The sequence below is a fragment of the Ursus maritimus genome, unplaced genomic scaffold (assembly GCF_017311325.1).
Source record: "Ursus maritimus isolate PB19 unplaced genomic scaffold, ASM1731132v1 scaffold_23, whole genome shotgun sequence".
NCBI lineage: Eukaryota > Metazoa > Chordata > Mammalia > Carnivora > Ursidae > Ursus > Ursus maritimus.
The window spans coordinates 32,818,730-32,879,677 of record NW_024424786.1 but is presented as its reverse complement, the minus strand read 5'-3'; the positions used below and the strand labels follow the sequence as shown (position 1 = coordinate 32,879,677).

The 60,948-nt window shown below is 35.6% G+C and overlaps 6 protein-coding genes across 6 annotated transcripts; 2 read left to right on the top strand and 4 right to left on the bottom strand.

Moving 5' to 3' along the window:
- The first annotated feature begins 4,123 nt into the window (after nt 1-4,123).
- LOC103666199 (olfactory receptor 4P4-like) lies at nt 4,124-5,056 on the top strand. The gene has a single exon (XM_008694219.1). It carries the CDS (start codon nt 4,124-4,126, stop codon nt 5,054-5,056), a length of 933 nt encoding a protein of 310 aa, XP_008692441.1.
- A 12,254-nt stretch (nt 5,057-17,310) lies between these two features.
- LOC103666042 (olfactory receptor 4P4-like) lies at nt 17,311-18,337 on the top strand. The gene has a single exon (XM_008694074.2). The coding sequence runs from the start codon at nt 17,344-17,346 to the stop codon at nt 18,280-18,282; it is 939 nt and encodes a 312-aa protein (XP_008692296.1). The 5' UTR covers nt 17,311-17,343; the 3' UTR covers nt 18,283-18,337.
- Nucleotides 18,338-21,514: 3,177 nt separating this feature from the next.
- Nucleotides 21,515-22,456, bottom strand: LOC103666198 (olfactory receptor 4P4-like). The gene has a single exon (XM_008694218.1). The coding sequence runs from the start codon at nt 22,454-22,456 to the stop codon at nt 21,515-21,517; it is 942 nt and encodes a 313-aa protein (XP_008692440.1).
- A 10,721-nt stretch (nt 22,457-33,177) lies between these two features.
- LOC103666041 (olfactory receptor 4P4-like) lies at nt 33,178-34,286 on the bottom strand. The gene has a single exon (XM_008694073.2). It carries the CDS (start codon nt 34,284-34,286, stop codon nt 33,357-33,359), a length of 930 nt encoding a protein of 309 aa, XP_008692295.2. The 3' UTR covers nt 33,178-33,356.
- A 10,586-nt stretch (nt 34,287-44,872) lies between these two features.
- Nucleotides 44,873-45,808, bottom strand: LOC103666040 (olfactory receptor 4P4-like). The gene has a single exon (XM_008694071.1). The coding sequence runs from the start codon at nt 45,806-45,808 to the stop codon at nt 44,873-44,875; it is 936 nt and encodes a 311-aa protein (XP_008692293.1).
- Nucleotides 45,809-57,217: 11,409 nt separating this feature from the next.
- On the bottom strand, nt 57,218-58,186 carry LOC103666039 (olfactory receptor 4P4). The gene has a single exon (XM_008694070.1). It carries the CDS (start codon nt 58,184-58,186, stop codon nt 57,257-57,259), a length of 930 nt encoding a protein of 309 aa, XP_008692292.1. The 3' UTR covers nt 57,218-57,256.
- Between the last annotated feature and the right edge of the window lie 2,762 nt (nt 58,187-60,948).

Below are 60,948 nucleotides of genomic sequence, written 5' to 3'. Positions count from 1 at the left end.
TTCTGCCAAATCTGGGCTATCTGTTAAAGTGGGAAGTGGATAAAGATGATCTTCCTATGCCTCCAGCATGGGTGAAAGAGTGGGGAATAAAGCACAGCCAGGTTTATATCTGCATTTTGGGGGCCACTAAGGTAGGAGACTGCCACTTTTGGGGAAAGAGACATGAGTGTTAACATATCAGACTCCACTCAAGCGTGGCATCTCCACAGTAAGCCAATGGACTAGTAAGGAATGAGGGAATGTTAGAGGGAGGAGATTTATGTGACTACCAAATAGTTTTTACTAACAAACAGGCACTGGTAGAAATCAAAAGGACCTTTCTAAATGGTTACCTATCTATCTCTGTCATTCAGAAATCACTCTGATTATAAATATTCTGTATTTTTATATCTCTTCAATATAAGAAAAATTATAATGATAATGATATATAATTAAAATGAACTTCCATTTCCTTCTTTTAAACATTGAAAGTAAATTTATTCATTGATTTGGTAAATGAATACTAATTACTTAAAGTGATCAAACTATAATGTGTGGCTATAGAGAGAAAAGAAATAGAAAAAAAAAATTTTTTTAAAGATTTTATTTATTTATTTGACAGAGATAGAGACAGCCAGCGAGAGAGGGAACACAAGCAGGGGGAGTGGGAGAGGAAGCAGGGGTCATAGCAGAGGAGCCCAATGTGGGGCTCAATCCCAGAATGCCGGGATCACGCCCTGAGCCGAAGGCAGACGCTCAACCGCTGTGCCACCCAGGCGCCCCCCAAAAATGTTTTAATACGTGCTGGGGCCAGCTGTCATCTAGTTGATTAAATTATGAATGATTATCTTATTCATCGAATTCTTCACAATTCATGATTTAATTATCTAGTCACAGTCTTACTATGGAGGAATCAGATAACTATCTTACTATTTAGAACTTGAGTGCAGCAGAGGTAATTTCAGGTTTTGCCCATCAAGCCCAATCTGGCACATAATAAGCATGAATTCATTCATTCATTCATTCATTCGACTTTTTTCAGTTTGACAGGAGATGAAATTTATTTTCCTTACTTGATTGATTAAAAATGAGGTTCAGAAAGGTCATATAATTTGTCCAAAAATCAGACACCCAACAGATTCAACACAGATCTGAAAGACATACAATTTTATTTTGTTTTGTTTTGGTTTTCCATTGGGTCCATTTATGCAGTGGCACTAACACTCACCAAGATTCCTTTAGAGAGACAAGCCAAAGCATTTAACAATCAGACAAAAATATGCAATATGAAACAAAGTCGTTAGTTCTAAGTTGGAAGGATTTGGAATATTGGAGCGTGAGTTGTACGGTGGGCTGCAGGAGTCTGTAAAATCTCTCTGGAAATAAGGGGAGTGGAATGGACTCTGATTGTACAGGGCCTGATTGGGAATGGTAAAGGTCCAGTCAGGGGGCTGCAGAGAACCCGTAGGCGTTTCAGGGAAGAATACTTAAATTTAAGCCTATAGGCACAGCCAGAGATTCCTGCGTACCAAAGTACGTAAAGGAACCAGTGTTTAGGGAGTTTAAAGTAGCAAGCTATGAAGGACCAGGGAAAGGGATCCTGAGAAGAAAGGCCATTTTGTTGTGATTGTGCAATTAAGTGATTGTGCAATTAACTCAGTTGACCTTGAAGGGGATAAGAGAGGCAGCAATCTGAAGCTTAGTTGAAATTTATTCTGGTGTGTTTGGAAGAAAGGCAATGAGCCATCAATAGCCAGCTGCTGACTCCTCCTAACAGAGGTCAGAATTGCAGATAGGTCAGTCCCAGAAGTTTCCTTAAAGATCTAGTTTAACACCCACAGTTCACTTAGGGTTAAACTGAATACATAAACGGAACACAGCCTATTAAAATCATCCAGTTAAGAAGTAATAGAGCCAGATGAAGGAGATAATGTTTTGTTCTATTTTACAAACAGCCCAGTGGTTTAAGGGATATTTACTGATATTACTAACATTACTATCCATGCTTTAAAATTATGAAATGAATCTTGTCTCATATAGGAATCATCCCTTCTTAGCTTTCTATAGAAATACTTGAAAATAGGGGAAATGATACACTTTCAAGCGACTCAGGAACATAGATTATAGTGTTTGGGTCATGTACTATGTAGATTTTGTATTTCAAAAAGTAAATTAGATAATGTCTTTTTCACATCTTTTTCTCCCCATCTTTCTAACAAAATGGATTGGGTGCATTCACATGATTATACTTTTTAAAAGAACAGTGTGTTTTGTCTGCAATATCTGAGTATTTGCTAAAACAAACTATCTGCATTTTTAAAAGTCTTGTTTATTTTCCTGATAATCCCTAATCATTCTATGTATTTTCCACTTTGGGTTCGAAAACATAATCTTAACAAAATTGCACTTGCACCATATTTTTCAAGTGTGATTTAATCTGCTCCCTGACAAAAAGTTCCTTGCATATTATATCTAGCAGAAATGTAGACTGCCATTAAGGCAAAAAAAATCGAGAAAAACTTAAGTTCATCGATCAGCTCTGGAGCAAGTTGATCACGAAGTAACGACTAGATCGTAATTAAAACTTTAACTTGTAGTCCCTTTCCCTAAATCACAAGAATAGAATATTTGGGAAAAGTTATACTAGAGTGCTAAATTCTTTTAAGTTATTGGGAATAATTTTAAAAGCCTAAAATGTAATTGTTAATTGAATGAGATGGCTTATTTGACCACTATCAGTATCCCTTCTTCATTTTATGGCATAAAAGATACCAAAATATCAGTTTGTGACAATTGATGTTAACTCTCATGCACTGGATAGATTTCTATGTTTTTCTTTTCAAAACCCAACTTTTGGAGCTTTATGTACATAAATTTGAATGATAACTCCACTGAAAGGCAAAAGGGGAAGGGAAGCGTTATAGTTTTGAAAATCAATTGTGAATATGTTGGTCCTGAAGTTACAAATAATTAACACAAAATGTTTTAAATACTAAGGTTAGTGTCCTATATAGCTGAAGCAGAGAATTGATGGTATACTGTAGTGGGAAGTTGAAAGCTTATTTCTCAAAAATTCTTCCTGAGTCTATTGATGACATTTGAAATCTACCAACGAGAAAGGTATTTCTCTGTCCTGAGGTTTAATAGTTGTTACCAAAGAGACATTAATAGAGCTGATCGTACAATACTTTATTATAGTGAGAGGGAGGCAAATGCAATGGCAATGAAAGAGAAAAGAAGGAAAGGGATATTAAGACTGGCAATGTGCTAAGTGAAGATAGCACACACTTTCAGGATGGGTGGTTAGGAAAAAGTGAACAATTTATGTACATCAATTAAAAAAAAGCCAATTTATGCAAGTGAGTAGGGCTTTACAGGGAGACCCTAAAATCCAAACTCTACCTACTACCATTATCTTCAAATGCCTTGATTAATGTCAAAGGCATTTGAGATGATAAAGTTTTGATAAATAGAGATATTCATACTTTTCTTGTTATCCATTTATTGACTACGAAATATAATCAATCCTTCATTTGTAAATTAAGCATATTTACAAATGAAGCACAAGAGAAATAAAACTGATTATACCTATGTATAAATACTTCAGAGTTCTAAATATATTGGTTGGTTTTTCTCTTTATTCCCTTTCCACATGGGACATGCGGCAGGAAATTTCTCTCATATAACATTATCCACCTATTATACTACATAAATTTGCATTTTTGTGTGTTTTCTCTCAATGTTTCATTTCTATTTCTCAATAATAAAGAATGAGAACAGCAAGGAGATTTATTTTTCTTTCTCTAAAATACCGTTTTTGTCATTCTATTGAGGCCTATTATCCAGTGATGTTTTATAATACATGTTAAGAATGATTACATAATATACTGTATTTTACAATGTTAGTCTTCATCTCAGGCACCTAAGACATTTATCACTAATTAATATTTTCAAGAAAGTGACACAAAGACCTGCAGAAAAGCCTTCATTGATAACATTTAGATTTCTATTTTCTTCAACCTTTGAATGCTTTCCATTATAGTCTGCCTCTTACCAACGAAAGGTATGTCTCTTCATATTTAAATATATATCATAAGAATTCATAATTTATCTTATTTCAGGTAGCTACACACTGCTCTGGATCATGGAAAATAGGAATAACATCACAGAATTCATTCTTTTAGGACTTTCTCAGAAAAAGGAAATAGAAATCCTCTGCTTTTTACTGTTCTTACTTTGTTACATTGCAATTTTGATTGGAAACCTGCTTGTCATGATTTCTATTACCTGCAGTCAACTCATTAACCATCCGATGTATTTCTTCCTGAGTTTCCTCTCCCTGGCAGACCTTTGCTACACCTCCACTGTGACCCCCAAGTTAATCATTGACTTGTTGGCAGAAAAGAAGGTCATTTCCTACAATGGCTGCATGACACAGCTCTTTACCATGCATTTCTTTGGGGGGATTGAGGTCTTCATCCTCACTGGGATGGCCTACGACCGCTACGTGGCCATCTGTAAGCCTCTGCACTACACACTCATCATGAGCAGGTGGAAGTGTGATGCCATGATTGCAGCTTCCTGCTTTGGTGGATTCCTACATTCCTTTGGTCAGTTTCTCCTTGCCATCATTTTACCCTACTGTGGCCCCAATGAGATAGATCACTTCTTCTGCGATGTGTATCCTTTGCTGAAGCTGGCCTGCTGGGATACAAGTAGAATCGGTCTCCTAGTCGTTGCCAATTCAGGACTAATGGGTCTGGTGACTTTTATCGTCTTGCTGGTATCGTATGCTGTAATCCTATATACTGTCAGGTCCTACTCTGCAGAGAATCGCCACAAAGCTCTTTCCACATGCAGTTCCCACATCACTGTGGTGGTTCTCTTTTTTGCTCCTTTACTCTTTATTTATATTCGACCAGCAACTACGTTACCAGAAGACAAAGTGTTTGCTCTTTTTTATACTGTCATCGCCCCCATGCTCAACCCTCTCATCTACACACTAAGAAACATGGAGATGAAGAATGCCATAAGGAAACTTTGGTGCCGCATCATGGGAAGTAAGGACATAAATTAAAAGGCATCCCTGATTTTCACTACAGAGTTTATTAAATACATGACTTCTTTACTATGAAACCTTTAAAATGCATAATGCTTTCCTCTGTGTCTTGTATGTAGCAACGTGTGTAGCCCCAAATATGAGCAAAAGATTGGATTTCCCAGATTTACCCAGGCTCCTCTCTGCTGTGTTTCTTTTTTAGTTGCCTTATTTATACCTCCTCTGCCCCATTGACCCTTTGTGCAACTAACTTAGATATTTATCAGCAGACTACCCAAGGCAGTGTGCCACACAAATCAGCCCTGCAAGCCCACATAGGTCATTTTGGGGTATGGCTACATTCAATGAAGCCAATTCTAGCCACCAAACAATGCTAAAAAAAAATTCTGAACTTTTACTTGCACTATTAAAGAATGTTCTAACATATCTAATTCAGGTGCCACAACAATATTTTTCAAAAAATTCTCCTTCTATTCTGATCGTTTTGTAGCCAGTGGCATTCTGGAGCACATGCCCGACACCAGCCCTTCATCCCAAGCCCCATATCAAAACCTTTTGTTTTGCTTTAAGGCACTTGCTCTCCCAGCTCTGTTCATATATAAACTAACTGCATTTCTCTGGCTAATTCTAGCAACTTTCTCTGAAGATATGTGGTATAAGGATGGGAAAAGTTGAGGAACACTCCCATATTAATGTCACATTCCTGTTACTGGTGAACTTACATTTTCCAAGCGGAAAATATCACTTAAACTCAATGATGTGGTTTTTTAGCCCTGCAAAAGTTAAAGGCAGGTTTTGTTTTGGTTTTAGTGGTAATTGAAAGTCACCCTGGAGAAAATTAATATATGCCCCAAATCAGTAACACCTAGGTTTAAAATCAGGCCATTGGATATTTAATCAGAACAGAGGAGAAACTCAAAGTTGCTTGGAAACTTTCAGACTTGAAATGCTTGCAGAAGAATCTGTGTCAGGCTGATATAAAAGACATACTAAAAAGAGATGGGTTACAATTTATTCTTAAGGCTTTCCTAAAATGGGTGCAGAACATAAAGAGAAAAATAGTAGAGTGCTGTGATTCAGTTTAAAATACCCAACAAATGAAAGTGAAAATATCACAAGCTAAAAATTCTTGAAAAATATACCAAAATACTTTCTTAGTTGTTCTTTGTCTAATTCTCGATAGCTATACCAGAGCTCCTAAGAAGTGATGTGGGGAGGGTGCCTGGGTGGTTCAGATGGTTAAGAATCTGCCTTAGGTTCAGCTCATGATCTCCAGGTCCTGGGATTGAGCCCCATGTCAGGCTCCCAGGTCAGTGGGGAGTCTGCCTCTCCCTCTCCTTCTGCTTCTCCCCACTGCTTGTGCTCTGTCTCTGTCTCTCTCTCTCTCTCTCTCTCTCAAATGAATTAAAAAAATCTTAAAAAAAAAAAAAAGAAGTGATGTGGGAAACAGAGGCAGAAGAAAAATTACTAAATTTCCTTACTATCTATAGCCCATTGACAAGTCCTTGAAACAGGCAGAGTGGCATTCCTTGTGGCACTCAGCTTCCTTGATGTTAATAGCTTGCTAAGGGCAAAAGACAATCTTTTTTTTTTTTTTTAATATTTATTTTGTTTTATTAGTCACCATACAGTACATCCCCAATTTTTGATGCAATGTTCCATGATTCATTATTTACATATAACACCCAGTGCACCATGCAGTATGTGCCCTCCTTAATACCCATCACTGGCCTATCCCAATCCCCTACCCCCTCCCCTCCAAAACCCTCAGTTTGTTTCCCAGAGTCCATAGTCTTTCATGGTTCATTCCCCTTCTGTTTACCCCTCCTTCATTCTTCCCTTCCTTCTCCTACCGATCTTCCTATTTCTTACGTTCCATAAATGAGTGAAACCATATGATAATTGTCAGGACCCTGTAAGTCTGCTGTAGCATATAAAAATTCCTTTGGAAACTTCCTTTATCTTTACCCCCACCACCCCCAGATACATGTTGGCAATCATCCCCCAAGCACATGACCCACTGATATACATCTGAAGGGTCTCATGACTGAGTTTTTACTAACAGTAATAAATGACCTTTCCCAACAATAACAAGCCCCCTAAAGATCCTGGAAACCTTGTTTCCAAAATACCTGGGAGGCTCTTGCTATCCCTAACCCCCTCCCAACTTGAAAGGATACAATGGGCCACTCCTCATGACCCCAGAGCAGCTCTTTTTGCCCACGGGTCCTGTCCCTGTACTTTAACAAAACCACCTTTTTGCACCAAAGATGTCTCAAGAAGTATTTCTTGGCCGTTGGCTCCGGACCTCACCTATATTCAAAACTACATCAGAAGGGCTTGAACAGGACATGCCAGAGGACAGCAGCAGAGCCAAAATGTAAAAGATCACTTTCTGGTATACAATAAGCAGAGTCTCTGGCACGAAGACCAGCAAAACCTTGAACTTGGACGCTGTTTCAGAATCTTTGTCTTCCAGGCCAGCCGGACTTGTATGACTGAAAAATAAAACTTCTCACCTTCTCAAGAAAATGTCTTTGTCATCACCTCATTGATTTTCCTGTCTTTCTCTGCAAGAGCAATTATTCTCTCTCCAGTGGGATCATTGATATCTGCATAAAACTGTAGGGATAAATGATGAGATTCTTTACAATTTAGTGAATGTCCTTCTTAGCTCTTTCATTCATATGAACCACCTTTCACTGTCTTTGACCAGAATATTTCACAACGTTATAGATACAGAAGTTAACTCATAGAAAATAATAGGAATGCCTGTTCATAGAAATGCAAATTATGTCCAATGAAATGCAATTGATTGGAGCCTTGTGGATATTTTGCTAGTTTTGCAGCCACTTATAAATTGATTTCAGCATTCTTTCCCAGACTATAAATGTGTGGAACATATTGTTGTTGTCTGAACCAGTGATAACATCTTACTGGTTTCTGCATTCAATACTGAGTTAAATAAAACCTTTGATGTGTTTGTTCATTATTCGTACAAAAATCATGATTATATCCTCTTTTAAAATTTGTTCTTTAACAAAATAAACTTTCATCTAAAATAAAAGGGGGGTGCCTGGGTGGCTCAGTCGGGTAAGCATCTGCCTTCAGCTCAGGGTCCTTGGATTGACCCCCATTTGAGCCCATGTTTGGCTCCCGGCTCAGCAGGGCGTCTGGTTCTCTCTCTCCCTCTCTCTCTGCACCTAACTCCATTCTTGCTGTCTCTTTCTCTCTCTCTCTCTCAAATAAATAAATAAATCTTTACAAAAAAAAGAAAGAAAGAAAGAAAGAAAGAAAGAAAGAAAGAAAGAAAGAAAGAAAGAAAGAAAGAAAAAAAGAAAAAAATTACATTTACATGTTATTTCAAGATTTGCTGTTTTTATAATATCATTTCCTGGTCTAAATCTTTGAGATATGATTCTATTGGTGTTTATTTTACGGCTTTAATTAAAGTTATATGATTTTCTTTCTATTGATCCACAGCTTCCCTTAGTAAAATGTATTTGTAAATTACTTGTTGTTTTTTTACTATTTTAAATAGAACCTCTTCTTTCCTTTTCTATGTTTTATTCCTAGATTAAATACAATCTATTTATTTGGTGTGTACATATCTTGGATCTAAATACCTTAGCAATTTTCTTACTAAATCTAGATATTTTTACCATTTTTTCCCTTTCATAGAATTACAGTCTACCCCATTTTATAGATGAATAAAGCTGTCTCACAGAATTTTAGTGTCTTTCTCACTAAATTAGTAGCTAAAAATTTATCTCTAATTCTCAGTTCAGGGCATGCTTCACCAAATCATTGCAGCCATTGGTTGATTTAAAGAAAGTCACCTATGAGATAAACTGTTTCCAGGCTGCAAGCATAATACTGTAATTTTATAAGATACATTATTTATTTCTGGAGCATATAAACATTTGTAAAAAGCTCAAAAAATTTTTCAGTTTGAAAGGAAGAGACCACATGCTAAATTAGGAAGTAATGAAGGAGTTTTAACACTGCAACAGCTGGTAAAGTTAGGGCATTGAGATAAACTTAAATTAATTAAGGAAAAGGAGAATTTAATGCTATGGTCCAAGAACTGAGGAAGTGGGATCTGGAATAGTATAAATGTAGTCTAAGTTTACCAGGCTCTGAATCAGGTCTCCTGAACACTATTTTGAAAACAGAAAAAGATGAAAAGTGAAAACAAATGTTACTTAAAAATGAACAAATTATACTAATTTCTCTCTTCCATAAAGGATAGGGGATTGAAATTCAAGGCTTTCCCAATTGCTTTGTATTCAGAATAGAGAGAGCTAGAATTGATGAAACTTAATTTAGTGAGCAAAAGTAGTCCCAAAGGAGAGTAGAGGGTAAAAAGTTCATTGAAGGAAGTAGATATTGGAGAAAATAGAGCAAAATGGTAAAGATAAGGTACTTGTAAGAAATACCTCAATACTGAAGGGCTTTAAAATATTTTACCATGATGTAAAATCTCTTTATTACTTTAAGCCTATAGGAAAGTCTCCCAGAACCAGTAGAACAGTTGGTGTTTGAAACCAAACATTCTGGGTTTAGAGCCCCCCCACATCTCCCAACACACCTATTGCCTATATAAGGTACATAATAATATTTCTAATAAAGAAATTGAGATATACTGTAAGAATTATAAGTCTCGATGAAGTCCCACAAGCTCATTTTATCTTTTGTTTCTCTTGCCTTTGGAGATGTGTCATGAAAAACGTTGCTGTGGCCGATGTCGTAGAGGTTGCTGCTTATGCCCTCCTCTAGGATTTTGATGGATTCCTGTCTCACATCAAGGTCTTTCATCCATTTGGAGTTTATCTTTGTGTATGGTGTGAAGGAGTGGTCAAGTTTCATTCTTTTGCATGTAGCTGTCCAATTTTCCCAGCACCATTTATTGAAGAGACTGTCTTTTTTCCACTGGATGTTTTTTCCTGCTTTGTCAATGATACTACAGATAAAAGACTGGTATCCAAGATCTACAAAGAACTTCTCAAACTCAATACACGAGAAACAAATAAACAAATCAAAAAATGGGCAGAAGATATGAATAGACACTTTTCCAATGAAGACATACAAATGGCTAACAGACACATGAAAAAATGCTCAAAATCATTAGCCATCAGGGAAATTCAAGTCAAAACCACACTAAGATAACACCTTACACCAGTTAGAATGGCAAAAATTGACAAGGCAAGAGACAACAATTGTTGGAGAGGATGTGGAGAAAGGGGATCCCTCCTACATTGTTGGTGGGAATGCAAGTTGGTACAGCCACTCTGGAAAACACTGTGGAGGTCCCTTAAAAAGTTAAAAATTGAGCTAGCCTATGATCCAGCCATTGCACTACTGAGTGTTTACCCAAAAGATACAGACGCAGTGAAGAGAAGAGCCATATGCACCCCAATGTTCATAGCAGCATTGTCCACAATAGCTAAATCATGGAAGGAGCCAAGATGCCCTTCAACAGATGACTGGATTAAGAAGTTGTGGTACATATATACAATGGAATATTACTCAGCTATCAAAAAGAACGATTTCTCAACATTTGCTGCAACATGGACGGCACTGGAGGAGATACTGCTAAGTGAAATAAGTCAAGCAGAGAAAGACAATTATCATATGGTTTCTCTCATCTATGGAACATAAGAACTAGGAAGATCGGTAGAAGAAAGGGATAAAGAAAGGGGGGGTAATCAGAAGGGGGAATGAAGCATGAGAGACTATGGACTCTGAGAAACAAACTGAGGGCTTCAGAGGGGAGGGGGGTGGGGGAATGGGATAGGCTGCTGATGGGTAGTAAGGAGGGCACGTATTGCATGGTGCACTGGGTGTTATACGCAACTAATGAATCATCGAGCCTTACATCGGAAACCGGGGATGTACTGTATGGTGACTAACATAATATAATAAAAAAACACATTAAAAAAAAAGAATTATAAGTCTTACAGTTATTATGTTCAGAAAACAAATAGATTAAAGGACATTCTCACTAAAGATAACTCTCTTGAAATGTGGAATAAAACCTGAAAATTAAAAATCTGAGCATGCAGATGTCTTAAAATATTGCTGAAATTAAAAATAGATGCATTCATAGACATCTGCTGTTTAAAACAATATCAATAATAAATGAAAGGATCTGACAAGCTTTTAGGCAGACAATAAAGACAAAGTACATTTTTAAAAAGCTAATTAAATCATGTAATTGCAGTTTTAGAATGAATCTAGGGGCACCCGGGTAGCACAGTTGTTTAGAGTCTGCCTTCGGCTCAGGGCGTGATCCTAGCATTCTGGGATGGAGCCCCGCATCAGGCTCCTCCGCTGGGAGCCTGCTTCTTCCTCTCCCACTCCCCCTGCTTGTGTTCCCTCTCTCGCTGGCTGTCTCTCTGTCAAATAAATAAATAAAATCTTAAAAAAAAATGAATCTAAAGACAAGATATTTCAGATATAAAAAAGATGAGAAAATGCAAGTGTCTTGTAGAATTAATTACACACTAATTCAAGAGACAAGCAAGCAGTATTATCTCTGTAACATAACAAAGTCAAAGACATGCTATTTAATAGTTTCCATAAATTAAAAGAAAAAAGACTAACAGCACCCAGTTCTTTGCTTTTGAATATTCTGCTTATAATCATACATTTGTTTCTTTTGTTTATTTTCTGCCCCTCTAGTCTCTATCCTCACTGAAGTTAGAGGCTGTTGTTTTCCACCACCATATGCATTCTTTACACTGAATTTTATCCAACAGACACTTTTTATTTTATTTTTTAGAAGATTTATTTTTTCGGTGCCTGGATTGAGTCCCAGGATGGGCTCCCTGCTCAGCAGGGAGTAGGCTTCTCCCTCTCCCCCTCCTCCCTGCTCATGATCCCTCTGTCTCACACACTGTCTTTCTCTCTCTCAAATAAATAAATAAAACCTTAAAAAAAATTATTTATTTATTTATTTGAGAGAGAGAGAGAGAGAGTTGGGGAGAGTTGGGGAGAGTGGGGGAAGAGTGGAGGGAGAGAGAGTCCCAAGCAGACCCCACACAGATCTGGGATTCCCACTCAGGCTCAATCCACGAGTCTGAGACCACAACCCTAGCAGAAACCAAGAACGAAGGCTCAAGTAACTGCACCACCCCGGCACCCCAACTGACCCTTCTTAGATGTAGGTGAAAGTAAATATTTTTTAAATGAAGGAATTGATACCATTTTATTTACTGTAATATTTTTCTCTGTGAACATTAGGTGCAATGTTTCCTTATAGTCCTCTGTCCTATGTCTAATCTCAGTGCTTTGGATACCGATGCATTAGGGAAATATAATTATTGACTTTGGCATTGCTGTTAGGGAGAAATTTAAGTGATAGCTCATATCTTTGGCCAAGTATACTGATGGGAAATTTCTAAACCCTCAGAGATGGGAGAGCTATTCTATATAACATGTTTTCTCAGAATTTGCTTTAAATACCAATTTGATATCAAAAAGCATATACATACAATAGATATCAAAGTACATCAATATATATCAATATCAAAATATATATATATAATTATAAAATCATATATATAATTTTTCGAGGCAAATGAATGTCAGAGAGAGGATTCTTTTTTTTGAAATGGAAACATAATATGCTAAAAATCTCAAATTTGGGTCAGTTTACCAAATGTATCTCTATTAATGGTATATCACAAGAGTTTCTTCATAAGACTTTATGCAATTTGTGATTTATAATTGCAGAGCAATGTTAATTTTTCTTTTATTCTGACTTTATCTTAGGTATGAAGCCTCAGCTTACAAGAAATCTGCTGAGTTAAGCAGCTGGTAAGTTAAATCCAATTCATAAATATACCAGTAATTTTGCTTCAAAAGAATATTTGAATCACCTGATTATGATTGGTATCTAATGTTTTTAAGAAACCTTTGGATGGAAAAAAACCATAATCATTAAAATTATGATTTTTTTTTTGTTTGGGGAAAACTTCTGCTTTTCTTCCTTTTTTTTTTTTAAAGATATTATTTATTTATTTATTTGACAGAGAGAGATAGCCAGCGAGAGAGGGAACACAAACAGGGGGAGTGGGAGAGGAAGAAGCAGGCTCCTAGTGGAGGAGCCTGATGTGGGGCTCTATCCCAGGACCCTGGGATCAAGCCCTGAGCCCAAGGCAGACGCTTAATGACTGCACCACCCAGGAGCCCCAGAACTTCTGCTTTTCTTCCATGTATAACAAACTATAGCTATGATGGACCTAAGATTTTTGTGATGGATGTTCGAGTCATCAGTACCATTTTCTCAAGAGCTATCAAAGTATTAGTAGATTTATTTGTTTTGCCTTATTTAGAATGCCATAAATGTCATCATCTCATTAGCCCTCTATATTCCATGATCAAGGACAGTTGAATGTGAAGAAGGATGTACTGGCTCGGCAGGTCACTGGACAGTGTTTCAGTGAAGGGGCTGAATACATAATGATTGAAAAACAAAATACCAGCATGAACCTAAGAAACAAACTATGGAAAAAATTTCAGTCAACCTACTCAAATGCATCTACTCGAATGTATCTATGGGGTATGTTTCTTTCTTTCTAGGTTTAATATAGACATTTTATTTATTTACTTATTTTTAGGTGAAAGGGGGATATGAACATCCAACTAACATAGAGAGGGTTAATGATCCAAAGGAAAGAAAACAAAAGCAAATAATGACTGTCATGAACGACACACTGGCCTTCAGGTTTGTGGGTTGAAGTTCAGCTGATGAGGAGGGGAAGATTTTGTTTAAATGAAAGAATGTTAATCCCAATGTGAGAAACCCACCTCTCAGGTAAGAAAGAACAGATTGTTCATGGCAGGGAAACTATGCTACATCTTATCTACCTACCTTCATTCACCCATGTTGAAATATGATGTGTTTTTAATAAGCTATTCAAAATTTGTAATAAGAATAATAGTATGACATATTATTCTTAATTTATATTTATGTCCACTGATATGGCAAAAATGTATCATATTAATACTAAAAAGTTTGTTGAGTATCTAATTTTTATATAGCAGTTTCTGTAATTAGCTTCTACATAAGTGAACTCAATGAATCCTTATAGTAGACCTGTGTTATTGTATTACTCCATTTATAAATGAAGAAAATGAGGTTACATATTTTTCCCCAAGATTTTCCCATGAATTTTGGAGCCAAGATCCTATCTTATTTTATGTAGCTCCAGAACTGAACTTCTTAATTACTAGGATCTCCTACCACTTGAGTATCTGAGTACCTCCTGCATTATAACACTATTAGGAAGTTCCAATGAGGAAACAGGAGCAACTAGTAGGTTTTGAACATTGAAATTCATATGCATTATTTTATTTGAATTTCACAGTAATTCTGTAAGTTAGGCACTGCAATGTTCATTTTATGGAAAAAGAAAGGAATTGTTCAAGGAAGTAAGAATCTTACATTTAAGTATCAAAGCTATTTTCAGAACTAAGGTCGATCTCCAAAGTTTTTGTCATTTCCAGTATTATGAAGAGAGGGATAGTTAAGGTACAATTTCTGATCTGATCTACTTGCATTTTCTCTAGGGCTTTGACCTTGCATTTAGTAATTGTAGAAGGTGGCTAACAGTCATTGAATGTGTCATACTTTCAGGTACTGCTTTAAGAGATTTCACATTTATGAACTGTACTATTTCTAACATCACCCTATATGGAGATATTATTGTTACTTCAATTTTACAAAGAAGGAAACTGAAGCACAGACATGGTAATAAACTTGCTAATACTATATATTCTATAGTTTCAATGTATCCGAAGGATCTTGGAAGGCATGAGGGAGGCAGACAGGTGTTTTCCCCAAACTAATGGGAAATCAGGAGTCACATATTCAAAATCTGGGAAGAGATCTTCAGAGATTATCTACTCCCAACTCCTTTATTGGATTCCCATCCAAAATCTGAGGGAATCAGCAATTAAGATCTGCTGCTATAACTGATGAATTATTGAATTTTACAACTGAAACTAATATGTAGTAGATGTTGGCTAATTGAATACAATTTAAAAGATACAAGCACCAAAATAAATAAATATAAATAAATAAATATAAATTCCAGTTAGTTAAAATATAGTGGTATATTGGTTTTAGGGGTAGACTTTAGTGATTCATCACTTACATATATAAAAGAAAAAATCTATTGCTTTAGTGCATTGACCACACAATTTCCTCAGAATGTAGTATAACTGCTTCTATTTGACACAATACGAAGAAATTAAATTATTTTCTAGAATCATGCCACGTGTGCAGACGGATTCTCTAAGAAGATAAGGGAGAAAATGAAGCAAAGCAAGCTCCACTATTTTCTTGTATTGTGTTTGAAGGCTCTGTTCTGAAATTAAAGGAGTCCACTTCTTTGTAGGATATTTCCAACCTAGCCAACCATAGTTGATCACTTGATAAAATGGCCTTCAAATAACTTTTCTGAAAAATTACTTATTTTGAAAGAGTATATAATTAGGAAAAAAGCAGGGAATTATTAAAAATGAATTTGCACTGATCTTCACATTATTTCTTCATTCCACGCTGAGTGACAGTCTTGTGACAACAACTTTCAAAATTGTATAATGCTTTGGGATTTTCTGAGTCCTTATTTGTTTGTCTGACATTGCAAGATCTTTGGTATCATTGACACAGAAAATTGAAATATTCCTTTTATTTAACAGATTTGGAAAGAATTTGCAAGTTTATCAATCATCCAAGTAAAAGAAACCTGATAAAAATCAATGCATTTTTGTTTCTCAATAAATTCTCACTTAAGGATAAATAATTTTCAGTGACCCCCTGGTGTTAGTTTCCTATAAAAGTCTAAATGGGCTTCCTAGTCTAAAAGTCTAAATGGGACTCTAGTGGGCATAATTCTTCAATATTTTAAACTATATTTAAAGGATAAATGGATAATCATATTTACAAAGATACCTTCAAATTATTTTAAATCATAAGCATTAGTAATGTAAAACATACTTCTATTTATAAAATATACCCTTTTCTAAAAATGAATAGAAGTACATGGTAACTTTATGTTGGCTAATTGAATTAAAAAAAAAGTTTCGACAATAAAAAAAGAGTATAAATTAGAAAATTTAAATCTCCATAGTGCAATTATCATGAAATAGCCATTGTGAACAATTTACTTAAATATTTAAATTCATTTCTCTTGGATATGACATAACTAAATATAAACTGAAGAACTTTTTCACTTGGGATATATATTTCTTATAAAGAAGAAGCACTGATTCCAACTAATAATTCTGAAGTTAAAAAAATTTAAAAAAATATTTTTCAGCTACATGCCTCTTACTTAGCATTAAGTTTAATTTTACTTGTAGTAGAATACATCCAATTTTATATAAAAGCAGAAGACATCAATAATGTATACACATGTTTTAATTCATTTAAAAATTACTGAGCCAAGAATAAAATTTGGTTTTCCTATAATCCTTCAGAAGACAGAAATAGGAAAAGTAAAACTGTAGATATATTATGCTACAAATAAATCTTAAGTAATATAAAAGTCTCATGGAGTAATTTCTGTAGTTATTTCTTTTTTAAATCCAAAAATATTACAAGTCAATTTAGAAAAATAATTTCCTCTTTAGGTCTATCATGAATTACCTGATTAATGTACAAGTGGTTATTTCTAATATTGTATTATTTCTTCAAGCCTATAACACAGTCTTTACTTTCTAGTTTTTTCTTTAGTTAATACTTATTTAACATCGACTATATGCCAAGCACTGTATAAATCACTCACATGCCCTCCACCATTTTTGTGATCTCATTAGAAACCATCTGTTGGTAAATTCTATGGTTACCTCCAGTTTACATCCTAAGATGGCACACTATGTCTCCTTAACATTAATTGAATTAATACTTAACATTAATATGTATACTTTGAACTTAGTATTTGAACAAATACTTAACACTGTTTGATATATATATATACATATATATATATATTTTATTCTTAACAAGTATAATTTCCTGCTTCTTCACACAAGACTTTAAATTACACAAAAGCTAAGAGTTTGTTTAATTCATCATTATATCAAAGTTCTTGGAAGAGTACTGGCACTAGATACTTGAAAAGATTTTATTAAATGAATGAATTACTTCAATGGATCTTAAAATGGCTAAGGTCTTAAAATATGCATTAGGTCATTTTAACTGAATATTAGATTTCTGTTTTCTCATCAATGATTTGCTTTTTTTTTTTTTTTTTTTTTTGGTCATTTCAGATACCTTTCCGGAGCATCAGATCATGGAAAATAGAAATAATGTTACTGAATTTATTCTTTTGGGACTTTCTAAGAATAAGAAAGTTCAAATCCTCTGCTTTTTATTTTTCTTACTCTGTTACCTAGCTATCTGGTTGGGGAATTTGATTATTATGACTTCTATCACATGCAGTCAGCTAATTAATCAGCCCATGTATTTCTTCCTTAATTACCTTGCCCTCTCAGACCTCCTTTACACCTCCACTGTGACACCCAAACTAATGACAGACTTACTGACAGAGAAGAAGGTCATTTCCTATAAAAACTGCATGACACAGCTGTTTACCACACACTTCTTTGGAGGGGTCGAGGTCTTCATCATCACCGGGATGGCCTATGACCGCTACGTGGCCATCTGCAAACCACTCCATTATGCCATCCTCATGAATAGGCGAAGATGTAACTCAATTCTCAGAGCATCCTGTGCAGGGGGGTTTCTGCATTCCCTTGGCTTGTTTCTTCTTACGATTTTTTTACCATTCTGTGGCCCCAATGAAATAGATCACTATTTCTGTGATGTATATCCTTTGTTGAAACTGGCCTGCATTGATACACACAAAATTGGTTTCTTAGTCATTGCCAATTCTGGCCTGATGGGACTGCTGATCTTCGTGGTTTTGATGGCCTCCTACTTTATGATATTATATAATGTGAGAGCATATTCTGCAGAGAACCGCCACAAAGCACTTTCCACTTGCAGCTCCCACATCACAGTTGTGATCTTGTTTTTTGCACCTGTCATCTTTGTTTACATTAGACCTGCCACAACTTTACCAGAAGATAAAGTATTTACACTCTTCTACACAATTGTTGTCCCCATGCTCAATCCTCTTATCTACACACTTAGAAACGCAGAGATGAAAAATGCCATAAGGAAAGTCTGGTGCACTGAAAGATTTTGGAAAAGGAAGCCAATGATTTGAAGGCTATTCATCTTTGGATGTGAATGGGTATCATTCATCACACATCCCCTTTCTTTGATTCCTTGCCGATGGAAAAATTAGAGTATGTAAAGGCCAAGGCTTAAATATCAGTTTGCCATTGGTGGGTTCCTCTTTCCTATTCCTTTGCTAATGTGTTTCACTGGTTTTCATCCTTCACTAAGTTTTAAGTTCCATGAAAGTGGGTAGGGGTCATGTCATTGTTTTTTCACTGCTAATTTCTTAGTAGTCAGCAAAGTGTATAGTACATATTAGGTGCTCAATAAATATTTATTGAATGAATCTATAAATGTCTTGCCACATAGCTCTCTCATCCCTCATAGGAATCACCTTCATGGCTTAATGACCCTCTTGGACATTAGACACCACCACTGTGTTGATATGTATCCTTCTTCACATATTTCTCTCTATTTCCATATATTTTGGCTTCATATAGCCAAGAAGGGATTCTACCCCGGATCCAGTCAGTCAGACAAGATACTCCAAAAAGTGTATGGGTAGCAAAGATTAGTATGGCTGAAATCATACTATTTTAACTTGACATTCAGTATATATGATCAAGGAGTAAACCACAGCTACCTGTCCTGTAAAAAAGAAGAAAACATAGATCCTTCAAGATTAAGGATTTTTTCAAAGTGAGAGATTTTCATTTACTATCTAAATTCAAATTTTAAATAATCTGAAAATAATATCTGACATCAACTATAGAATGGATTTAGTGATGGGTAGATGATGATTATGATGATGATAGATAAGTAGATGATAGATGAGAGAGTGAGTGACTGAGAGGAGGGGGAAAGGGAATGGAACATTTAAGCAGTTCTCTGATGGAATTTAATGGAAAGAAGTGCATCTTTTGGAGAAGTTGGATTCACTCACCCAACTATGTGGGTTTGGGTTTTGTTTTGTTTTGTGCTGTTTTTAGCAGACATTCCTCAGCTGTATCTAGTCTGAAAGTCTCATCTGACTCCATCTTCTACTCTTTCTTTTATGCCTGTTACTATCAAGAATGAATTCTTTGATCTGGCTTTTATGAAGATTTCTTTCTTGCTGGCAAGCTTGAAATAAAACTTTGACATTTGCCTCAATTTGTATAAAAATTCTTTTTCTTTATCAAACTACTTAACTACCACTCTAGGTTCAGGTTTGATGCTTAGAGAAATGTTAAACCTCTGAATTTCAGTTTATTCATGTGTAAAATAAAGCAGATAAGTAGATCATGAATTCGAAATGAAAGCTTTAGAACTTTTTAAGAAAAAAATCCTCACGAATATCTTGCATTGATTGAAATCATGCTTTATTATAATGTTATTTAAACATGTATGGGCATAAGTCACAAAAATGCTAATCTTTCTAAAATAAAAATTTCAAAGTATAAAATGAAATAGTTATGTTAAAATTTTTAATTCGGATGTTTCACAGAAATTATGTACAGATACTAGGGATAATAACAATAATAAAAATGTATTCTGAGCAGTTTCCTTTCTTAAAACAATACTCATTTCCATTCATTTATACAATTACCTTATGAGGTAGTTACCATTACCTCCATTTTACAGAGGGAGAAAAAGAGGAGGAAAGCAGATTTGCCTTCCCAAGATCCCTCAAGTTGGGAGATATTTTTCATCCACTTGCTTAATTATCAGCTGTTACTAACTTCATATTTTTTTGAGCATTAGGAGAAATCCTTTGAATTCTAATTGTCACCTGGTATTAGTTTACTTTGCAATACCAGTTATATATAATCAAAATCATTTTTATTAGACAATAAATTTAAGAGCTTAACCCAAAATCAAGTGCTGATAATAAAGCATTTGTTAATAATTTTCTCACTGTTTCCAGAGTTACCTTTAATGAACTCGTACAGACCGACTGACATGTATCACAATGTTGGCTATATAATAGTTTTACTAAAGATTCAGTTAGGTAATCAACTGCTCTGGTAACAATTCTCTTAAATTTTTAATACCTTTGCAAATATGCCTTTTATAAAGACAACTCTCCAAACATATTTTTCTATTTGAACTTCTCTAAAATTTTTCATTACGCACTGTGCTATGACCTTTTTTTGCTGTTCCATTTACATATTTGGTCTAAGTTCCTTTTTCCCTGTAACCTTTGCAATATAATGCCTCACTCCATTCCATCATATTTGTTTCATGATGTCCAGTGAGTCCAATTTCATTAAATAATTAGACCAAAACAGTTATTTACTTCAATTATTTGAAAACCTTTTTCAATTCTACCGACAGGTATAAATATCCAGATGTACAGAAGTTCTATAGAAAATGGAAATTTGTAGTTTTCATCTTGATGACAATGGAAAAAATAAATTTAAGCATAGTCTAGATCAAGTAGTTCCAACGCTGACATTAATATTTGTTTTTACAATTACATTGTCTAAAAATAATATTAATCTAACTGGTACTAACCTTTCTACTAGGGCATCCATACTTCTCAGACATTTAAAAGTAGCCAAACTTCCTACTCTCCTGACACAATCTCCTTTTATGTCTATTGTGTCAGCACAATTGTCAGTAGACTCTCATTTTACACTCAAACGAGGCTCAGTTGGAGAATGAATTATATGGATACCCTATTTATTACCAACACTACTTTTTCGTTACTATTTTATAGCAAATATTTCTATAATTTTTGAAATGCTGTGATTTTGAAATACCTGTAAGCCATTTGAGAAAAACTCATCCAGTTTTATACAACCATTATTTCATACATAGTGTTTTTATTGCTTAGATGCTGTTTAAACAATTTTTGCTTTTTAAATTGTTGCAGTGAATATGGAAACTCATGAGCTAAGTGAAAAACATGAATCTAAGTTTCTGATGCTCCCTTCTGTTGAGAAAGCAGGTAGGACCCTTTATGTCTGGGATGATCAAAACGGATACAGCTTATGTACATATAAAGATTCATTCATGATTCCAAAGCATACGGAGATTAGAAGGGGGACCTACAGTTAGCAACTTATGGATAAAATCCAAACAAAAAATAGATCAAAGAAAATTGTAACAGAACTTAAACAAGAAAATGATGACTCAGATTACTAGGGGAAAACGTGAATAAGAAACAAATCAATAAAGAAGAAAGTAATTCAATATAAATGATCATATTAATGGAGTAACACTAAAGTCTGTGATTATTTTTCTTACAGCAAAGTTCATGGTTTTTCAAGTACAGTAACTATCACTTAAGTAGGTTATGTAATGATTTGCCTTCCAATCAAACAGGGTTTCTGACACCACATTTTTCTCATGGCATTCTTCATCTCCATGTTTCTGAATGTGTAGATCAGAGGGTTGAACATGGGGGCAATGATGGTGTAGAAAAGAGCAAACACTTTGTCTTCTGGAAAAGTTGTGGCTGGTCGAATGTAGATGAAGAGAACAGGCACAAAGAACAAAACCACGACTGTGACGTGGGAACTGCAAGTGGAAAGAGCTTTGGTGCGGCTCTCTGCAGGGTAAGCCCTGATGGTGTACAATATCAGTAGGTAAGATAGCACCAAGACCACAAAGGTCACTAAGCCCATCATGCCTGAATTGGCAACCACTAGGATTCCAACTCTGTACGTATCTGTGCAGGCCAGTTTTAGCAAGGGATACACATCACAAAAGTAGTGATCTATTTCATTGGGGCCACAGAAAGGTAAACTGATGGTAAGGAGACATTGGACAAAAGAATGCAGAAATGCCCCAGTACAGCTAGCAAGGACTATGGCATAACACTTCTGCCTGTTCATGATGATGGTGTAGTGCAGGGGCTTACAGATGGCCACGTAGCGGTCATAGGCCATCCCGGTGAGGATAAAGACTTCAATCCCCCCAAAGAAATGCATGACGAAAAGCTGTGCCATACAGCTGGTATAAGAAACCATGTTACTTTCTGCCAGCAAGTCGGTGACCAGCTTGGGTGTCACCGTTGAGGTATAACACAGATCTGAGAGGGCAAGTTTATCGAGGAAGAAATACATGGGTTGGTCAATTAGCTGACTGCATGTGATAGAAATCATTATGAGCAAGTTTCCCATCCAAATAGCTATGTAACAAAATAAGAAGAGTAGAAAGCACAAGTTTTTAATTTTCTTATTCTGGGAAAGTCCCAACAGAACAAATTCAGTGACGTTGTTAATATTTTCCATGGTGTAATGCAGTTAAGTGTTAAAGGTTTGCCTGGGGGAAAAAATGACAAGTCAGCATGAGAAATATTGAACTAAGCATGGGGTAAATTAGAGGGAGTGCTGTAAAAATAAATTCATTTATTAAATTGGTTTCCTACAGTATATTTTAAAGTAATTCTAAGCTTCATATGGATAAATGACCATATAATTTAACAGATCAGGTTATTTTGTAGAGTGAAAAGGAATAGTATTAATAGTTACACTTATTCAAGTCATAAAGATGTGTGGTCATCTTATGTAAGGATAGCAAAAGTGAGCTTAGGGAGGAAGCATTTATTCTCCTGGAGAAGCTCATCTGTTTGATAGGTTGAAATAGCCAGACTTAAATCCAAGTAAGTGAGAGGAATTGTGAAATTGCGAGGTACAATCCTGTCTTTATCTAAAATTCCAGTTTTTGTTGTTGCTGTTGAATCACTGAATTCTCTACCTGAAACTAATATTACAGTGTGTATTAACTAACTGAAATTTAAAAAAAAAACAAACCTTGGAAAAATAGATAAATAGAATTCTATTTTTATGGTGGAATTTGCATTTTTTGAAAATACTGCATAAAAATCTTATTGTTTTCATTATTGAATTGTTTGCACGCAAGGTGAGTAATTCATTTGCCACACCCTAGTCCTGACCCTGGGTTGAAACCATTTAATATTTACCAACATTATAGAGAGCAATAATGAAAATATGATATCAGTTCAAGCCTAAGTGGCTGTGACATTTCTTTTGACTTAAACGGATGTACGAAATAATAATAATAATTAAATACTTAATATTGAGAGTCAAAGACTTTCTACAAGACTAAGCTAGAACAACACATAGAGGCACACGTGGCACTTGTTTGACACACTTTGGACTTCAATCATTGTTTTTTTAAATACATAAAGGATTGCATTAACTAAAAACTTATGATTTCATCATTTCTTTTATTTTTTAAAGGTGACTGAATTATTTCTTGCAGAACTAATATGAATTTCATAAATAGTGAATCCCAAGGACTATTTTTCAGGCTATCACAATATTCTCAGTATTTCCATTATCAGAAAAAATATATAGAAGTTACTTTAAAAAAAGAGCTTTACTTTAGATTGTAGGTATGTCCATTTTCAATTAATTTGCCAATATGTTTCTATAGTCGTAGCATACCTTTTGTCCTTTCCAAGAATTGAAGCTCATTTTTAATACTTTTCTTCATATAACCCTTGAAGAAAAACATGATTCACATAGGGAAAAAAAAATACAAGTAGCAAAATTTCATTAATTAACCAGCAGGGTAGTTTCAAACTCTTTCTTTCTCTGGCACTCTTCCTCTCATGTTAAGTAGATCCCATACTGGCAAGATGGACAAATAATTCAATGACTTCCCTTGTTTCCCTCAGCTAAATATTTCTTCTTGACAATTCTCCAAAGTATCATCAGATACCCAAAGAATTCGTAATTACACTATTTAAATTAGAACTTACATTTCCAACACCTTCACATTATTTACAATGTCTCCTTTGTTAATATTACAGTCACTGAATTTTAGATTTACAAGATCCTGATTTTATGTTTGTGTGATTTACATAGAGAACTTGGTATCAGAAACTACGAGGAGTAATTCTGGCGCAAGGCAAATTCACGAGCTGTAACTATAGTCTGGTTTCTTTACTTTCCCCTAGCCCCTCCTTTCTCTAATCTTGTAGCTAAAATAACACTTTCCATCTCTGTACCACATGGGACTTTTCAAAGTTTCAAATCAATTGCATGAATAAGGGTTTCAAGATGCTGAGGACAGAAAGTGAAATGAATAATTTCTTTATTTAACAAACATTTTTTGAGTTCCTACTATGTAACAGGTACCATCCCAGGCACTGTAAGGACTTTAAAACTAGATATGGAAGGTCCTGACACTCATGGTGATGACACGGAGAAAAGCAAAATAAATTTCAGAATGAAAATGGAATCCTGGCACTTAAATTTAGGTTTAAATATGGAAACATCACATAAGTATTCTCAACTTTTATGAATACCCACACAATAAATATATGAAACACAAGTAGAAAAATTAAAACTGGCACTTCCTAGTTGATTCAGTTAATTCTGCAACAACATCTATCAAAATCGTGGAAGGTACAGCCCACATGCTTTTGTAGGAAGCATTAGCCTTAACAGACTTTCTCAAATAGGAACAGTGATATGTCTTTTTTTTTTTTAAGATTTATTTATTTATTTTGGAGAGTGGGAGAGCACAAGAGCAAGTGGGGGGGGATGGAGGGGAAGGAGAATCTCTAGTAGACTTGCCACTGAGCGAGGAGCCCAATGTGGGGCTTGATCCCACAACCCTGAGATCATGACCTGAGCTGAAAGCAAGAGTTGGACGCTTAACTAACTGAGCTACCCAGGTGCCCCAGGAGCAGTGATATTTCAACCTTAATTTTATGTGTAGTCAAAGAGCTACCTAGTTTACGAGCTGAGAAACTTTTTTTTTTTTTAATTTACTTTGCTGTATTAATTCATATGCCATAAGATCCAGTCCTTCCTAGACTCTTTGGCTTTCCCTTTTTTTTTTTTTTTTCTTTAGAATGTAAGAACTAAACCAATGTTTTTAAGAACTTGAAGTTCTGATGCTAATTGATTCCTTGATTTTGGAAAAAGAATGTATCATTTTTTTTGAAGGATGGAAGGGGTAACAGACTGTTATCTGGCCATCCTAATTTGCAACTACTAGATACTCTAAGGCACTATTGGGGTGATATTTCAGGCTCCCTCCTGCTGTTAGTCCTCTCTCCTTTCTGATAGCAAAGGGTCATATAACAGCACCCAGGTAGTCCCCTTGTGTATGACAGAGATAGTCCACATCTATTTTAATAACTCTTTGTTTCTTTGTAGTTCACTTAATATACCATGCTAGATTAACCTCTAAAATTTTGGTTTCCTATGTTACACCCACGGCTAAAAGCCACTCTTTTGCAAATATGTGCACTCTTACATTTATTGCCACATTATTTACAATAGCCAAAATATAGAAACAACTCAAGTGTCCATCAATAGATGAATGGATAAAGAATACACACACACACACACACACACACACACACACACACACACACACACAAATGGAATAGTACTCACCCATAAAAAAGAATAATCTTGCCCTTTACAACAACATGGAGGGACCTAGAGGGCATACTGTCAAGTGAAATAAGTCACTCAGAGAAAAGCAAATACTATATGATTTCACTAGTATATGGAATTTAAGAAACCAAACAAACAGACAAAGGAAAAAAGATACAAACAAACAAAAACTCTTAAATACAGTGAACAAAGGAGTGTTGCCCAAAGGGTGGTGAATGAGGGGATGGGTGAAATAGGTGAAGGGGATTAAAGAGTACACTTACCTTGATGAGCACTGAAAAATGTTGAATAAACAAATTTAAAAAGCCACCTCTTCTTGTCTACCTCCAGGAAGACATTTTTTGGCTCTTTAAACCTATGGAAATCTTTCTCATTTAACCCTCCCTGAAATACTTCCATTTATCTCATTATTAACATTTAAATTTGAGCATCCAGGAAATTAATTTTCATTTAATTTGTTCAAGGCAGCTCATGAGACAGTGATTGTGCCTTGTATTCTTGTCCTTGATAACTTGGTATTATAGTCAGTAAATTAACTTTGGATTCACACAAAAGACCTGGATAGCAATCTGGCCATATGGTCTGGAGTAAGGTAATTAACTTGTCTGACAATCAGTTTCTCCCATTTTAACATGGGCATTCCTAACACTGATATTCCGTAGTTGTGTGGGTTGAATAATCTTGTACAAAGTATACAATAGGCACTAATTAGTTTCTCTTTCACATTGCTTTTGCTCATATCATTATGTATAAATTAGGTCCCCATATATAATGGAAAAAATAAGCAAATGTACATTAAAATTTTAACAAATAAAAATGCAACCTATTACAATTTATATCAAATAGGTTGCTTTTATCAGCAGCCTTGCACAGATATAAGATAGAAATAATGATAATGCGTAATATTATTTAGTCCTTACCATACTCTGCAGGCAATTCTAAACCTTCTACATGCATTAAATTGTGAACCCTAAAGGGCCCAATGATTCTTTTATTATCTCTATTTTGCAAAAAGGAAACCAAGTCTCTTTACAATTTGGATAAAATACTGATCGTTCTAAACACTAATTTTAGGCATATTTTAATTATTTTTTATTATCTGGATACTGATAAATTTGGTTATCAAGTTCAAATTATTCTTAGAATTATTCTAGGCTCATATTACCATTTTTTGCTATTTCTTTCTGTAACCAAGTTGCCTCTCCCAAAATCAAGGTTGAGCTAAATTTTTGCCAACAATGTCAAAGTTTTCTCCCAGTGCCAGTATCCAAGCTTGACTGACCCAATTCTATTTCCTTTCTTTCTTATTGTTTACCCTTTTCTCATTCCCCCTCTTCAGATTTGCCCCACAATGATGTGTAAGATCCTGTGATATTAAAGTTTTCCAAATCACAACACATCATACTCTTAATCACTCACTGTCCATAAAGAGCAGCAAAAGAGGCGAGGGGGGGAGTGTGTCTTCACTCTAGTGCATTCCTTTCATTATATTTAATTTATACCTCTTTCCTCTTTATTTTGCTTTCTTCTGCTTAAATTCAAGTTGCTCGCTTGATTTACTATCAATTCTTTTTCAGATACACCCCATATATGCCATGAATAGCATTATTATTTCTTTCATGAATTTCCCAAAATCATACTACAAAATGGTCTGCTTCATTTTGACATCTGCTAAGGGACATAATATTAATCATTCATTGAATTGTACTAATGTAATGGAAAGTTATGTTACAAAATATTTGCAAAACTTGAAGAGGGAAATGCATCTATAAAATCAGTATACTTATAGATAAAAATTTAATTTTTATTATATACTATATATATATATATACAAGCTATTTTTAATTTGAAAGTCATGTTTCTTTACTATATGTTGGTTAGATTTTTACTTACCAGGTGATTATCTCATTAGATACATTTCATTATCTTTGAGGAAAAGGTGGGATCTGGTGTTTTCAATACAGTCAAAATAAATGCTTAATTTTGCTGCTGAAGATTAACGAATTTCATCATGCAAGCAGCCCATGTAGGTCCTGGTTCTGGGACTTTCCTATTTCCCTTATAAAGGGAAGCATTCTCTCCTGATTTTTGAAACTAAAAGGAAATAAAATCATCATTGGCATTTATGTTGAAAAATGTTTTTGTTTGTTTTCTACCCAAAAGTTGCACATCCATTGGTTTCAGTATTGGAAATATATACAAGTTTCCTGTTTAATTTCCAAGTGTCATTTAAAGTAGATTACCTGGGAGAATACAACCCCAAACCTCCCTATCACTTTTGCTATGGGATGAGACATTTCCCAAAAGAAAAGTTGGCCGATGTACATCTGAAAATAGCTTACGTCCTTTCCAGTCCTTAAAAAATGGTTACTCCATAGTTAATAACTTTTTATACTCTGAGGAGTTCAAGCACAAACTAAGAGTTCACTTCTATTCACTGTTGATAGGCCATAAATCATATGCTTTCTATTGAAACATATTATGAGGAGCAGTAGGGAATACTGTCTCAACATGGGTTAAATTAGAAAATGCCCAAGACGCCTAAGGCCAGGTTGTGAAGTCTGCTTTGGCGCAGAATAAATTAATTGAACAATGGGTCCAAACTTCTTGTGCGCTACCTCACATCCCAATGGCCCTACTTCCTCCAGCCCCCATGTTGGCAACCAGTGTCCACAGACCTAACTCAGAGAGCAGGTGTAAATTTATAGCCCTTCCTCCTACAAATACCACAATGAGGAGTTGTGTTCAATAAAATGTAGAAAATGTTCCCCTAAAATAAATAAGATGTTTTTGTACCATTGACCCTTGAACAACATGAGCTTGAACTGTGTGAGTTGTATTATATGTGGAGTTTTTTCAATAAATACAGTATAGCGTTATAATATATTTTCTCTTCCTTATGGTCTTCCTAATAACTAGCTTATTTTATTGTAAGAATGCAGTATATAACACATATATCATGTATAACATACAGAATATATGTTCATTGACTGTTCATGTTATCAGTAAGGCTTCCAGTCAACAGTAGGGGATTGGTAGTTAAGTTTGGGGCAGGGGTCAAAAGTTATACACGTCCCTAATCCCCATATTGTTCAAGGGTCAACTGTAGATTATGAAAGGCATAACTGAGGGACTTTCTGATCTGGATGAACAATATGAACAAAGACTTGAGGCAGACTGAGCATGTCTGAAAATGATGCGTAGGTTATGATAAGACCGGATAAGGAGAGTATGCTGACTCATGCAGGAGAGAAGTGAGGAATTTGGTTGTTATCAGGGCAACCATAGTCTAAATAACATTGAAAACCATAGAGCTGGGTATTCCTTTCTGTGGAAAAAAAATTGTTAAGTGCACAAACATTTAAGTTAGTAATTTGAGAGAAACTCTAATAATGCTTATGCTTTAAAAATTTTGACCTTGTGTTTGAAAGAACATTTTTCTAATTTTCCACACAAAAAATTTACTGATTTTCCACAAATAGCATTGACATGTTGGGATTTACAATGGCTGTGGAGCTTGAATGGTGTGTGGGCAATACAGAATTATAAGGATTGTGAAGTGGCCTGCCTTCTGTTAGTGGCATGGGCAGCCTAACGTAAAGATAGGGTAGTTATTGCTTGGCCTACACAACTTCAGGTACACCATCATGATGAGAGGTCTTCTGCTGCAGTTCAGTCTCCAGAAGCCAAAACACAGACCCTGATGAAAATGAAGCCATGGGTATGATCATAGGCATGACAGGGCTTTAATGGGAACAGAAAGCACAGCCTCTATGGTCTCTTATGTCAACAACAGAACACTAAAAAGAAAAAATAAAACTGAAATTAGAGATAATGATGTCTAGGATTGAATCTGAGAATTCTGAGCACCCAAATGCCCTGAAACCTCTGCACAACAGAATCCACTTCCTGCATCTTTCTGGAGGAGAACAGATTCTCATGGCCTGGGGATGATATAGTAACCTCACCTGAGTTATTTCCTTGCAAAATGATGCTTATTTTTTTAAGCTCTGATAGGCTCAAGAAATTTTGATAAAATTCCTTTGAAGTTGTCTCCTTTCTCTCAGTCAACACCTGTAGATTTATGGGAAGTTGGCCAAAAAGGAAATATATGATTGTATCTGTAGTTCTATTTGGCACCAACTGAAATGGAATGTTGTAAAAGCCTCAAATATGAAAGTCATAAAAAAGATAGAGGTTAAGGAAAATCTCCTTAGTTAACAAATCCTCAACCAGTGCATTTGGTTGACTACTTTGTACAGACCAAGAGATAACTAAAGGCATAGATCTATTCCAATTCACTGCCGTGAATTGGACCAACGAAAACCTTGCTAAAGGTTTCGCTTGTGTTTAGGGATTTAGAAAGTATGGGTAGATGGTGTGATTATATGGGTAGACCTCATGGACAAAACTAAGACATACAAATGCTCACTACGTGGTGTACATGGCAGAGGAAATTCTCAGTCGTGGTAGATAAGATGACTTCGTGGATCCCAGCCATCATCTTTACCCAACTACCCAAGTTCTAACTCATTGGTCTAGGTCTAAAGAGCCGTGGGTAGGGCACCTGGGTGGCTCAGTCGGTTAAGCTTGAAACTTTTGGTTTCAGGTCATATCGTGATCTCAGGGTTGTGAGATTGAGCCTGGTGTTGGGCTGCACTCTCAGCATGGAGTTTACTTGAGACTCTCTATCCCTCTGCCCCTCCCCCTGCTCTCTCTCTAAAATAAATAAATAAATAAATAAATAATAAATAAATAAATAATCTTAAAAAACATTTTAAAAAATAAAGTGGTCAAGGTGTTTTAGGAAGCATCCCTATGAAGGCTATTGCTAGGTCTGAACAATATGAAATTTACCTCATGAAGGTTCATCTGGCTTGTGACTACAGAATATCAAATGTTTGCAGTTATTATGACTGTGTAAGATAACCCCAAATTTAGTGTGTAAAACAACCAATTTACTATGCACTTGGACTCTATGGATCAGGAATTTAGACATAGTGAAGATGACTTCTCTATGCCCCATGATGTCTGAGGTCTTAGCTGAGAAAACTCAAAGACTGGGAGTGCTCACTAGCTAGCAGGTGAAATCATCTGGAGTCATCTTGATTTACATGACTGGCAGTTGCCACTGGCCAAGGGCCCAGACATCGGATGAACTGTTGGCCCTAAAATTCTTCATCTGGCCTCTACATACGGTATCTCCATATGGACTCATTAGGAAATATTGCTGTGACCATCTTTGGAAGCTACTCTGTCACACCAACATTGAATGCCCAACATGCAAACTCCTCAGGGTGACTACTCAGTCCTGTGGTGGCAAGTTGATTACACTGTAAACCTTCCATCATGGAGGAAACAGAATTTGTCTGCATAGAAATAGACACTGATTCCAGGCAGATTTGTCTTTCCTGTTTATAATACTTGCACGAGCAGCACAATGAATTGACTTATGGAATGTCTTATTCACCATCATGTTATTTCACTTAGGATTGATTCCAATCAAGTAATGTATTTCATAGTAAAAGAAGCATGATAGTGGACATACACACAGGAATTCATTGATCCTACCATATACTCTGTTGTAGACTGAATTGAGTTCCTGAAAATTCATATGTTGAATGCCTAAATCCAAGTAACTCAGAAGGTGACTATTTAGAGATAGGGCCTTTAAAGAGGCAATTAAGTTAAAATGAGGCCTTCAGGGTGGGTCCTAATCCCATGTGACTGACATCCTCATAAGAGAAAATTCAGACACACAGAAAAAACACCAGGAACGTGTGTGCACAGAAAGAAGACCATGTGAGGACACATGGAGAAGGCAGTCATCTATTTGGCCAAGGAGACAGACTTTTGAAGAAACTAAACCTGTCAGTACTTTGACCTTGGACTTTCAAACTCCAGAACGGATGGAAAATACTTTTTGTTGTTTAAGCCACAATGTCTATGGCATTTCCTTACGGTAGCTCTAGCAAACTACTTTATACCCATTTCTCTGAAGTAACTGGTGAGCTACAATGAGGAAATGGCTTACTGAACAGAGTGCCAATTGAGAAACAGCACCCTGAAAAGCTCGAGTTATATCTTCAAGGATGTGTTGACCAACAGATGATTATATTTCTCCCATAGCCATGATAAACAGTTATAGAATCCTATGGAATCAGAGGATGTATATGCAAGTACATCCTTTATTATTATACTAAAATCCTTTAGAGAATTTTTGTTTCATGTGCCAACATTTTTCAGCTCATCTGGCTGATAGATTTTAGTTATAGATGTTATGTTTTCATGAGAGAACACAACAATTATTTTATTGAACTGGAAATTGAAGTTGTCACTTGGACACCTTTTGGGCTCTTCATGCCTTTACTAAACCAAAGACAAAAAGGGGCTGGAGCAATTGGTATTGACGATGAGATCAGATCTGTTTGTTTGACACAATGGGGCATGAATGATCAATATCTGGAACCCAGGGCATCTGTTAAAATTTCTAAAACCAATAGTACAAGTTAATTTAAAAAAAAAAAAATGGCAGGGGGTGCCTGGGTAGCGCAGTCGTCAAGGCGTCTGCCTTCGGCTCAGGGCGTGATCCTGGTGTTCCGGGATCGAGTCCCACATCGGGCTCCTCTGCTGGGAGTCTGCTTCTTCCTCTCCCAATCCCCCTGCTGTGTTCCCTCTCTCGCTGGCTGTCTCTCTGTCACATAAATAAATAAAATCTTTAAAAAAAAATAAATAAAAAATAAAAAAAATAAAAAAAAATGGCAGGACCATTAAAGATTTGGAATTTCAGGAATGACGATTTGGTTCATACTAGTAGATAATGAACCCAAATCAGTGGGAAGAGTGAGCAGGCAGTGCAAGAAAGAAAGGTATAAATGTTAACTAAAATCTCATGACCAATTATAGAAACAAGGACACTTAATCGAATGTATCAATGTATTGAGTAATTTTACAGCCTGTTCTTAATGTTACAGATTTTTCAGGAAGGATCATAACCTGAACTAGAAGAGAAACTAACATTAAAATTAACTTCGTCCAGAATGTTGAGGATGTTATGTTTCCTTTCTGGAAGGGAGAGAGTGAGACTAGGTTCAAATATCATACAGAGAGTGTTTATGAATGCTGAATAGCTCATGAACCTATTCACCTCAGCTCAAAAACCTACCTTTATATGCTCTCCTCTGAAATGCTGGGAGTAAAATCTACCTATATTTCTAATCTTCCAGATGACTTCCTATTGTTTCTGTTAATAGGAACGCACAATGTAGTGATAGTGGAAGTCCAGAGGACGTGGGAAAAGACTTCCTTCTATGTTCAAAATAAAGTATCGAATTATGGAGGACTTGGGACTGGTATGCAAGGAGAATAGAGGAAGAATGAACTGAAAAAATAAATGAAAATTGTCCAGTCATCAATAATAATGTAATTACTTTGTGTGGTGACAGATGGTAATTAGACTTGTTGTGGGGATCATTTCAAAATGTATCAAAATATCGAATCACTGTGATGTACACCTGAAATGAACAGACTATTGTATGTCAATAATACTTCAATAAAACAGAAGAAAAAACATTTTTTTTAAAATAGTAAATTGTCCAGGCAGGAGGGGTCTGAGGAAATGCTAAAGATTCTGAGCTCCAACCTGTGGTTGGCTTTTGCAATCACTATACACTGTATATCATTTCTTATTAATTCTAGGGCTCAGGATAGAATACCCTAAAGTGAAATTCGGGAATGCTTTTAACACCAGTTACTTCCCTTCCAAAAACAAATAATGACACCACACTTTCCTCATGGCGTTCTTCATCTCCATGTTTCTCAGCGTGTAGATCAGAGGGTTGAACATGGGCGCAATGATGGTGTAGAACAGAGCAAACACTTTGTCTTCTGGGAAAGTGGTGGCTGGTCGAATGTAAATGAAGAGAACAGGCACAAAGAACAGAACCACAACGGTGACGTGGGAACTGCAAGTGGAAAGAGCTTTGGTGCGGCTCTCTGCAGGGTAAGCCCTGATGGTGTACAATATCAGAAAATAGGACACCATCAAAATCACAAAAGTCATCAGAGCAATCAGTCCTGAATCAACAATTACCAAGAGACCGATTCTGTATGTGTCGGTGCAGGCCAGCTTCAGTAAAGGATACACGTCACAGAAGTAGTGATCTATCTCATTGGGGCCACAGAAGGGCAGGAAGATGGTGAGGAGGAACTGACTGGCAGAGTGGATCAATGCGCCGGTGCAGCAGGCTGTGACGATTGCGTGACACCTCTGTCTGCTCATGATGACGGTGTAGTGCAGGGGCTTGCAGATGGCCACGTAGCGGTCGTAGGCCATCCCTGTGAGGATGAAGATCTCCACGCCTCCAAGAAAGTGGAGGATAAAAAGCTGTGTCATGCAGTTACTATAGGAAATGGTCTTCCTTTCTGCCAGTAAATCAGTCATTAGTTTGGGTGTCACGGTTGACGTGTAGCAAAGGTCAGAGAGTGAGAGGCAGTTAAGGAAGAAATACATGGGTTGGTTCATTAGTGGACTGCACGTGATAGAAATCATTATGAGCAGGTTTCCCACCCAAATAGCAATGTAACAAAATAAAAATAATACAAAACAGAGGATTTCAATGCTCTTGTTTTGAGACAGTCCCAAGAGAATAAACACAGTGACGTTATTCCTACTGTCCATGATCCAGTGCAGTAAAAATGCATAACAGTCCCCTGAAAAGACATAATGCACAAGTCAGTGTCAGACATGTGCTTGGAGAATATGGATGATGACACCGATATCATGAAGCTATATTGAATGGATATAATCCCAGCGTTTTAGAAAATAAGATCTGATATTTAATTTTTTTTTTTTTTTTTCTGATTAGTCTCATGGTGATTTCCATAAGTTAGTTTTTCAGGACATTAGGTTTGATCTTGACATTATGTTTCATGAATGAATTCAATCAGTAAATTTAAAAAATGTTTAAAAATTATGATTAGTTGCCAAATGTTTTTCAATTCTAGAGGAATATACAACAAAGCCCTTGGAAAGGACATTTCTGCAGGTCCTTGTAAACTCACATTTGTTAAAGATACAAGTATGAGTCATTAAAGTTGCTGTTAAACGATACAGAAGAAACGTTAAGCTTGAGTGGTCACTAGTGGGATATATGCTTCCTCAAAATAGTTTCAGGATGAGGTAGAGAATGAAACTAAAGATTTATATGATATGTATATATTTACAAGGTGTAAGATAAAAAAATCTCTGCAGGGGGCCCCTGAGTTGGTTTGAATAATTTTTTGATTGCTTGTTCATCTTTTACTTAGTGATTTGGGACAGTAAAATGATGACATTTTATATCAAAAGTTTATTTTTATAGGCACATCAGTACAAATCATGTACTTAAAATGAACCACAGAATAAAGTGATAGTTAAAACTAAAAAGAAGAGCAGAAGACATTTTTACCTTTGTGGTTTTGCTCTTGATTCTGCAAGTCAATTTCTTCACAGTGGTTTGAATTATAGTATGAATTTCTTTTTGATATTCCTCCAATGCATGCCTTTTGCCAAACCCTTAAAGGATCTTGATGCTGCATAATTCAAAGAAAAAACTTACAGGAAAGGTTTATATGAAGACAAACAGCTGGAACCCAGGCTCCATTACTAACGGTACCAGTGTGTGAATTTGGATACTAATCAATTTTTTTAATTTAAATTATCTCATTTGTAATATAAGAAAATCTGACTGAACTTTGCCACAAAATGGTTAAGAAACTAACAAAAATATTAAGAAATGACCCTTGCTTTATTAACCATTAGAGTATTAATTGCTAATTTTATTATCTTAGTGCTAGTGTTACCAAATCAGTAAAGTTTTCAATAATGAAGTCTAGTAAATATGATTCTCATGTAGAAAATGAAATTTTAATGTCATAAAATTATTTTGAGCAGGAAGGTAACTTTGAGATCTGCACTAACCAAATCTCCTAGTTCTAAATAGAAGGGATTTTAGTTAAAAGTATATAGAAAATACCGGGACACCTGCCTGGCTTAGTCAGTGGAGCATGTAACTCTTGTTCTTGGGGTTGTGAGTTTGAGCCCCATGTTGGTCATAGAGATTACTTAAAGAAAATCTTCAAAAAAAAAAAAAAAACAGCTAAATAACAGTATATAGAAAATACACAGAATGAATGAGGATAGCTTCAATCTCTTCATCATTCACCAATTATATTAAACCTACAGGCAATTTAGTTGGTGTTGACCATAGCTTCTGCTAACTTAATTTGAGCCTCAGTGCTCATGAAAAAAATAACATTGAATTGGTAACCCATGATCCAATTGTTTTTCTTAAATTTTGACCTCAAAATGCATTGCTAATATTTACCATCTTTCTTTAGAAATTTTGATATTCCTTCTTCCCTAATCTTGTAGCTACAGTTTCTCACCAATTAATTTTTAAATTCTCCCCTCATCACTCTCTTTTAGATATTAAAGTAACTGTCACACACCAAATATGAAATTCCTTTGTAATGGGGCCTTAAAACAAATGAATTTATTTTTTTGGTGCAATTTTAAGATTTAGAATTAGCATAGAGAGAACCATTGAAAAGTTAGGTTTGGTGCTTCCAATGATACCATGAAAATTTCTTCTTACCTATAAATAAATGCACACTATTTTTAAAATAATATTTGAAATTCTTGTTTAGTCGTTTTTTAAAGTGATTGCTTGTTCCTTTTGGATGGACCTAAATAAAACCATTATCTTAATCATGTGCACAGAAATAAACAACCACTTGAACTGTTTTGCTTCTTCCTCTGCCCCAAAATTAAACAACAAAATTTTACTTCATACCTGAAATTAATTCTCTGTAGAAACTAGTTGTTAGAATATTCAGGCAAAGCCCATCTTTCTGTCTTCATTCGATAGAAAATTAATTTTCCAATTGATTAAATGTGGTCTAACCTTATAACAAAACAATATTGTTAAATATGTGGTCCAATTTCCTATTTTCTCTATTCTTGAGTCCACAGAAAATGCTTCATTTCCCTTCTTCTTTTTTTTTCTTTTTCATTTCAGTATTCCCCAAACTTATGTGGTTCATCAAGTATAAACTATCACCTATATTTCTAACTATTTTCGACTCAGTCATCAATTTTAAGTGTGAACTCCAAACTGTATTTCCCTCACCTCTTTTGCTTGTACAAAATACAGACAAATTACTTGTTCCCTAAATAAATCAGGGACTTATGAGTTTCAAATTTAAAAACTGATGTATGAGAACTGTGAAAAAAATACATCTAAACAAATATGGTATTAAGTGCAGTTTGATGCACATACGAGAGTAATAATACCTCACAGAGATAAAAATTAGTTGAAGCTTTCCTGAGAAAGTCTACATAGAATGCCTAACTAGTATTTTGCAAAACAGAACTTGAAACCAGAGTTTTCTGAACCAGAGCCCAAGTCCATACATAAAAGATATAGATAACAGAATAAATTTAATGTCAAAAACCCTTTCTTCCAATTACCTAATCACATCATTCCAAACCAGATAACCTCCAAAATCATGGTTCTTAAACCATTTCAGCCATTCTAAATTTGATATGCATGTGACAAAATGAGATAATAAATTAGAACAAAGTCTTTTAGTCTATAAAAGGTAGAAGATACTAAAAAAACCCTACAATTTCTCTCCGTTCCTCTCTCCTCCATATGTAGTCCAATGGCAAAGAGTAAGAAAGTTCTGCTCACATAATGAATAAAATGCACTGAATCTTGCCATGCTCTCAGACACACTATTCCAGCCACAGATAGTCTCCTTGTAAGATCAGTGGTTAGAAAAAAGAGATTGTAATTTATTCTCTGCTATGGTTCTTCACTCACTTTAGAAACTTGTATTTACTTGTTCTAGAGTCCCCATCTTAAAAAGGATAAATCTAGTCTTGATAATTTGTATGTTTCACTTAAGATTTTGCATAACCCTTGGGTTCTCTGCTATTATTAAAGTTTTGAAAAACCTTGAACACAATGAGGTGAACTTGGTTGGGCTTATATTCTGATTTTGCTACGAATGAGCATATGGCCTCACTCCATTACTTTACTACACTAGGAGGAGGTCTAATAATTTGTACATTAGCTTATAATTTTAGCATTCCCACATGCCTAACATAAGCTTTTTAAATTCTCACAATAATTCTAAGAAATAAATATTACTAATAAGTTCATTTTATAAAAAAGGAAACTGAGTCATAGAGAAATTAAGTAATTAGCCCAAGACAATAGACCTAATTAGTAGAGTCTGAAAATCTGAAATAACATGTCTCACTTAGCAGTGCACTTAACAAAATGTTATGTACTTACCATAGTTACTGATACTTAGTATATACTCAATAGATATTTGATACTATAATTATTTAAAATAGTGCCTCACTTGACCAATATTTCCATTTTTAATTTATGCCAAAATAAACCCAATATATTCTTCAGTTTTGTGATCTTAAATTCCTGAATGATGGAGAGACTGTCTTCCTTTCTGCCTTGAAATACTAAGAAGTGCTCGCACAAATTTAACTTTGAATTCTAGCCATGTCTCCCTGATCTGTACGATCTTTGGCATGTACTGTTTTTTCCTCAGATCATCATATTGCAATGGATAAATACATCGGTGGTGGGTACGTCTATCTCCTGACACTGTTGTGAGAATTAACTGGATAAAATGTCTAAGTCACCTAGTACATGATAGGGACTTGATAAGTATTTCTAATTATTTTATCTTTGTTCTATCTCTTGTCAAATACAGGCTACCATTTATTTAACCATTACTCAGTAAAGTTTGTAAATGATTAAAAGAAATAACTTCACTGATTTCAAATGGTCTATAAAGAAGATATTCCATAATTAAAATTATTGTCATAATACTTATTCTCAGAAACAAGGGCAGACGACAAAATAAACAGAGTTAAGGTAAACAGAGACTCGAGTTTTGAGATACTTTCGTTTGATTTTTTTTGTTGACCTGAGTAGGGTCTTAGGTTATGTTGATTCTTGGGGCTGTTTTTGGAGGCGTGGGGAGGGAGGTATCAGTAATCATGATAGTGGTTACTGCAAGGAGCTTTTTTGTCTTTTGAATCTGGGCTTTATCACTTTCCTAGTAACCTGTGAATCACTTTTTTCTTAATCAATACTTTTTCAGCTTTCCCCCAAAAGTTCTAAAAGTGTTCTTTTTTTTTAATTTGAAATTTGTTATCCACTTAAGCATCATTTCCCGTTCACTGTCTGCCTGTCTCTTTATGAATGTCGTATGGCCCTCTCAGTGGGCAGCTCTTTGAATTTATTGCTGCCCCAACCTCAAAACAAACTAATCTATAACATTCAGAGAAGATGCCTGTATTTAACTTTAACTGAAAGTCAGTCTGCTAGCTATACAATGGAGGCAAAAATATATTTAGTGGATATCACAGTCAGGCAGGATAATGGGAAGGGAGGAGAAATAATTCACCACATGTTCTTTCACTCTGTTGTGGATCCATTCCCACTTCCTCCTTCCTTCCTTCCTCCTCTCTTTCTTCACTGAAATTCTGGTTATTCACCTACTGTTCAGAGCATTTCATTTCATCTTCTTGAATTCACATTTCTCTCAGCGTAACTCGTTAGCCATTCACAGAGAGAAAGCTTGTATCATTTTAGAGACAACTGACACCACTCAACCAACATTTCCAGTGAGAAGTCATACATTCCGAGTGACGGTTTGAAGTCAAGTGGGATAATTTTGTATCCAAAGGGATCAAATCACAATCTATATTTTCATCATTAAAGTTACTCCTAGAGATGCCCAAGCTCACATGGATAATTAATACTTACTAGAGAATACATTCTAAAACTACCTTTCTTTTATTCTAGAGCACTGACTCTTCTTTCCAAGTAGTTTGGATTTACCTTCCCAAATATAAGTTCACCAGGTGGATTTCCTTTAGATCTAAGTTATCAGACAAAGTGCAGCTAGGATAGGATCTGGATTATAAACTGTATGCAAGCTGCAATTACCATTGCGTGTGATTGAGGAATTTGTCATTAGAAATTCCTCCTGGGCCCCAGTGACTGCACTTAAGGAATTTTGTGTTGAAAACAAACTTGAGGGACTTTCTCTTTAAGGGCCTTTTCCTTTCTCTAATCTCTATAAATTGACAGGAGTATAGACAGCCCTGGCCCTCAAGGTAGCTAATGGTCTTCACCTCTCCTCAAAAACTGTCTTATTGTTTTCTCTAAGGGTTGCAATGGGTTATAGTATATTTTCAAGTATATAGGTAAATTTCTGGAAAAATTACAAACTAATAAAGTTTAGTATTATTTTGTATTATTTTTGGTTTAGAAAAAAATTTTAGAGATTTATTTTTAGAGAGAGACCGAGAAAGAACATGAGCAGGGGGAGGGGCAGAGGGAGAGGGAGAAAAACCTCAAGCAGACTCCCCACTGACACAGGGCTTGATCCCACCACCCTGAGATCATGAGCTGAGTTGAAATCAAGAGTTGGACGCTTAAGGGACTAAACCACCCAGGTGCCCCTGGTTTAGAACATTTTTTTTTTTTAAGATTTTTATTTATTTATTTGACAGAGATAGAGACAGCCAGCGAGAGAGGGAACACAAGTAGGGGGAGTGGGAGAGGAAGAAGCAGGCTCATAGAGGAGGAGCCTGACGTGGGGCTCGATCCCGGAACGCCAGGATCACGCCCTGAGCCAAAGGCAGATGCTTTAACCGCTGTGCCACCCAGGCGCCCCTAGAACATTTTTAAAAAGTAATTTGAAAAACAAAGTTTGCATTTCAACAAAATTTGCATTTGAAAAATTTTAAAGGAGGGTTTGCTGTGTATCATACACCAAGCACTCCTGTTTAATCTTCACAAGGACCCACTGTGTTCTTATTTTACCCACAAGAAAACCCTGTAAAAGCTAAGATAAATACTTGGCTAACTAAGGTCGCTGGACAAGGAGGAGATATCCATAAATGTCAAGAGAATAGTTAGTACTGGGGAAGGGGAGGAGTGAGGACAGGATGGTTGACTCTGGAGGTGATGGCAGTGTTCTGCTTTTTGATTCATATGGAGATTACAGGGATATTCCTGCCCAGTTCTCTCCCCCAACCCCAGGCCCCATCTCTCTCTCTCTCTTATAAGTTTCGTTGTGTGTTTTATTTCATAAGTTAAATATGGGAAAGATACATAGCAAGACAACCCTAAAACCATATCCAAGGCACTGAAGCTACCTGGGGTAGAGTTTGAGGTTGAATTTGCCTTCAAATAATTAACTTGAAAGCAAGTCTAGGTATTTCATCTTGGTCCAGTCTATTCCCCATCCTCCTAAGGAAATCTGGTGGTGGTGTTTTTTTTTTTTTTTTAACTTTATTGAAGAATCATTAACAAATATATTGTATATATTTAAAGTGTACAATGTGATGATTTTATATGCATATATACTGTGGAAGTATTAATAATACATTATTACCATCATTTTACATAGTTAACCACTATTTGTGTGTGTGGTAAGAATGCTTACCATCCACTCTCAGCAACTTTGAAGTATACAAATCTGTATTATTAACTGCAGTCACCGTATTATGGTTACATCTTCAGAACTGATTCTTCTCATAACTGAAAGTTTCTACCCTTTGTCCTAGGTCACCCCACTGAAACCTGATTTAAGATATTCTAACACTTTACTTAAAGATGCCTTCTCTACTCTAGGTCATGTTTTCACCATTATTCCTATTCTCAGCCCAGAACTTCCGTGGGATCCCCTCTCAGCTTCCAGTTTCCTAAGCAGTCATCTCCAGGCTCTCCTCTGCAGCCCCTACCCCCGAATCTTTCTAGCTTTACTTCCTCACCAAGGGAGATTGTTTGCTCCCATAGACTCACCATCCTCCAAAATGAAAACATCCAAGTATGTCTCGCTATACTGGCTTTTTAGAAAATATCAATTTAAAAAAGTATATAAACTATAGTATCCCTATATTTAGATAGAAACACCATTAATACATATCATATGTATATACATATACATTTTTTCAAACCACTTTTTCAGTACTAATAGTATCACTATAGTATCACTAACTCTTGAAATAGGCATAAAGGCAAAATAAAACCTATTGCTCTCTTTCTTCTTCCAGCAATAATTACATTCAATTTTGGGGAATATTTTAATATGACTTTTGGTCTTTGCTTTTTGCTTTTTTATTTTTACATATTTGAACATTGTATGTGTTTTATGACTTCTTATCATAAATTTCTTGTTCCTTAATTTTATTAATGTTATAATATTTTCTCTTGTGCATTAAATTCTTAATGGAAAACGCCTTAGTGGAAAATTTCAGTTTCTTTGGTGATACAATACAAACGTTTAATAAAAATTCTCTATATTGACATCAAAGAGAAATACAGCTAATAATACCTTTGTTTCTTGCTCAAATTATGAGTCAAAATGGGAATTAAAGGCGTTTCATTACAAAAGTCTTAATACTTACAGTAGCATTTAAGAGGTTAATGTAACATGAATAGGCTATCAGTTAAAAATGATGAATGAGTTAATATTAACTCATAAAGCACAACAGGAGGAAAGTTGTTGAAAGAGGAATATGCTCTTGATAAAGGCTGCTGTGATGTATTAGGAAAAAGTCTAGCCGGCTTTATTAAAAATATATATTTTGGATAGGTTGAGTTTGGATAGAATCTGGGCAACTCTAAAGGTTAATTAAACATATGTGCTAGCTGCCTATCTTGTATAGTTAAACCTCAATTTTAGCAGTTTGGGAGAATTTATTATAACTTATGTTTCTCTAACTAACATGCTGTCTTCTCTGTGGGTTCATTTCTTCAAGAAGAAGATCAAGAAGAAAGCATCATGAAGACAGAGCCGTTGAGGGAAACATATGGAAATAGTTATACGACTTCTGTTGTAGATGATTATGTCTTAAGTAATAACTACTCCATGTATCTTAGCCACTAATCAATTTCTCAAATGCAATATCAACTTATCATTTCATATTTAAGTGACATGAATAAATTTACTTACCAGTTTTATATTGTAAATGGAGAATACAAGATGCATAGATGTTTGTTGATTTGACCAGAGTCATGACATTAACAAAATGGTATGCCATGCAAATCAAAGTATAAGGACTCCTGGTTTGATGCTCATTCTTTTCCCTAAGTGTTATTAAACATGGTTTTTGAGGATGAAGGAAAAATATATCAATTCTTTATATTCTGACTTTACTTTAAGTTTTTTATATGGATTCAACACTTACGGTGTTATAAAATTTTTCAGTAATGTAAAACATTTGATAAAGTGAACACGTGGGTAGTAAATATTAGGCTGATATGAAGGTGTCTTTTTATGTTTTGCATAAACGAAAGGCAGTAGGACTAGGAATAAGACTTCTCACTCTCATTCTTTTTCTCTCAAAACCCGTAGGCTTTGCTACACTGTCTCTTACTCTTTGGTATTAGTGATGTGTTTTAAGCCAGCACAATATTCATTTTTTATTAGTAATTTGTCTAAATTGTAATGTATATAATTCTTCTCTCACATAAATTTGGTACAATTTGCATTTCTTATCATTTTCTCTCCCTTTCCTTCTCCATTTTTTTAAAAGATTTATTTATTTATTTTAGAGAGAAAGAGAGCACAAATGGGAGGAGCGGAGGGAAAGGGAGAGAAGGTCTCAACCAGACTCCACGCTGAGTGTGGAGCCTGACACTGGGGTCAATCTCATGACCCTGAGATCATGACTTGAGCCAAAACCAAGAATCAGATGCATAACCCACTGTGTCATGCAAATGCCCCACCTTCCCTTTCATTTTATGTTACTGTTGAAATTATTTTTATGAAATTCTATTGCATTTTGTTTTCAAATATTCTTCATGTTTTTAAAATAACTCCCCTTACCCTATTACCCACCTTCTTATGAATGTCAATTCTTTTTCATAAAGATCTTAATTATTTGCATTCTATTGATGATAAAAAAAATATTTTCTTACATTGTTTTCTTATTCTCTTGGGAAATCTTTCTCTAAAATACCTACAGATAATATATTCTATTCATGGACGATGGTAGTATATTTTCGAATATCACAAATAACTGTGTTTTTTTATTATTACTTCTTTTAACACCTTAAGATGAAAAAATATATATACAGTAATTATGTTAAAGGAAGATTTCTATCTCAAAAAAAGTTCAGGTGGCCCTATTTCTTGTCCATTAGGATATAAATGGAATTCATTTCTCATGTCTACATATCAAGGCAAGCTGATATGTGCAGTTTCTCCCAAATGCACAGTCTTGAGGTCACTCAACTAATTGAGCTCTATGGAAGGGGATATGATCTATTAATTTTCTCATCTTGTATTTCCACATTCTGAGTATCTGTGATGTAATAAATACTACAACAGAAACATAAGTTTCTACCTGTCCCTTTATCCCTGCCTATGACCCTTTAAGGGAGATGGGGTGGCGGTGGGTGTTGTAGCTCCCAGCAGGAAAGTATAACCACCCCTTTTTTTTTGCTTTTTCTTTGGTTTAGAACCAAATTATCTAAATGGATTTTTTTCATCACATACATTATTTCACATAAGATTTAGATGAATATTAGGGGCGCCTGGGTGGCACAGCAGTTAAGCGTCTGCCTTCGGCTCAGGGCGTGATCCCGGCATTATGGGATCGAGCCCCACATCAGGCTCTTCCGCTATGAGCCTGCTTCTTCCTCTCCCACTCCCCCTGCTTGTGTTCCCTCTCTCGCTGGCTGTCTCTATCTCTGTCAAATAAATAAATAAAATCTTTAAAAAAAAAAAAAAGAAAAAAAAAGATTTAGATGAATATCCTACAGGAAATGAAGTTCAAAACAACAAAAAATCTTTTCTTAATTTCTGAAAACCACTTTTAATCTCCATTTCTACAGAATGCCAAAATGTTGTCAAATCTTCATGTATAAATTTCATATGCAAATTAATATTAAAATTCACAATCAGTCTCACAGCTTTAGAACTGCTTACTGTATATGACATAGCCACCATTCCTTTAGCTTAGAATATTTTTTATATACATATGCTCCTACCCAATCTCAGTTCCACTAGTAAAATTGTCACCTTACTCATAATTCCTCAGCTTATCATGTCCGACATTCATAAAGTGAAAGATCTGGTTTCAATGATCTGAAAGCTAATAGAGAGCTCTCTGATTCCGGGTCCACTTTTGCTCCTGCATAAAGTTTTTAGCATATTGAATAGGACAAGTCAATTGTGTTTTTCTTCTGAAAATATCCTTTGACACCAAACCCTTCTCATGGCTTTTTTCATCTCTGTATTTCTCAGAGTATAGATTAGGGGATTGAACATAGGAGCAATGATGGTATAAAATAAAGCAAATATTTTGTCCTCAGGGAAAGTGGTAGGAGGTCGAAGGTAGGCAAAGATCGAAGGCCCAAAAAATAAAATGACCACAGTGATATGAGACCCACAGGTGGAGAGGGCTTTGTGTCTTCCCTCAGCTGAGTGATTTCTTAAACTGAATAATATAACAATATAAGACCCAAACAAGAGAACAAAGGTTACTAAAGCGACCATTCCTGAATTGGCAACCACAAGGACCCCGGTGATGTAGATATCGGTGCAGGCGACTTTCAGCAAAGGGAAAATATCACAATAGTAGTGATTGATTTCATTGGGGCCACAGAAGGGCAACAAGATTATCATAGAAAACTGAGAAAAAGAATGGATGGCCCCACCAGCCCAAGCAGCCAAGACTAGGAGATGGCACCTTGTCCTGTTCATGATAAGCAGGTAGTGGAGAGGTCTGCAGATGGCAGCATAGCGATCAAAGGCCATGACTGTAAGGATGAAGATTTCAATCATTCCCAAGAAGTGCAAGGAAAAGACCTGTAACATGCAGTTATCATAAGAGATGGTTTTTCTAGCCAATAGCAGGTCACCAATCAGTTTGGGGGTCACGCAGGAGGTGTAGCAAATGTCCATAAAGGATAAGTGGCTGAGGAAATAGTACATCGGTTGGTAAAAAAGGTCACTGCATCGAATGGAGACAAGAATTAGGAGATTTCCCGCCAAGATGGAAACATAACAAAATAAGAAGAAAACAAAGCAAAATATTTGTGTATTCTGGTTATATGAAAGTCCCAAAAGGATAAATTCTGAGATGTTCCTCTGACTTTCCATAAATTGTGTGTTATGCACAATAACTGAGTCCCTGAAAAGAAAAATAATTTGGATGAAAATGTTGACAATATTAACACAATCATATAAAATTTACTAACAAAACATAAACCTCATTCAACAATTTACAATAGCTAATTTATAAATCAATATTATGGGTTTTTTTCTCAGGAATCATAACTGATTTTACTATGATTTTTAAAATTTTTTCAAATATTCTATTATTTTGAAAAGCAAAAAATATTTTTGATTAAATTTTAAAAATATAATGATTTAAAATTTACTGTTTTCTTTTTTCTTTTTTTTTAAAGATTTTATTTATTTATTTGACAGATATAGAGACAGCCAGCGAGAGAGGAAACACAAGCAAGGGGAGTGGGAGAGGAAGAAGCAGGCTCATAGCGGAGGAGCCTGATGTGGGGCTTGATCCCATAACACTAGGATCACACCCTGAGCCGAAGGCAGACGCTTAACCGCTGTGCCACCCAGGCGCCCCCAAATTTACTGTTTTCTAACAAGAAATTGTACCACTGTTATTTATAACATTTAGATGGTAGTGGGATTAATTTAATGCAGGAAATTTATTTTACTCAAAACGTTCCATTGTGTTCTTTATTTATAATAGACTTTTCATTCTAGGTAATGTTCCATTTCCCCAGCATGATATGGAACATTCTCCTAAATTGGCTGTAGACATACGATCAAGGAATGTGGTTGCATTTAAAAAAAACAGAAACAAAAATACATCTGCCTAAATCGTGAGTTGGGTGATTAGGATCACAAGTAATATTCTTTGAAATACGAGGGTGGGTGTGGGGTGGGTACTATACATTGAGCTTAAGGAACCAATCTTACTAGCTACGTTGTAAGGCAAAAATAGTTGAAAATACAACAAAAAGTAGATTATCTTTTTTGGTCAGTGAAATTTTGAAAAACAATTAGAAAAAATAGGTATATCTTTTACTTAAATTTTAGTGTAAAAGAATGTTTTAAGGTAAACTCCATAGCCATTAAACTTAATAGTGTTAATAAATAAAGACAAAAAACACTAATGGAAATGGAAGACATTCTAGTCTCCCTTTTTAACATGAAGGCGTCAGATCTTATCCTCAAAATTATATACACGTTATAGTTCTTTCATAAAATTTAATGTTTGTCTTATATCTTTATGTACATTGTTACAATTACAGTTGCAAATAATAGTTTATGAAAATATTATATTGCATTCCTTTAAATAAGTTTGCATAAAAACTGAAAGTGAGATAGTTTTGAAAACAATTATTAATAATAAGTAAGTCTAGTTATGAGAATGATTTAAATATTCAAATACTCATCTAATCCCACCACATTCTTTTCAGTGTAAAAGGAGCAGATTAAGAGAAACTAAATGAATTTCCCAAATCAAAAAGCCAATAAAATGAAGTATTTATAAGTTATATCTCCTAATTCTTATTCTTTTAGTGTGCCTTCCCACAGAAAGGAGCATGCATCAGAGAAGATAGCAGTGGAGGAATTATCATAATTTGCATCTCATGAGAGATGATGGACGCCCAGATCACTGTAAAATAGAGCACAATAGTTCTAAGGGTAAATGTGTGGTGTTGTAGCCTTTCTGTTTTGAAGTCCCTTCACAGCATTGGGCTTTCAATTTTACCACTACAGCTGTTACTATTCCAGTCTGTGTACTCGTGGAAATACCATCACTCTTGGAGGCGCTAGTAGAACAACAATGTGACCAACTTCCTGAGAAAGAAATTTTAGCAAGGGAAATACATGTCATTTTTTAAAAAATCTTCATGGCGCACTGGGTGTTATACGCAACTAATGAGTCATCGAACTTTATATTGGGAACTGGGGATGTACTGTATGGTGACTAACATAATATAATAAAAAATCATTAAAAAAATCTTCAAAGCATTAAACATAAAAATGAAGAAAAGGAGACATTTTCAAATAAAAGAATTAGCGATATTACAAAAGCAATACAGAGAGAATTAGAAATGATGAGGAAGATAAAGTAGGGTAGAGCACAAACCACTTGTGTTCAAGCATTGTGTATATTATCACTCAATTTCTGATGCTATTGGTCACCTAGAGGCTTTCAACATTCAGCTGTTTGATAACAAGTGGAATAACGTGAACTGCAATGTGGTGACTTTTGGGTTTCAATCTGAATACGTAAGCTTTATTTGGAAGCTGATATCCAAATCTAAGCAGACTAGAGGAGATAATCATCAAGCATGAATTTAGATAATTGCCACACCTTATTCCCAAAGTTTTATACATTTGACATTCTGTTACCATTTATAATGAAATTTTACCAAAAATAAGTAAAACTGCTTTGGATTTCTCCGTTCACATAAGCAGTTCTCACTGGTACAAAACACTGAACCTTTCTAATCTTGAGCTTCAAACTTTGTAACTCTGATCTAGACACATCACCTGAAGAAACAATGATGAATTTATGAAACAAAATTGCCAGGGAAAATTGAGAATATGTAACAATTTTCCTTTGTTCAACAAGTTTCCTTTGTTGAGAATATGTAACAACTTTTCCTTAAGTGCCTCTTTCTTTGAATGAAAAGATTAAGAAGTAAATTGTCCTCCAAACAGACATACGCCCTGATTCAAATCTCTTGAAATAAACAAAACAAAACTGCAACAGAGATTTTAGGAGGACAACAGAAACAAACTTCAAATGGATAATGTTTTGGTGGCAAAACAAAATTGATCTGGTGAAATTATTGGTTACCTGGGGGAGTTTCTTAACACTTAATTTTAAATAGTCTTTTTAAATGCTACCAAAATTAAATAAAAAACCACTTTGTACCTTTTGTAGTATTGCTTAACAGTTGTGTTCCCCCCTTATGAGTTACCACCAGCTCTGTAAAACCGCATTCTCCCATAGGTCAACTAGGGTAAATATATATTAAATATATACCTTTCTATTGATATAATCAACATGTGCCTTACTACAAACTTACTTTACCTGATTCTGATGAATCTAGAAAAATTTTAAGAGACTGATGATTTGAAAGGTGGGATTTTCTTCAAAGATTGGAGGCTGAAAGGTCCCTGGCAGCCTGAAGATTTTATTATTTTTACGTGTATTTTTCAAAAACACAAATTCTGTTTGTAATACACAATAAAACTATTGCAATTTTTTACTCTTGCTTTAATTTTGGTATACCACATCAGAATGTATAATCCTTAAAATAACAGAATAAATGGCAAATAGATCTAATGAGCCTAAAACAAGGGTTATAAGTGTGATTACCTGAATGTCAATTCTGGGTGGTCTTCCAGTTAGTTTTCGGTTACTCAGGAAAATGTCTTGGTCACACATATGCCCGCTTCAGTTTCACTGGCATTTACATCTGGAAATGTGAGACTAGAAAGCAGTGATTCAAACAGATCTCAGTAAATTCTCTAAAAATATCTATTAGTATTGCTTTCCTTGAATTTCCAGGAAGGAAAGTCTTACCCTTTTGCAAAGTGGGTGAAAAAATAAATACCACTGAAAACGATCCTGATTCACAGAGAAGTATGCGTTCGCTTCACAAGAAAGTGATCTGGGACTTTAAATGCCGAGACATAATTCCCTGACACCTGCTCATATTCAGAAGTAAACAAGAGCATTTTGAATTATCTGCTAAAGTATCCTGCATATAAATGCCCTAGAAGTCACGTCTTTCAGGTGTATGACTGCAGGAAGTTCGCTCTCCAAGAGCCAAATACAAACTGAGAAGAGATCATAAGAATTTGTTGACTTTGAAAGTTAAAGAGATTGTTTTCCCAGAAGTATTTCTTAAAAGATCCTCAGCAAATAATACTAATCGGTTGTCCAAGTTTATATTCCCTAGCCTCCTGGGAATTTTCAGGCTTTAAATGTATTTTCTGCTTTTGCATTAGCCAAGCTCTGGGCATGGTGTCTCTAGAGGTCACTCTTGTTATTCAGATCCAGAGTAGCTAAAGAAATTCTGCTATTTCTGGCTAATTTCTTCCTCTGAAAAGCAGGAGGGAAACATGGGTAACCCTATGGGAACATTGCTTTGTTTTGGAAGAGGTCTCTATTTCTAGGGAGGAGAAGGTAAAAGAAAATCAGAAAGAGGCATTTCCAGAGTCCCAACAAGAGTCATTAACAAGATGCCTAACAGCCAGTTAACAAGTCAATGACCTGTCATCCCACTATTCTCCTGGACCAGTAGCCACACCCAATAGTAATTAACTGTCATTGCTGCCATGAGAGATTGGGTTGTGAAAAGAAAAAAAAATGATTAGCAAAACAAATGAAAAATTAAAGCAAATTTCCCACTCCTGTTTGTAGGTTTGAAAAGGATTCATAGTTTTTGTTGAAAAATATTGGAGAGGATAACCAATGAAATACGTACAGCTCTGTTCTAATTACTACCAGGTACTTTCCTGTGTGTGGTTTCAGTGCTGCGAGGCATATAAACTCGGAATCATGTGCACTGAAATTCAGGTGGCCTCCCTTCTTGAACAGAAAATCCATTCATCTGCGTATTCATGTGATTTCAGAAAATCAGTGTTTTAGAGCTTCTCATCTGGAACAGAACAATTCACATAGTAAACTAATCATAATATTTATAAGCATTTTAAAATTACTATATGTCAAACACTGTATTAAGTATCTCAAGTGCATTCACTGATTTAATTCTTCAAAAGAAAATTCTAAAAAAATTTTTTTCAGGGGAATTATTGCCCCTTTTCCTCAAAGGGGGAAAAAAAGAAATCTTCTAGAGGTTAAACGGCTTGCTTAAGATAACAGAGCTGGTTTCCAAAATAATAACAATATATCTGGTCTTCATAACTTTTGTAGAACTAAAACATATAGCAACATTACATAAAGGTTGGAAGGAGAGAAATGGAAGGATATTATTGTAAAGCTATTATATTATACATAAAGTGGTATCATAAGAATGCTCAATTGATTCAAGGGAAGACAAAGAAAAATAGAAGAACAAATAGAATTAATAGAAATTATTACAAGGTGATAGATTTACACTCAAACTTATCAATTATTACATTACATGGAAATGATCTAAGCAATAAAATTGAAAGTTAAGATAGGACAAAAAAGCAAAACAAAAACAAACAAACAAAAAAACCCCTCATAACCTAACTATACTCTGGAAACAGAAAATGATGTATTTTACATATGAAGATACAAATAATAGATTAGAGGTAAAAGGATGGAAAAGATAGGGGCGCCTGGGTGGCTCAGTCGTTAATCATCTGCCTTCGGCTCAGGTCATGATCCCAGAGTCCTGGGATCGAGTCCCACATGGGGCTTCCTGTTCGGCAGGAGGGCTTCTTCTCCCTCTCCCACTTCCCTGCTTGTTTTCCCTCTCTTATTCTCTCTCTCTCTGTCAAATAAAGAAATAAAATCTTTAAAAAAAAAAAAGGATGGAAAAGATAAATAATGCTAACACCAATGAAAGATGGAAAGGCTTTTCAATTATCAAAGGAAATTTAAGAGCAAAAAATATTACCAAAGATAAAAAAAATCATGTCATATGATAAAGGGGTCAACTAATCAAGGAGACATAACTACCTAAATGTTTATGATCCTAATAACAAGCCTGTAAAATTCATAAAACAACTTATAGAATCTTAAGAAAAAATAGACAAATTCACAATGTGACTATTTCAGAATACATCCATCAATAATTAATAGAACACGTAGACAGAAAATCAGCAAAGATAGAGTAGACTTGAGCAAAACCATCAACTGGCTTGACATGCCTCTATGAAATACTTCATCTGACCCTAGCAGAATACATATTCTCATCAGGTTAGCTCAGAGCATTTACTATGACACATCATTTTCTGGGCCATCAAGTCTCACTAATAAAAGGATTCTAGTCTTTCAATGTTATTTGACCACAATGGAATCACATTTGAAATATTAGAAAGAAATCTAGGAAATTTCCAAGTATCTGGAAATTATATAAGGCACTTCTAAGTTACCTCATGGGTCAAGAAGAAATCAAAAGAGAAATTAGAAAGTAGCTTTATATGAATAAAAAGAAAACAAATTCATCATAGATTGCTGGATCCTGCTAATGAAGGACTTTTAGGGAAATTTATTGCACTAAACATCTATGTTGGAAAAGAATAAAGTTTCAAATTAATGTCTTCAGCCTCCAGCTTAAAATTAGAAAAAGAAGAGCAAGTTAAGCCGGAATGAAAAGAAGGAAATAATAAAGCTCAAAGTGAAAAATCCATGAAAAACAAAAGAGAAAAACAACAGGGAAAAAGGAAAGCAAAAAATCTATTTGAGAAATCCAATTAAGTTGATAAACCCCTGGCCAGATTGATTGAGAGCAAAGGAAAGAAGACATAAATTACCAATAGCAAGAATGAGAGAATTGACCTCACTACAAATTTTGCAAATATTGAAAGGTTAATCAGAGAACAGTATAAGCAATTTTATGTCTAAAAATTCAACAACTTAGATGAAAGTCTTTAAGATGGGCAAAAGATTTTGAAAAGGCATTCACCAAAAGACATTGCACCATTTTCACCATGTCAAGAAAGTGCGTGAAAATCTGCTCAATATCATTAGTTATTAATGTAATGCAAATTAAAGCTGCAATAAAACACCAGTTCATAGCTTTTAGAGTGGCTATAATTAAGAAAATTGGTGTACAAAGAATGGAAGAGAAATGGGAACACTCATAAACTTCCTGTGGGGATGTAACTTTGAAAAGATAGCTTGGTGGTTACTTAAAATGTGAAATATACAGCTACATATGACCAACCATTCCACACCTAAGGATTCACCTAACAGAACTGAAAGCATATGGTCCACACAGACACTTGTGCTTGAATGTCTATAATCAGCTTTATTTGTAATAGCCCAAAACTGGAAACAACCCAAATGCCCAAGAGCAGAATTTTAGAATTTGCGGAGTAGACTTCCATTCAGCAATAAAAAGAGAACACACAACTGACACATGCAACAATATGAATTAATCTCAAAATGTTATATGGAAGGAAGCTAGTGAACACAGAATATATACTGTATGATAAATTTTTGTAAAAATCTAGAGAACACTAAAACTAATCTATAAAGACACAAAGCGAATCACCAGTTACCAGGGAAAACTTTTCAGAGGGATGGGTACTCTCACAATCTTGATTATGGTGATGGGTTCACAGGTTTATACTTGTGTCACAACTTAATCAGATTGTACATTTTAAATATGTGCTGTTTATTGTATGTGAAGTATACTTCAGTAAAAGTGTTAAAAGTAATCTGGGACTGAGGAAGAATACCCAAAGAATGAACTTGGAAGAGAAGAACCCTCCCCAAAGTTGGGATTGGAAAAGGTGAAGTTGTAGGCGTGGCCAGAACAGCCACAGTCAGCCTGCAAGTGGGAAGTGCTTTGGGAATGCAGGACAGTGCAGGCTGGCAGGAGGCTATGCACAGGTTGAGTGCAGAGAATAAGTTAATGCAGGGCTGTGTGAGGCTAGGAGCAGGCATAGGTCCTTACAGAAGAGCCTAGTGAACTATCTTTCTTGGATGTAGGCTGGCAGATGCTGAGTGGGGAGTGCTCAGATACAGTGGAGACTTGTGAACTGGGAGGCTCAAGGCTCAAGGCTCAGAGTGTCGGCTTCTGGAGGGTCAGGACGGTCAATGCTAAGCATTTGTCTCCTCTATCCTTTTCATCTTTTCCACTTCACTTTTCATGCCCTATAATCTTTTGTAAAAGCACATTACCATATTTTAATCCATTATGATAATCTTTGTTTTCCTACCGGAGAATTTAGTCCATTGTATTGATTTTGTTTTACTTCTGTATTTGGACTGAGTTCTTTCTATGACTTTTTCTTTTCTCCTTCTTATCCTTCCCCTTCCTCCTCTTCTTCCACTTCCTCTTCCTCCTCCTCCTCCTCCTCCCCCTTCCCCTCCTCCTTCTTCTTCTTCTTCTCCTTCCCCTTCCTCTCCTCCTCCCCCTACTCTCTTCCTCCTTCTCCTTCTCCTCCTCCTCCTCCTTCTTTCTCCTTCTTCTTCTCTTCCTCCTTCTCCTTTCCCAATTTGTCTATTTTTTCCCTTTTCTTGCTTTTTAATTGGATTGGCCTCCTTTCATTCCTTCAATGCATTTTTACTTATCTGTTTATCTACCTCCCTTACCACCCTCCTACCTCCCTATCTCTTATTACTTTAGCTGTAAGAAATCATGTCTGTACATTAATGCCCACAAGTGTCTGAAGCTGACAGCAATTACCCTCCTGCTGAACCACATGGTACTTACAACCCTTTTTTTCGGAGTGTTTTCTTCCAACCCACATGATGTTGTGGACAAGGATCTTTGTTCTCTCTTCTATGCTTTATCTCATATATTAGATAAGATTGCCAATTTTAATACAATTTTTAGGATTACAAATAAGCCGACCATTTTCACTCTTCATTCCTCCTAGAATTTATCTTCCTTCTCAAACTTCCTCCCTTTTTAATGAAAACATTCTTCACAACTTCTTTTAGTGAGCATAGGTTTGTAGTCAATTCTTGGTTATTTTTCAGTGTTGTTCCATTGTACTGAAAAATCCTCATTTCACTCTTCTTGAAAAATCCAGAAGTCAAGGGTAACAGTTTTCTTTTAGTGCTTTCATTATGCAATTCCATTTTCTTCTGTTTTCTACTCTTACTATGATTTAAATATCATTGACTGGAAATTGTGTTTTCTGTGATTCTTCTTAAGAGCAAATCTTTTTGGGGACACCTGGATGGCTCAGTTGGTTAAGTATCTGCCTTCAGCTCAGGTCTTGGTCCCAGGGTTCTGGGATCAAGCCCTGCATCGGACTCTCCCGGCTCGGTCGGGAGTCTGCCTCTCCTTCTCCACTTGCCTCTCCCCCAGTTCATGCTCTCTCTCAAATAAATAAATAAAATCTTTACAAAAAAAGGAGCAAATATATTTTTTCTTGTGAATATTTTCTAAAGATTACTTTCATCAGTTCTCAAAAATTGCCAATAATTGTATTTTTAATTTTTTTTTTCTATTAGCCAAACCCTGGAGTCTGATAGATACATGTTACTTTCTCTTACTTCATTCATAATGTCTCTTAATATATCTACATTTTATATCACCTCTTCTTTCTAATTCAGTGTTCTGGTGATTTGTTAATATCAAAATTCCATTCACCCTATCTTTCTTAATATAGTTACTCTGTTTTATCCATCAAGTTTCTAATTAGAATATTCTATTTTTATTTCTTAAATTATTTTGTCTTTTAACACCTTGGACAGTTTTGAGATTCCTGTTCCTATATCATGCTTTTATTTATTTTTTTAAAAAGATTTTATTTATTTATGAGAGACACAGATAGAGAGAGAGAGCACAAGCAGGGGATGGGGGGTGGGAGGGAGAAGAAGGCTCCCTGCTAAGCAGGGTGCCTGATGCAGGGCTTGATCCCAGGACCCAGGATCATGACCTGAGCTGAAGGCAGATGCTTAACTGACTAAGCCACTCAGGCACCCCTATATCATGCTTTTAAAATTATTTTTTATTTTTATATAATAAACATACTCAAATTCTATTTGTGTTTGAGAACTGCACCCAAAGTACCCTTGTATTATATATTCTGCTATAGCCGTTTTCAACATAACTTCCTCCTTTATCAGTAATTTTTGCTGTGTGATCATATGCTTTGCACAAAAATTAAATATTTTCTCTCTCACATTTCATTTTCTACTCAAGTCTGTAATTCGGATTATGGCAGAGATAGAAGTCCCTGGAAAATGTTATTTTCTCTACTGTGTACTTCTGCACATGTGTGTGGATGTGTGGCAATCCAATGTTAGCATGTCTGTATAGCATACCGTCTTCACCTGGAACCACTGCCCTTATTTGAAGTCTACCAAAATATATTTTTTTTTCCTTTTTAGGAGTTATATAAAGAATTTTCTAGTTTTGCTTACTATGACAAACAACTTCATATACTCCAATGAATATCCTATGTATTAAAATTTCCCAGTTGTGATCACCAATGTGTTAATCTTGCTAACATAACCTAATTCCTGAAAGATTTTCTCACCTATGTTGTATGGACTATCTTTCTAAGAGCCCTCTTCTTTCTAAGAACTGTATGTCTATGACAGACAGGTTGTTTGAATTAATTAACATATTACATACCATGGATCCTAGAAGTGTCAGAAGTTTTACATATTTCTAAACCATTTATCATACTCACCCTAACATTTTTCTATTGATAATATTTTTTATTTAATATATTTTATTTTAAGTCAGTAACATATTAGGAAAGAACATTAACACAGGTATACAACCACTATCTTAAAATTTTAAGTCTTAATTACAATATAAAGCATGTTAAAGAAACAATAGAAGACCTATATTCACCAAAAGAAATGTTCAAGAACGTTCAAAGCAGTGCTACTCATAATGACCTAAATGGGAAACTACCCAAATGTCTAGCAGCAAGAGAATGGATAAATTAGCTGTTACATGCTCATACAATGAAAAACTATAGATCAATGAAAACACTCAGAAAATACTCAAAACATGAGGAACGAATATCACAAACATAATGAAGAGACACTAAGAGTATGATCTGTATCATTATTTTTCCACAAAGTACAAAAGTTTGTCAAACTAATTGATTTAGAGATGAAGATAGCAAGGGGAGGTTAGTGGTTTTAAAGAGAAATGGGGAGGACTTCAGGTGTAATGGTAATTCCCAACTCTTACTCTGGTGGCTGATTACAGGATATTATGGCTCCATTTGTAGTAATGCATGAACTGTGTATAAATGTTACGTGCCACTTTCTGTGTTGAGAGTTGAGTAAGCAGTTGAAAAATAGAAGGTATGCTTTTCTTCAGCTCTTTAGCATTTTAAGGTGAACAAACAGATGGTCTGTTTTATCTGCTGTGTTTTGATTTTTTTCAACACAATGGCCAATAGGTGATATAATCTTTTATATTTAAGAAATCATCTGGTTATTTCATATCATATAAGCACAAGACTTTTTAAAATATTTATTTATTTTAGAGACAGAAAGAGAGAGAGCAAGAACACGGGGGTGGGGAGGGGATAGAGGGAGAGGGAGAGGGAGAGAGAATCTCAGGCAGACTCCCGCTGAGTGCAGAGCCCTACCTGGGTTCCTTCTCAGGACCCTGAGATCATGACCTGAGCTGAAATCAAGAGTCAGGTGCTCAAACGTGTGAGCCACCCAGGCCCTCTATAAGCACAATTCTTAATGACTGTATCAGCTGAAGAAGCATGTGAATAAGAATTATACTCGGTTTGTTGATGAAGTGTCAGATTGAGGCATGAAACAACAGAGGTGATGTGTTTCCTGCTTGCCCACCTCTCTCTCCAAGCAGCGGGGATGATAAGAATGGATCTTATTCGCAGTCATGGGTTTCACGGAACTGCAGCCTGAAAATCAGAAAAGCTTCCGCAAACCTACTTTCCTTCCAAGAGTTCATGACGACACCACACTTTCCTCAAGGCGTTCTTCATCTCCGTGTTTCTCAGCGTGTAGATCAGTGGGTTGAACATGGGCGCAATGATGGTGTAGAACAGAGCAAACACTTTGTCTTCTGGGAAAGTGGTGGCTGGTCGAATGTAAATGAATAGAGCAGGTGCAAAAAACAGAACCACGACGGTGACGTGGGAAGTGCAGGTGGAAAGAGCTTTGCTGCGGCTCTCTGCAGAATACGCTCTGATGCTGCACAGTATAGAACAATATGACAACATCAGCACGACAAAGGTCGCCAAAGCAATTAGGCCTGAATTAGCAATGACTAAGAGACCTATAAGATGCGTATTAGAACAGGCCAGCTTCAGTAAAGGATACACATCACAAAAGTAGTGATCTATCTCATTGGGGCCACAGAAGGGCAGGAAGATGGTGAGGAGGAACTGACTGGCAGAGTGGATCAATGCGCCGGTGCAGCAGGCTGTGACGATTGCGTGACACCTCCGTCTGCTCATGATGAAGGTGTAGTGCAGGGGCTTGCAGATGGCCACGTAGCGGTCGTAGGCCATCCCTGTGAGGATGAAGATCTCCACGCCTCCAAATAAATGTGTGGTAAAGAGTTGCGTCATGCAGTTACTGTAGGAAATGGTCTTCCTTTCCGCCAATAAGTCAGTCATTAGTTTGGGTGTCACAGTGGACGTGTAGCAAAGGTCGGAGAGTGAGAGGTAATTAAGGAAAAAATACATGGGTTGCTCAATTAGTTGACTGCACGTGATAGAAATCATTATGAGCAGGTTTCCCACCCAAATAGCAATGTAGCAAAATAAAAATAATACAAAACAAAGGATTTCAATGTTCTTGTTTTTGGAAAGTCCCAAGAGAATAAATATGGTGACATTATTGCTTTGATCCATGGTCCAGTGTAGGTAGAATATAGGAATCACCTGGAATACAGAATTCATGAGGCCATATTTAGAAGGATTTCTTAAGTAGTGGGATGATCATATCCTATTCAAGGAATTTACTAGGTTGAATATGTCTCATTCAAGAGTCTCAGATTATATAAATGAAGTATTCAATTAAAATGACCCCTAAGTAGACTCTGGGGAAACAGAAACTAGCAGATTTCCATTAAATCTACCAGCAAATTGTGATCAGTGTCTGCCTTAGTCAACATGAAGGCCTTTGATCTATCCGCCATTGAGTTGTGGATGATACTCAAAACATGGTACTGATTGCCTAACAATAGGTTCCACCCAATACTTTTATAATTTTAGGATCAATTCTAACCAGCTATCTTCATGATATCTGTATTTTCATGGTTCAGGGTCATGATGCAACCCTGACCTTACACCTGGCTTCTCAATCAATTCGTATTACTGAGTAAGTTAGCATGGTCACCCATACAATGAATAATCACGCTATGATAGATCTGGAATTTTAAAACAAAAAATTTCATTTCTATAGGGGAATTTTAAGAACTTGAATTAATTAAGGACAAATTATTGAGAAACAACTTCTGATGATTCTCCAAATCAGATTATACTGATATTAGCCAATAAATTAAAGAGGCTATTTTAATTTAACTAAAATATAATGCTGAATATACCACTGGCTTGAATTATCCATTAAAAATACCTGAAATATGTTCCTTATGCAGAAGGCTTAAGCATAAAGGCTTTTTACATAATTTTAAGTGTCTAAGTAAAGAAAGTCCTGGAATGTTCTCAGGCAAAGCCATTTCATCAATATGTCTGCATTTATTTGGAGTTTGCTGAAAATATTACTTGAATCTCTAGTTGTCTTGGTGCAGAAGACAGCTATGCTTAATGTCCTTCCTGGCAGTCCTTGGTTCACCTTCCTTACAGACATAGGGCTACCGTGATTAACTGCCACATATTTTCATGTCTTTACAAAATCGTGTGTAGGGCACCTGGGTGGCTCAGTAGGTTAAGCAACTGCCTTTGGCTCAGGTCATGTTCTCGGGGTTCTGGGATCGAGTCCTGCACCCGGATCCTTGCTCAGCAGGGAGACTGCTTCTCCCACTCCCTCTGCTCCTCCCCCTGCTCATGCACTCTCTCTCTCTCAAGTAAATAAATAATCTTTAAAAAAAATAAAAATAAAAATTATTTTAAAAATCATATGTATTATGGGATCATTCATTATAGTTTTGGAGGAATCTCTGCTTACATATCTTAATTCAGCCACTAACTTCAGATATGACCTTTGCACATCCGTTAATTTATTTTAAAAAGTTTTTTCGTAAGGAGGGCACATATTGCATGGTGCACTGGGTGTTATACACAACTAATGAATCATCGAGCCTTACATCGAAAACCGGGGATGTACTGTATGGTGACTAACATAATATAATAAAAAATCATTATAAAAAAAAATAAACTCACACACACACACACACACACACACACACACACACACAAAGAAAGAAACCTAGGAAAATATATCCTGCTCTATATAATTCAGACTATCGCTGAGACTCAACTTTGATCATAGGTAAGAAAGATTTAAAAAAAAAAAACAAATAAACATGCACACATGACAGTATTATTGTATTGAAATTAATGTGCACAAAGAAAAATAAAATTACCTTAGGTTTATAGAGGTTAAGGAACGTACGCATAGGGAGATGGCTAGTGTATAGGCAATATGGTTTATAACCTGAGTTTTCTGACTCCAGTGCCTGTGTTTCTAAACACTTTACTATATAGCCTCTCAAAAGGAAAATACTGAAGCAACAATATACATTTAATATGAACTCTGGCTGTCCCAACTCTGAAATTTGCACACATTTCTGAATCTTCCAGACAAAACCAGGATCTCTCCTAAATGGATCACTGTCCCAATGTATGCACTCAAATTTACACCGATGTTTAAAAAAATGTGTAAAAGGAAACACAGAACTATAAGATAAACTCAAGTCTCCATGAAAAACCACAAACTAAATCAGTTCAGGATTCTGGAATGAATAAGCCAGCTCTAGAAAGAAAACAAACGTACAGCTCCTGTGTTTCTCTGGGAAACAATGTATTTCTTTTTTTTTTTTTTTAAGATTTTTTATTTATTCGACAGAGATAGAGACAGCCAGCAAGAGAGGGAACACAAGCAGGGGGAGTGGGAGAGGAAGAAGCAGGCTCCCAGCGGAGGAGCCTGATGTGGGGCTTGATCCCACAACGCCAGGATCACGCCCTGAGCCGAAGGCAGACGCTTAACCGCTGTGCCACCCAGGTGCCCCAAAACAATGTATTTCTTATTCTCTCTAGCATGAGTAGTGATACTGCAACTTCAGCTATTGGCCAAGTGAGACAAATAGGTAGGCGAAAACTATTCGGGCGCATGCCCTCATACCGCCACACCTTACATTTGGGACCTGGTACACACTTGGCATATACATTTCCTCTCTGTAGAATGAGGGCACTAGCTTCAGTGATCCCATCATGATGTCTTTTGCAGAATTAAAATTACTTTATTCTTGATCAATGATTTATTGACCATCTCCTTAAAGTTGTAATAATTTGTCCTTTTTTTATGTTCAGTCATCTAATAAAATCTAATAAAACTTCGATCTTAGTTTTCTAGAATATGTCATCCTACCCTCAGTAGAAAAACAAAATCTCTTTGAATTTAGTCCTTTCTTAAACCAGAAAGTCTTAGACTG

Coding starts and splice junctions, on each gene's coding strand:
- LOC103666199 (XM_008694219.1), top strand. CDS start 4,124: ATGGAAAATAGGAATAACATCACAGAATTCATTCTTTTAGGACTTTCT.
- LOC103666042 (XM_008694074.2), top strand. CDS start 17,344: ATGGAAAATAGAAATAATGTTACTGAATTTATTCTTTTGGGACTTTCT.
- LOC103666198 (XM_008694218.1), bottom strand. CDS start 22,456: ATGGAAAATATTAACAACGTCACTGAATTTGTTCTGTTGGGACTTTCC.
- LOC103666041 (XM_008694073.2), bottom strand. CDS start 34,286: ATGGACAGTAGGAATAACGTCACTGTGTTTATTCTCTTGGGACTGTCT.
- LOC103666040 (XM_008694071.1), bottom strand. CDS start 45,808: ATGGAAAGTCAGAGGAACATCTCAGAATTTATCCTTTTGGGACTTTCA.
- LOC103666039 (XM_008694070.1), bottom strand. CDS start 58,186: ATGGATCAAAGCAATAATGTCACCATATTTATTCTCTTGGGACTTTCC.